Source organism: Mus musculus, chromosome 5 (assembly GCF_000001635.26).
Source record: "Mus musculus strain C57BL/6J chromosome 5, GRCm38.p6 C57BL/6J".
In the NCBI taxonomy this organism is placed as follows: Eukaryota; Metazoa; Chordata; class Mammalia; order Rodentia; family Muridae; genus Mus; species Mus musculus.
Window position 1 is genome coordinate 116,990,373 of NC_000071.6, and position 72,089 is coordinate 117,062,461.

The 72,089-nt window shown below is 46.3% G+C and overlaps 1 long non-coding RNA gene and 1 pseudogene across 4 annotated transcripts; one reads left to right on the forward strand and one right to left on the reverse strand.

Annotated features, from left to right (window-relative positions):
* Positions 1–7,757: 7,757 nt before the first annotated feature.
* Positions 7,758–27,684, reverse strand: Gm30028. 4 transcript variants are annotated; one of them, XR_878713.2, is made up of 4 exons: positions 27,585–27,684; positions 12,447–12,561; positions 8,359–8,771; positions 7,758–8,081 (listed from the first exon to the last, which is right to left on the reverse strand). It is a non-coding gene; the product is annotated as a predicted gene, 30028 (long non-coding RNA). The 4 variants fall into 4 exon arrangements; XR_878714.1 differs by lacking the exon at positions 27,585–27,684 and adding an exon at positions 15,241–15,386; XR_878711.1 differs by lacking the exon at positions 27,585–27,684 and adding an exon at positions 14,146–14,361.
* A 25,637-nt stretch (positions 27,685–53,321) lies between these two features.
* Positions 53,322–69,221, forward strand: Gm7478 (annotated as a pseudogene).
* Positions 69,222–72,089: the final 2,868 nt, after the last annotated feature.

Here is a 72,089-nt window from a genome sequence, read left to right on the forward strand (position 1 = left end):
AAAAGAAAAATATTAAGGAAACAATTCTTCATGGCCCAACAGCTCAGTGTGGTCAGGAGACCTGTAGGGGCATCACCTGGGGGCCTGAGAATAGATGCAGAGTCTCAGGCTTCGTCTTAGACCTGCTAGAGCAGATCTCATATTTTCTGTGTGCATATTTGCGTGCTGGTTTGTTTGTTTGCTTGCTTGCTTGCTTGCTTGCTTGCTTGCTTGCTTGCTTGCTTACAGGACTGGAGTGGAACCCCAGTTTTTGTGCATGCTAGGCAAGTCCTCCAGCTGTGTATCCCCAGCATTTTAACCAGACCTCCAGACTCTTCATCTGCCCACTCAAGTCCTAGAAACAAATCTCTGGAAACACAACAGCGAAAGCAATTGTTCACCACAGAAAACATCTACGTTTCTTTCATTTTTGCCAAGGATTTTCACGATGTTATCCAAGCAGGATACGCCAAGGAGTCCCTTAAAAGATCTATTTTCTATTTGCCAAAGGATGGCTAGATTGAAGCATCCTGCAAGTTGGCTTTAATGAACTCAACTGTGACCCCAGCCACAGGAAGTTCACTGCAGGAGGAATACTAGTTCAAGGCTAGCCTGGGATACATGGTGAGGCTCTGTTGTTTGGTTGGTAGGCTTTAAAAAAAATCATTAAGAGGCTGAAGCTGTAGCTCAGTTGGTAGAGTGGTTCTCAGTGAGATAGAACCTAGGTATCTCCTAAACCAGATGTGGCTGGTGTCTGCAGTCTCAGCACTCCTGGGGTGGAAACAAGATGATCAGTTTAGAGTCATCCTTGCTTGCATAGTTCCAGGACAACCTGGACTACATGAGACCCTGTCTTAAAATAATAAAATAAAGTGAAGTTAAAAAAGAAATTCTGAGATAATTTGGGGGAATGGCTTTCTCCCCCTCCCCCGCCCCCCACAGGCCCTCTTTGCTGCTTTTTCTGAGTCTGACATTCACTAACTTTCTGGCCTCTCTGAGGAAGCAGAGGAAGTCGGGGAAATGTCCTTCAAGTACAAGCGAGAATGGACTCGGAATACAAGCAAGGAACAGCTATGCTCTGACATTGCGTCTTGGAAGGCAGCTAGCCCCATGGTTTGTTTCGGTCCTCCCTGGCCAACAGGGTGCTCTCCTAGAGCTAAAAACCTCAGCAGCCCTTCTCCGCTTCCTAGCTAGAGCAGCCACACTCTGAGATGCAAACTTTAATTTGATATTTTCCACTAGAGTAACCAAGGCATTTCCGAGCGCTGCTTTGCAGACTCCACGCTGCATCCCTGGCCCTCGGTTCTCCACTCTGGCACCTGCTGCCTTTGCCTGTGGTTTCTACACCTGGTCCTGACTCATCACCTTGTAGCCACCTTCTGCAGAGTCCCTGCAGTCTGAAGCCTCAGTGCTGACAGCCACCACTGCTGAGTAACTGTCAGGAACCTGCCACTGTGCCTGGGACTCACTCCTCACCTCAGTTAGATGCAGTTAATCACATTGAGGGCTGGCGACTCGTTATTCTGAGATACAGTGTGTCTCTGTTAGGACACGGTGAAGGATGGCTTCCGGTCATCATGTGGACCAGCCTGTGTGCTGTGTGGGCAAACGTTGCTGGTTTCCCTGGTGACGGGGGTTAGGGGGGGAATAAAAATAAAAATGTACTGTCTTTCTTATTGAAGAGTTAAATGAAGCAAAACGCCATTTAAAATGTTGTAAAGAAGTTGCCTGGTAGAAATTCAAATTCCTTCAGGGTCAGCACTCCCTATAATCAAAATGTATGCTTAAGTTATTTCTCCCTAGAAACCACGCGGCTTTGAATTAGCCAATCAGGTAAAAAGGTGAGACCTAGCCCTGACCAATCAGAGTGAGGCAAGGGACCCTTTTGCATTAGGGAGAAAAGTCCCAGTGGGGTCCCACGGGGTGGGTTTATTTGATGTATCAAGCTGCAAACCCTTCTACAGAAATGATCCTTTGCCCTGCAGATACACTTTGAACTGTGTGGTCAGTTTCTTAAGACTCCAGACCCACTTCCTTACATGTACGGATAATTGCATTAGTTTCATTTACAACTGTGAAACACCCTGGCAAAAGCAACCTTAGGGAGAAAGATGATTGGGTTCACAATTCTCGACTGCAGGCGACTCATGGCATGGAAGTCACATGACACCCATAATCCCTGAACTGAGAAGGAACACATGTACTAATGTATACCTGCTGGTCCTCAGCTCCTTTTTATTAAGTCCAGGCTCCAAGCGTAGGGAATGATACCACCCATGGTGGGTGGGTCTTTCAATGATAATTAACATAAATAAAATAACGCTCAGCTAGTTTTCTCCTTTTTATTCAATCTAAGACCCAAGCATAAGGAATCATGCCACCGATGGTGGGTGAGTCTTTCAATGATGATTAAGATAATCCCTCTCAGATATTCTCTGAGAACATTCTCCCTGATGATACTAGATTATGGCAAGTTGACAAAACTAACCATCACAATAGAGTCTCCCTAAGATGGCAATCAACAAATTGTATCAGGACTGATAAGGGACAGGAGGGATGGACAGGGTATTCCATGCATAGAGAGAAACCTGCAGGCCTGTTATTGGTAGCTTAGCATCTATGCTTCATTTGTTCTAAGTTAGCACTACTGTAGCTCAGATGTCCCTGGGGGAAGTTGAAGGTTGGTAACAGCAGAAATTGACATGGCTCATCATTTCAAGAAGTGCTTAGGCCCAAACATTCACAGAAGGGAAGAAGAACAGGAGGGACAATAGCCAGAAACAGATATCAAGAATCTCAGAAATGTCAGGCTGACCAGCCGGAGGGGTGAGCCAAGACCCAGAATGACTGATGGCCACTCCCTTATCCAGATATAAACATATATCTGCTGGCTGAAAATTAGGCACAAGACAGATATCTATTATGTTAGTCCACCATCTTTCCTGATTATTGCCTCTCTGAATGAAGAACAGTTTTAAGATTCAGTTCCTGGAATCTGGGGAGAGAGAGCTTAGTAGGAAAGAGTACTTCCTCTGTAAGCATTAGGACCTCACTTCAAATCCCCAGTAGTCACATAAGAAACTGGGCATGCCTGTGCATGCCTGTGCATGCCTGTGCATGCCTGTAACCTCAGGACTGGGCCAGGCAGGGGATTCTGAGAGATCGCTGGCCAGTCAAGAGCCCAAATGACAAGCTTCCAGTTCAGCGATAGGCCCTACCTCAAGGCAATCTGTCAGAGAGTGACAGGAGAGGACACTCACTTGGTTTCTGAAGGGACACACATGGATGCACACACTTGTAACACAACACAGAGAGGGAGAACGTGTAATGGACACTCCTGATTGTCTTTACCGTGTGTCTCTCTGTAGAACTCTCTCTCTGCTTCTGTCTGGATAGAATGGATTTTCCTTTCTGACCTGACTGGGAGTCAAACACTGACCAAGGTAAGAATACTCAAGCCCTTTTTAGGAAGACTGAAGCTGGCTTCTAGAACACCCACCATCTGGGGTAAATGAGGTCATGCAAGAGCCCCAAGAATCACCCAACTGGGTTCCTGGAATGCTACCAGGTGTTCATCCACAGAGACCCAGACAGGCCAGAAAACCAGCAGCCAGCATTGCTTTCTGTTAAGCAGTTGGCCCTAGATGTTAGAAAGAAACTTCAGAAGTTAAAAGGATCTTAAGAATGTAAATAGGTACCAGTTATTGGAGATTCCTCAAAAGTTAACAATAACCACAGCTCTGTAGAAGAAAAGAAAGACAGAAGATGAAAGAAATCTCAGAAGGGAAGCCAGAGACACTGGTGGGGGAAAAAAAGAAAAAATGATTGATGTGTTGTCTTATATAAATGATTAAAAAGGAGCCCAGGCCCAGACACCCCAAAAGAGACCAGAGGCCTGACTGTCCAAAAGACTTAATCCTTTTTCTACCGGTTGGCTACCTCGCCAACTCACTTCTTAAGATGACTAGAACAAATCCCTAATATCTTTTGGCTTTCTGTTCCTTAAAGGAGGCATAGGGCATAAATGTAAGGTCCAGAGCACTTGGCCCTGGTCTTTCTGGAGTCTCGGCAGAGGATCTTACGAGGCCACTATTGACTTCATCTCTGGCCCTGAGACCCTTCTGAGTTTGAGAGCTCTCTGCCATCTCTAAATCCAGCCAGCTCTGGTTTCTTTGTTGGTTGTTCTTTAAAATTAATCCGTTCTTTAAGCTCCTGTATCTTGATCTTTGATCTTATCATACAAAGCGTTAATCAAGTTGGCACTTTCAACAGTCTCCTGGAGATGTACTCAGTCCTGGATTTCGGCTTACCCGAGTCAGGAGAGCAAGAAGCAATAACAGATGGCTTTAGGACAACATCCAAAAGAGCCCTGGATCCTCACTGCAAGATGGGAGCAGCAAGCATAACAGCCACAGTCCGCTAGTGCCCCCACTACTCTGTCTCCAGGGTGGCCAATTTATGACTCAAATGTTCTTTTCTACAAAGAATCCCATGCTAAGCTTCCCAGGGTCACAGAGCAAGTTCAGCTATTCTTCTGTCACCTCACAGGACTCCTCTGTCTTCTCTAATCCCCAATCAACAGCTTCTTCTGGCCATCAGACTTCCAGTAATAGGCTAAGACAATCCTCACTTTCCATTATTTAGCTTATTTCCAGAAGGGGAAAGACATCTGTTTGTGTTATGCACAGTGTTACTCTCCAGTGGCTAGACCCCACCAGGCTTATGGTACACACTCAGACTGAAACAGACTAAAATAGCCCATGTCACCATAGCAGCTCAAAAGAAGGACCATTCTATATAGCTGTCTATTGCTGTGATGAAACGCTGTCCAAAAACAACCTGGGGAGAAAAGGGCATATTTGGCTTATAGGCCATTAAGGAAAACCAGGGCAGAAATTCAAGGCAGGAACCTGAGAGGTAAGAACTTAAGCAGAGACCATGGAGGAACACTAGTTATTAGCTTGCTCACAGCCTTTCTTACACAGCCCACGCCTGCCTGCCTAGGGAATGGTGCCACCAACAGTGGACTGTGCTCTCCTACATCCATCAGCAATCAGGAAATTTCCCCCAGAAACATGCCCTCTCATCAACTGGTGGAAGCAATTCCTCAGCTGAGATTCCCTCTCCCCATGTATGCATAGGCTTGTGTCTAGGGAATGGCACCACCAAGAGTGGACTGTGACCTTCTACAGCAATCAGCAATCAGGAAAATTTCCCAAAGATGTGCCTACTCATCAATTGATGGAAGCAAATTCCTCAGCTGAGATTCCCTCTCCCCATCTATGCATAGGCTTGTGTCCAATTAACAGAAACTTTGACAGAGACACTTAGTTCAGCCCATGGGGAAATGCCGAACAGAGTAGCATCATGGGTTCTCATCCTACTGGCTTGACAAGAAGTCAATGTGAGGTGCCTTCGCTTTCTCTACACCTTATTTTTTGGAGAGTCTATCTCACTGTCTTAGAGTTTCTATCCCTGCACAAAACACCTTGACCAAGAAGCAAGTTGGAGAGGAAAGGATTTATTCAGCTTACACTTCCACTTTGCTGTTCATCACCAAAGGAAGTCAGGACAGAAACTCAAGTAGGTCAGGAAGCAGAAGCTGATGAAGGGGCCATGGAGGGATGTTACTTACTGACTCGCTCCCCCTGGCTTGCTCAGCCTGCTCTCTTATAGAACCCAGGACTACCAGCCTAGGAATGACTCCACCCACAATGGACCCTCCCACCCTTGATCACTAATTGAGAAAATGCCCCACAGCTGAATCTCATGGAGGCATTTCTTCAAGGGAGGCTCCTTTCTCTGTGATAACTCCAGCCTGTGTCAAGTTGGCATACAAAACCAGCCAATACACTCAGCGAACCAGTACTTTAGTGTGTCCTCTACACTGCAGTCAGAGAGCCCTTGGGATCCATCCACTTCAGTCCTGCCCCACTTCTGGAGTTAGGGTCATGTGCTCCCACATCCCACATTTTACATGGGTGCTGGGGATTTGAACTCTTGCCCTCATGCTTAAGCAGCAAACATTTAAACCACTGAGCCATCTCCCCAGCTCATTCTTAATAAATGGAGCATGACCTACTGGAACAAGGAATGCCCCTCTACTTTGGAGACTACAGGAACATATTCTCCCATCAAAGCAGTAATCTGGAGCAGTGATCCAAACTCTCACTTATTAGGCATGCAACAAAATTCATACATCCTTCTAAGCTTGCTTTTTTTCTGTAAGTGGACAATAATACATAAACCCGCAGAAGATCCCTGTCTTAGTTAGGGTTTTACTGCTGTGAACAGACACCATGACCACTGCAAGTCTTATAAAAACAACATTTACTTGGGGCTGGCTTACAGGTTCAGAGGTTCAGTCCATTATCATCAAAGTGGGAGCATGGCTGTATCCAGGCAGGCATGGTGCAGACAGAGCTGAGAGTTCTACATCTTCATCCAAAGACTGCTAGTGGAAGACTGACCTCCAGGCAACTGGGGTGAGAGTCTTAAGCCCACACCCACAGTGACACACCTATTCCAATCAGGTCACACCTATTCCATCAAGGCCACACCTCCAGATGGTGCCACTCCCTGGTCAAGAATATACAAACCATCACAGACCCTTACCTATTATCCATCCATCCCTCTCTCTCTCTCTGGACCTGGTCTCCCTCATCTGGCAAAAATATTTACATTTATCTTTCTTTGGAGTTACACAGCTGCCTCATTCTCAAACCGTGTGTTTCAGGAGAACCCCACCCACAGTTCCTTATGTGAGCAGGTGACCAAAGCTTGACCAATCAAAGCACTCCCCACATTTCTGTCCTCAGTCATTGGTCCAGAGGTCACAAGAGGATCTGAACTGGGGACACAAGTCACAGAGTCAACCACTGAGAAAGAAAGCCTCTCTAGCATACAAGTGGGCTGAGCGTGTGACTAGGAGCCTTTGAACTCACTGGCCATCCATGAAGAAAGGTACTTGAAAGGAAAGACAACCCAGAAGAGGGCAGAGATGGGAAAAGACGTGAGTTAAAAGATAAGATTTCAGCCCTTGCCCAGCCATGACTCCCTTTCCTGGACTTGCTGGTTCCTGAGCCCACAAATTCTCTCCTCCACCTATCACGCCACGTTCTGTTACCTGTAACCAAAGTTCCAAAGTGTCATTTGTCATGCTTGTTGAACAGGGTGTGTTGAGACGTCATTTCTTGGGATGCTAACTACTGATTGTCAACTTGGCAGGATCTGGAATCACCTAGGATACATACTCCTGAGAATGTCTGCAAGGGAGTTTCTGGGTTAGGTTAACTGAGGTGGGGAGACACACCCTAAACCATGGGCAACACCATCCTTGTGAGTCTGGACTGAGTAAAATGGACTAAGCTATCTGGGCACCAGCATTCCTCTCTCTCTTCCTCCCTGTCCCCCTCCCTTTTCCCCTCCCCCTCCCCAATTCCCTCTCCCTCCTCCTCCTCCTCCCCCACATCCATCTCTACCTCCCCCTCTCCTTCTCCCACATCCATCTCTACCTCCCTTTCCTTCTCTGTGTTCCTAATACAGATGCAGTATGGCCAGACTGCCTCCTGCTCCTGCCATCACGCCTTCCCCACTTCAATGGACTGTATCCTTAAGATACGCAAGTAGGGGCTGGAGAGATGGCTCAGCTGTTAAGCACAGTGACTGGTCTTCTGAAGGTTCTGAGTTCAAGTCCCAGCAACCATATGGTGGCTCACAACCATCTGTAATGAGATCTGATGCCCTCTACTGGAGTGTCTGAAGATAGCTAAGGTGTACTCACATAAATAAGTAAACCTTTAAAAAAAAAAAAAGATACACAAGTAGACCTTCATTTTTAAGTTGCCACTGTCATGAATTCTGATACAATGGACAGAAGAGTAGCAGATACACTTACAGCACCCATAGCACAGAGCCTGACAGCCAGCAAAGACTCTCCCTATTTGCCCATTGCTAGTCTGACCTGCCTCCCTCCCCTTCAGATACTTAGCAAATCAAGCAGTCTTGACATTGGAGTGGAGCTGCTGGCTTGGGGTCCTGCACTCCATCCCTCTCTCCTCTCTGCATCTCGGTACCCTCTGCAGACGCTCGGAGGCAGATAGCTTGAGAAAGACAAAGGGGAAACTGAGGCAGGAAGACGACGGCTGATCTTGGTAGAAAAGTCATAGGAGGATGAGAGGTGGGCAGAAAGAATACTATTAAGAGACTGATTTATGGCTCTTCAGGTCTCCAGGATCTGGAGGATCACCCATGGTATAAGCAGGTACCCACATCTCCCAGGGCTCAGTGGGCTTGCATCAACCTCCTTCATCTAGTGGAGTGGAGGGGTGGGGCTAAGCAGCCTCTCTGGATTTTCTGCTGCCTCTGTCCTTCACATACCTGCTCAGTTGCTTCTGCAGAGGTGTGTACCAAGGACAGATATTGTCGATCACAGTCAGGGGAGGCAGGGGCACTGGCCCTGCTCTATTTCTGTTCCTCCTTCCTGATCAGGATCAAGTTCCCTTCGTGTGCCCACTTCTTCAGTGGCTTCCATTCCTCCCAATCCCTCGTCTTGGTCTCATTCCTCCTTCATCTCCTTCCGCTGAAACAACGAGCTTCCATATTCTAGAGAGTTTTTCTGGAACTGCATCCAGAGCACCTTGGATGCCTCCCAACACCTCTGTACACATCCAAGCTTCTTCGTGATTCAGTTGTGGGAGATCTGCGGCTGCGACCTTTGGAACATCATCCTTGAGCTACGAGGGAGGCATCCCGTAGGTTGAGACCCAGGACCTCTGGAGAATGTACATACTCTGGGAATACAGTGAAATGTGGTCCACTGTCAGTGACTGGTTCATGAATAAAAATCTCCAGTTGCCTTGTTTGAAGGTGGGAAGTATAACTTACACTTTTAAGGCCAGGCTACAACTATAATAACCCTTTGTCTGTAATAAAACCCCTAACTACTTCCTTTTCTCTTACCTCCTCTATTCCCTACCTGTTTTTCTTATAAGAACGTGGGGGGGGGGGGAGGGAAGGAGGGAGGGAGGGAGGGAGGGAGGGAGAGAGGGAGGGAGGGAGGGAGGGAGAGAGAGAGAGAGAGAGAGAGAGAGAGAGAGAGAGAGAGAATATGAGCCTCATATTCCCATATAGCACAGATATAGTCCAGGCAGGCTCCAACTTTCTATGTGGCCAAGGTTAACCATGAGCTTCTAATCCTCCTGCCTCCACCTCCTAAGCGCTGGGATGAATAGGCATGTACCATCCCTGCTTGGTTTTCGGCAGTGCTTGGGGTGGAATCTAGGGTTTCTTGAATGCCAAGCCACCCCATAAAGGACTTCCTAATAAATCACTTGGAAGTAAGTCCTCCTACCTAGTACATACCTGAGAGGCATCACACTGCCGCCGGCACCTATTCTGCTTCTTCTATCAAGATCTACAGTCTCCTCCCACTTCTACACCAATGACTGAGTCTGCCCAATCAGCTTGTTTCTCACTACTCAAGACCCCAAGGATTGGTTGAAGGATAAGCATATGTGACCCAAGTTAGTCCAATGGGGCTTGAGCCCGTGGACTTTGCCATAGGTTTTGGGACAGGGAGGTCCTACTATGCTGAGATACTGAGTAGTGACTAAGTCGTCTCACCTGGGAGGAAACATTTTGTGAATAGAAGCTGCAGAGGTAGGGAGTGGGTACAGAAAGTGACGTCATATACCCGATCTGCAAGTCTACCCAGAAATTGATCTACTCTTTGGTTCTCAAATATTTTTGTTTCCTACATCCACACATCTCACAATGGCCCTAGGAAGCTGGATTCGTTGTGGTTCCCAGATGAGGAAGCTGGGGCTCTCAGAGGAGCAATTTGTCGCTTGTTCTGGGTCACACAAGGACCGTACCTGAAACCAAGGCACTGGATGAATGGATGGATGCGTGAGCGAATGCACAGTAGGACTGGAAGGAAAAGCAAACAAGAATTTGCTATTCTCTGCATTTTTGATGGGTGAGAAATGCCCACATCTGATTGGAATTAACCCCTCTGGTTTATCATGTCCTCAGGTAAAACTCCCAAGGACAAAGGCAGGGAACTGAGTCGGTCCGAGACAGGAGTATCGAGATCTTGCTGTGTCTTTATTTCCAGAATACCCTAGTTAGTGACACGATAGAGGGCTCAGAGGCCTTAAATGTCCTGGGTCAAAACCATAGTTCGTCACCTGGGAGCTTCGTGACCTTGGACCAGATATCCGATTTCCCTGAGCCTTTTTTTCTTATGGGGAAAAAAAATGCACTTTCCATGGCTGGCAAGAGAATACACACAGGGCATGTACTCATTTAGACACCAGCTCCTTTTAGAACCTTGCTCCCAGCCTCCCAGTTCTGTTTCTCTCCCCCCTTAAAACAACGAGGACAATACCCTTTCACATTTAACAGCACTGAATAGTTCTAGAAGCCCTTTCACTCAATAGCCACCAGCCGGCTACCTCCCCGGAGCTTAAATGGGACATTGCATAGGAAAACGCTTTGGAAGGAGAGAGGAGAGAGAATCCAGCGGGCTATTATTAGACTCGGGGAGGCGCGAGCCCGAAGCCCACATGCGCCTTCTCTCTAATCAAACTGACATTGCGGTTTACGGTGCGTTGAACACTGCGTTCCAGTCCAGGGAGCTAAAAATGGAAACTTGCAGAAACAGCAGCCGGGTTCAAATGGGAGCAGGAGGGGTGTGTGTTGAGCCGGTGCCTGAGGGTCACGGAGCAGCAAGGATGCCAGCTGGGCCTTCGACACCCAAGCTGGGGTGACAGCGGGCCTCGGGCAGCCTCCACCTGCCACAGGCTCACGTGGGCATCAGGAGCTGCAGCCTTGCAGATTCTGGGAGAGGCCAGGTCAGGGCACCAGACCTGGGGGGGTAGGGGGTAGGGGCTTAGTGCCCCTTTCCAGAAAGCAGAGATATTACCAAGAGATATATTGCATGAGAACTTTGTCAGTTATTACTAATTGAACAGCCATTATCCAAAATACCTGAGTACTAGAATCCCTTCAGGTCTGGTGTTTATTTGTTGGTGATAGATTTTGTTTTGTTTTGTTTTGTTTTGTTTTGTTTTGTTTTGTTTTGTTTTGTTTCTGATTTGGATATTTGCAAAGATGTCTTGTAGGGTAGGAACCAAATATATACAGAAATTTCATCTATGCTTCATAAGTGCCTTATAACATATATATATCATATATACACATATATAACATATATAATGCATACATATAACATATATATAACATATGTTACATATATAACATATATGTAGCATATATATATGTGTGTGTATATGTGTGTGTATGTGTGTGTGTGTATATATATGTGTTTATAAATAACAGCTACGTGATAACTACAGCCCGTCCTTTCCTCTGGTCTTTATTTTGATAGCTCATGAGGTCAGGTGTGGATTTTCCCATCTATGACATCATAGATTTGGGGAAAATGTCTTGTATTTATAGCCTGAGTTAGCCTGAAACTCACTATGGAGCTCAGGCTGGCCTTGAACTCACAGCATTCCTCTTGCCTCTGCCTCCCAAGTACTAGGATTATACCCATGAGCCACTGTGTTCAACTGTCGCACACCAGCAGCTGGCTCAGAGGCAGAACTTCCCTGGCATGTACAAGGCCCTGGGGGTCTATCCCCAGCTCCGGAAGATAAAAATTTGGGTTTTCACCTTGTAGGTGCTTAGCCTGGAAGTGATTAGCAGAGAGACCCTCGTGAAGTTCAATGTGAACTGACAAAAGAGGTCAGCTTCAGCTGCTGATGTCCTGGTTTATCCTGCCTGATTGCAGTCCTCCCGGTGCTGTGCTCCCACCCATGACTCCATCCTCACCAACAACGGACCATGGTTAGCCCTTCCTCACTTAACTCCACCCACCCTGTAAGTTTGCTATCAAAAACCACATCGATACTGGTAGGAAAGGTCACTGCTTCATTGAGCACCTACTATGTGCTGGGTTCTGTCCCCTGCATGTGAGGCTTTAGTAGTGGGCAACCAGGGCCTTGCACACACCAGGAAAGCACTAGATAGATACATAGATGTCTGGTGGAGAAGGACGGCCATCCATTCTCATTTCTTTCCCATGCTTGTTCAATAATATCTGACTGCCTAACGAGTGCCGTGTGCAATCCTGTCCTAAATTCTCCCATGACTCTGCATCTCTGATGACACTTCTGAAGCCTAATCAGCCAATCCAAGTCTGTCCCCAGCGTGTAAGAGGCTGATCTCCAGCCTGGTGATGCTTCTGTGTGTCCTGAGGACCCAAGGGCAGGTAATCGTCATAAGAACTGCACTCGCAAGGGGTCTACTCAGCCTCCCTGACTCAGAGGCAGCGCAGCCCTTGGGAGAGGGGACAGAATTCCACAACAGAGCTCTCGGCTTCTGAGGGACAGAAGCTGAGGGACCAGAGCCTGACAAAGCCCACTGTGAATTTCAGACTGCTCCAAGGAAACACTTCTTACCTTCCCACAGAGCACCAGAAAGCACGCAATGGATGGGAATGAAGAGATTCAGCTTCCTGTCTGGGACAGAGGGCTCTGACTTGTCCTCTGTGACCTGGCTTCTTACTCTCCTTGTCTGTAAAATGGAGAGGGGTTGAGGAGCAGATCACTTGTAGTACACTTGCCAGCAGTCAGGAAAACCTGGATTTGATTCCTAGAACCTCTGTGAAAGCGGTGGGTGTGGCAACCTGAACTTGTACTCCAAGCATGGTGGGGTGGGGGGACCTTGGAGGCCTACTGCCTGGCCAACCTCACTTAATTGATGAGCTTCAGACCAGTAAAAGCCAGTCTTAAGGAAGCTGGGCAGCTCCTGAGGGTGGCATATGAGACTGCCCTTTCTCTTTCACATGTCTGTCTGTCTCTCTCTTTCACATACACACACACACATACACACACACACACACACACACACACCATACACATACACACTTGCATAAATACACATTAACAATTTTAAATTTCAGTTCTACCCATCTTCATTACATTTGTTTGTTTGTTTTGTGTGTGTGTATGTGTGTATAGTGTGTATGTATATGTGAATGTGTGTATGTGTGTATATGCATATATGTATGTGCATGTATATTTGTGTGTATATGTGTGTATGTGTGCATGTGTATATGTATATATGTGTGTATGTGTGTATGTATGAACATGTATGTATATGTGTATATATGTGCATGTATGTATATGTATGTGTGTGTACATATGTGTGTATGTGTATATATGTGTATGTGTGTGTACGTATATGTATGTATGTGTGTGTGTGTGTATATGTGCATGTGCAGTGCCCAAGAGTGCATATCAAAAGACAACTTACAGAAGTCAGGTTCTCCCCTCCAACCATATGGGTCCTGGGGACCAACCTTCAGGTTGTCAGACTTGTGACAAGTGCCCTGACCTGCCAAGCCATCTCCATGGCCCCAACCAAACAGCAGCTTTTGAAGCTCACTCTTATTTTATCCTTACACTGCTGGGTGGGACCCCGGGCCACCCATAGGCTGAGCTAACCTTCTGCCACTGGGCTCCATCCTAGCCCTGGAGCCACTATTTTCACTCGTGTCTTTGTAAACCAAGTCCACATACAGTGGTGAGTACCAGACTCACCCCACCCCAGCTCTAAGCCCGAACTCCCTCCTGTGGGAGCAGAGAAGCCACACACGTCTGGCTGACTTTTAGGGCCAGTCATTTAATCGGGGCTGTTGTAGAGATTAAAGGAAGAAGCCTTGTTGAACAAGAAGCTCAATAAATAGACTCATTACTATTCCTCTACTCCACGAACGCTAGCTCCCAGGCTCTGGAGTCCATCTGACGCCACCCCAGCCTGCTGCACCCTGGGTGGGCAAGCTAGACAAGGCAGATCTCCCCTCTACGCCTCTACCATGCCCTCCTGCTCAATGGGGGGAGGGGGTCACTTCAGCTGCATAGGGTTATTTAAAAACAAAAGGAGGGAAGGCTGGTGGACCTAAGTAGGAGCTGAATAACTGAGGCAGGGTATACCGTGCCTAGACACTACTCACTGCTGAGCCCATTTTACAGATGAGAAAACAAAGCCTTGACAACTTGTTCAGCCCTCCTCACCCAGCTAAGAAACACTGGGGCCTGAGACTATCAGGTCACCCTCTTGCAGCATCCTATAACCTGGCTCAGTGCCTTCCCTCACCTCTGGGCCACGCCCACCTCTCTGTTCTTCCTGCCATTGCTGAGCCCTGTAGACACCGGCAGGTATCAAATATACATCACCCACACAACAAAGTTAGGTTCTTATCCCCAGGGACATTTCCCAGGAGACAAAAGAGAGTCCCTTCCCCTTCTCTGGAGGAAGGCCGGACCCTGGGATGCCTAATGGTAACTGGGATGGTTGCTTATGATTACTGGAGTAGGAAACACCCAGGGGGTGGGCAACGTGTTCTGAGTGTCTGTGATGTCATCTCCAGAGAACTCTGGATCCTGAGAGTTCCGACCTCACCACCGGGTTAGTAACCGGACAGCCTTATAATACAGAGGCATCACTAGAAAGTGGCAAAAGGAGGAAGACAGGGCCCTGTTGGAGAAAGTCAGTCATCGAGGGCTCTGCTTTGCACCGCCCCTTCCTGTCTGTCAGCAAATGAAAGACTTCTTCTGCCGCCGTGATACTCAAGTATACGTGAATCAAGGCACCATGGATTAAGCCCTTGAAGCTGTGGGGTCAAATAAACGTCCCCCTCCCTGGGCCATTAAGTGATCTGTCATAAAGATGAGGTGGAAAAAGTAACACAGAAGTGTGAGACAGGGGACATAGGCTTCGCATACAAGCACAAGGATTCGAGCCCTATCTCTGGTATCTATGTAAAAAAGGAAAATAAGCTGGGCATGGGTGTGCGCTGTTGTACTGTGCTCTGCCTCTCTGCCACCTCTCTGGGTGTCCGGACGCCACTGGCACACCGACCCAGAGGAGGCAAAGGCTGGAAGAGTCCACAGCCTGAGCTTCCCACCCCACCCAGGTCCACAGCCCATGTTTCCCACCTGGATATCAGAAACGAGCTACATGCCAGACTGGGGGGCGGGGGGCGGGAACAGCAGGATCTGGGACAAAGGCTGTGGCTCCCTATCTCTTCTCTGGGTACCCAGGCGCCACCAATATTCCACCAGGAGAGGAAGTCAGAAACGGGGATCCAAGGTCCACCTTTCCCGTGGGGCATCTGTATGCCAGGTAGGAAGGGGAAGGTGGAGCCCAGGATGAGTGGGATCCTGTCTGATTGGGAGCAAGTGCCAGTACCGTTCGTGAGAGGCCAGAGAAGAGAAAAGCCTTCTTCCCTTCTTCGGGAGTCTTCGGTTTGGCTCTTTCAGGCGAAGGCCTTCCCCGTGAGAATCTTTAATGAAGCAGCTCTCTGAGACGAGCCTTGCTTGTTCATATTGCTTTACTGAGAGATGTGGATGCATACAGTTTATTTGGGGTGAACTAGGGATTATATACCTCTTGGGGGGAGGTCATGAGAACGCTCAAGACGGGAAGGTCATTCATTGGCTGAAGGCTTAGGGACAGAAATGCCTCATTAGCATGAGAAAACATTTCAGCAATTTCAGGGGCTAGATGAACAAGTCCTTACCGGGAGAAAGGAAACTGAACCTGTACTCTTAACCAAGGCTACATGACATTCTGCAGGGGCTGGGGGAGGTGCAGGGAGGTTTGAACTCCCTAGACAGGGTCAGAGATGGAAAAGCCCTGCCAATAAAAGGAACTCTGAGCCCCCAAAAGGTCAGTGGTAGACTCTCGACCTTAACAGAGTTTTTCCACAATGCACTGCGGAGGCAGAGACACGTGGTTCCCTGAAGCTCCTAGCCAGCGTAGCCTTGCCTGATAGGTTCAGGTCAGTAAGGATCCTCTCTCATAGAATGAGGTTGCTTGTACCTGAGGACAACACTTGGAATTGACCTCTGACCCCCACATGCCTGGACACACCACGTGTACACATGCCTGCACGGGCACATACATCTGCACACTCCAAACACGTGCACACACAGTATGCCAACTACACGTCAAAAGGAGGAAAAGCCACCTAAGGGCTACATATGCACTCATTTTCCCACAATGCCTCGGGGCTGAAGCCTATTATCCCCATTTCTCGGTTGAAGAAACTGATGAGACTAAGGAGTTGCCCGAAGAACCCAGATCAGGCTGCAGAAGGCAGCTCAAGGGACATGGGAGTGGAGGAGCTTTTCAGGAGAGCCGCAAACGCTTCTGTTTAGACTTAGTTTTGCTTGACTTGAAAGAAAGATGAAATTTCAAGACCTGTAAGTCATATAAAGAACTCAGAAATTGCTGGTTGTTTGTGAGCCTAGAGGCTGTCTGAGGCTGAGAATAAAGAAAAACAAACCCAGGTATGCCCCATAGTTAAAACATCCCTGGGAACAGCTTGACCTTAAAGATAAAGAGGAATGTGAGGACATAACAGGGCTATCTGAACTGAGTCAACAACTCACAGAACTCTGAAACACTGCACGTACATGTAATTTTTCTGCTGATGTTTGAATAAGCCAATCGTGTGTCGCTATGCTGAATTCCAGACCCCTAAGCCCCTTACCCCATAAAAACCCCTAGCTTTCGAGCCTCGTGGCCGACATCTGTTATCTCCTGTGTGGGATGCATGCCGGTCCAGAGCTCTGTCATTAAACTACCTCGTGTAATTACTTCAAGACGGTCTATCTATTCGTGATTCTTTGGGTGCCCACCGAATAGGGAATTGAGTGGGGGTTTCCCCACTAGGTTCTATCAGACTTTGCCCCGCCCTGCCCCGCCCTGCCCCAACCCTAATCCCACGGGAAAGGGCAAGCCATGTTAACACAAGGTAAAAATAATTCATAAATAAATAAAGATAGAGCTTCCCAGCCTTAAGGAGAAAGATTGCATTAGCCATTAGAAAGCTCACAGGAATTAATAAGAGTGGTCAGCCCCAGGGAAACCTAGGAACAGCTTCCAAAGAGCAGACTTAAAACCTCTAGATGCCCTGAGCTCCGAGATTATATAAGTCAATGCAAAAAAAAAAAATCAATTCAAAAAGTCAGCATAAGGAAAGTGAAAAATGCCTTCTCTGAAATACCAAAAACTCTCCGCTAGCAAGAAAAATGAAGGAAGAGTGGGGAGACGTTCTTGCTTATTCTTGTCTGGTTTTTGCCCGGGACAATGTATTACTTTTATCGGCAGGAGTTCTTTTAAATAGAAATTACTCTCAGAGGTCTGGAGAGGTGGCTCTTGCTGCTCTTCCAGAAAACCCCAATTTGGTTCCCAGTACCTCTAGTCAGGCGACTCGCAATGACTCCAAAGGACACAATACACTCTTCTGGTCTCCATTGACAAGTGCATTCCTGCACACTCACCCTACCCAGACACGCATGCGTGTGCACATTTAAAAATAAATAAACAAATATATATAAATTATTTCCAATAAATCAGAAGGATATCTATGTTGAAAAAAAAAAAAGCCATGGAGGCACACTCAGTGAAACATGTCATAAACCACATACCGATGACACCGTGTCTCTTCTTAACAGTTGTCTTTATGTGACAGCTCATTAATAGTAGCCAGTAGGCGATAATCTAATGAATGGGTGAGTTTGATTGTCTCTGTTTTGCTTGTTTGGATTTGTGTGTTTGTTTAACATATAATTCACACCAATTGGCTGGGCAGAAAGGAACATGAAGAAGTTAATGAGGCAGAAGATGCTCTTTGCTGAAGATTAAAGTTTCAGATTCCAGCAGAGGCAGAAAATGGGAATAAAAAGTTCCAGCTTTGGGGAAGAGTTCAGAGGTCAAAGGTCAGAGTTTAGGGATTCATGAGTGCTCAAAGCAGTCCCTAGAATCCGTGTGTTAGAAACACAGTTCCCAAAAGACTAGGGCTGTAGTATCTGGAGGAGGGTGTACTGGCTAGTTTTGTGTCAACTTGACACAGCTGGAGTTATCACAGAGAAAGGAGCTTCAGTTGAGGAAATGCCTCCATGAGATCCAACTGTAAGGCATTTTCTCAATTCGTGATCAAGGGGGAAAGGCCCTTTGTGGGTGGGACCATCTCTGGGCTGGTAGTCTTGGGTTTTATAAGAGAGCAGGCTGAGCAAGCCAGGTGAAGCAAGCCCTGCATCCTTTGGTGATCAACAGCAGTATGGAAATGTAAGCCGAATAAACCCCTTCCTCCCCAACTTGCTTCTTGGTCATGATGTTTGTGCAGGAATAGAAACCCTGACTAAGACAAATTGGTACCAGGAGTGGGGTATTCCTGTGACAATCTGACCATGTTTTGGGGAGGACTGTGGAAAGACTTTGGAACTTTGGGCTTGAAGATCCATCCGTTGTTAAGAGCTCTGTCGGATGTCGTGTAGGAGCTTGGAAGATAATGTTGAGAACACTGCAGAAGATGGAGCTCTGGTGTGTGTAATTTCAGAGGGGAAATTAAAGACTCTTTTCAGGGCCATTGCTGTTTTGATTGTGAAGATTCTGTGGTTCTGGTTAGCTGGGGCTGAAGAATCAGCTGTGATTAACAAGATACCAGAACTACCAAAGCAAAAACTTTGCATTACTGGGACTATTGACGCTGGTTAGCTGGAGCTAAGAAATTAGCAGTGATTAAGAAGAGACCAGCATCATTGAGGTGACATCTTCTGGGAAGTGTTTACTGAAAGCACAAAGAGGCTGTGTTCCAGATATGGCCAAGGTTGTACTCCTGCTGCAGCGGGACTTGGTAATATGTAAGGGTCACCCAGGTGGTACTGGTTTTGAAGGCATGAACGGGTCACGCAAAGCAGCTGAGGCTCGGTACTGTGAGAGGCCATGGAAGGCCATTGGTGAAGGTGCAGCCTCAGTTGCAATTGAAGGCCCAGGACTGAAGGGGTCATGCAGTGTTTTGGAGATGCCAGTACCATGAGATGACCACCAAGAGCAGCAGCAGCAGTGGGGTACAGGCATCTGGAGCCTAGAGGATGATGCGTGTGCTACAAAGGGCATGGCTAGAGAAGTGACCCAAGCCCTTGGAGGAGCCCAGAAGATCGTGAGTTGGATCCCAGACATTGGACAGTTGGAGATTGACTTTTGCTTTTGATTGTGACTGTGCCCTGATATTTTCCCTCTTGAAGGAAGAAACTGTTTTAGTGGAGCCCACAGTTAAGAGACTTTTAATTGTAAAAAAGATTTTGGATTTTAAAAAAGATGGATACTTTAAAGAAATTGAAATTTTAAGAATATGTAAAGGCTGTGGGACTTTTAAAGTTATTTAGATCTTGGGGATGAATAAGATTGTAAGGGTTGAGGCTTACTAGTGATGTTTTTGTGTGTCAAGTTGACAAGGGGTCAATTGTACTGGCTAGTTTTGTGTCAACTTGGCACAGCTGGAGTTATCACAGAGAAAGGAGCTTCAGTTGAGGAAATGCCTCCATGAGATCCAACTGTAAGGCATTTTTTCAATTCGTGATCAAGGGGGAAAGGCCCCTTGTAGGTGGGACCATCTCTGGGCTGGTAGTCTTGGGTTTTATAAGAGAGCAGGCTGAGCAATCCAGGTGAAGCAAGCCAGTAAAGAACATCCCTCCATGGCCTCTGCGTCAGCTCCTGCTTTCTGACCTGCTTGAGTTCCAGTCCTGCATCCTTTGGTGATCAACAGCAGTATGGAAATGTAAGCCGAATAAACCCCTTCCTCCCCAACTTGCTTCTTGGTCATGATGTTTGTGCAGGAATAGAAACCCTGACTAAGACAGAGGGCCCTTGGAGAAGTAACAAGGCTTAGATCAGTCCTTAGGGTAGACCCTCCCACAATGGTGTTAGTGGTTTTCTAGGCTCTGTGTCTTGATGGGATCACCTCTGCCATGCTTTCTTGCAGCAAGAAGACCGTGACAAAGGCCAGCACCATTCTCACCAACTTCTCTGCCTCCAGAACCATGAACTACAGATGCCATTAACTTTTTAAAATGTAACCTTTGAAAGTTTGTAAACATATACAATGTATCTTATCATATCCACCACCCCCCATATCCTCCCTCCAATCCATCATGCTTCCCTCCCCACATATCTCCCTCCCAACTTCATATCCTCGCTCTTTTCATCCTTCCAATACACTGACTCAATTTAGCACTGCCATGTGCACACAGTGTGGCATAACACTAGCATCCTAGCTCCCATCCCCCCCAGAGAAGATCAACTTGCTCTCTAAGCAGCCACCAACTGTAAATGGCTTCTCAGCTAAAAGTGGGATCCAGGGAACACCTCCTTCATCCATGATAGAATTTCTAACTGGCTCGATCTTGTATGGGTCCTGTGCCGGTGACCACAGTGGCTGTGAGTTTATGTGTGTAATAGCCATGTCTTACACACACACTCTCTCTCTCTGCCCCTTCTTCTGAGATGTTCCCTGAGCCTTGGTGGGGAAGGAATTGCCGTAGATGCCCCCTCTACTTTTGAGCACTCAATGGATGCTACACTTATGAGTCTCTGCATAAGCTGCTTCCTGATACAATAAGTGTCTCTGACCGAGGCTGAGAGTCATCTAAATCCATTCCTAGAAACACAAATAATTAGAAGCTGTCTGACAACCCCACTTAGAAAGGCAGTGTGGATAGATTCTTCCCCTAGGGCCTGGATGCCTTAGCCAGAGGTTTTGGTTATGTTTATAACAACAGCAGTAAAGACCCTCCAGTGGAGCTTGTCTCCAGGTCTATATAGAAGGCAGTTGTACAATCCAGAGTTGGGTAAGACCATTGATATTCTCTCTCTCTCTCTCTCTCTCTCTCTCTCTCTCTCTCTCTCTCTCTCTCTCTCTCTCTCTCTCTCTCATTTCCAGAATCCAGCATAGCCCCTGGCACACTAAAGAAGCTAAATGGCAGGGAGGGAGGCTCCTGGTCAGGTCAAGACTGTGTCTCTGTGTCTAAGTTTCTAATCATCACATACATTTCTAATCATCACCAACTACCGCATCTCCGGTGCTCATCACAGCAAGGCAACAGATGGAGATGCTGGCACCCTGAGGCCATAAAGCCTAAGTAGCTAATGATAGGTGGACTGACCTGAAACAGCTGACAGAAGAGGAATCTAGAGCTCGGGAAGGAGAATAATTTTAATACGATCTCAGACACAGCCACGCTCGTGGAGATAGATATGAAAAGCCTGGAAAGGTGTCATGCAAGAGTTAAATTGGGGGTAGTCAACTAAGCGGTGACCAATTCCTGATTTTAACTATATAGGCTTCAAGCAAATGAACCTCACAGAGGACAAAAAGAGAAAACAGCAGAAGTCAAAAAAAAAAAAAAAAGCTATAGAAGAATGGGCTGGATGGCTCAGTAGGTAAAGATGCCTGGCCATGGAGTTCTGTCCCTCTAAACCACACAGTAGAGGAGAACCAACTATGATAACCTTCAGGATATCCTCTGGCCACCATACACGGACTATGGCACACACTTACATGTACACACACATACACACTTTTATCCCTGAGGCTGAGTGGACAGGACACTCAGTAGTGATGACATAGTTAAAAGTGAAGCACTGACAGGAAGAAGTCCAGGGTTGTGACAGTCTCAAACCCGGAAGCAAAGCCATCTTCTAGGACCCAAGGGGAAAGATCAGGCAGAGCACAGAACTTGGGGGCTCGAGTAAAGTAGAAGAGACAGGACAGCCTTTTGGGAGGATGTGTCTGTGTGTGTGTGTGTGTGTGTGTGTGTGTGTGTGTGTGTGTGTGTGTGTGTGGTGTGCATGCATGCATATATGTGTGTATTCACGTGTGGGTTCGAGTGTGTGCAAGTGTGCTGATATACATGTGTGTGCACACTCATGGAGGCCAGCAGTCAGCAGCAGGGGTGCCCCCTTTACTTACTGAGGCAGGGTCTCCCCCTGAACCCAGCACTCACTAATTCAGCTGGTCTGGCTAGCTCACTTTCCTCCTGCCTCTGCCCCTGCCCCTGCCTCCTGAGCACTGGGCTTTTATGTGGATGCTGGGAGACCAAACTCAGGTTTTTATCAGCTGAGCTATCCCCCTAGCACCCACCTCTTAGGAGGATTATGGTGGGCTTTAAAACAGTGGCTAGCACTTAGTAGAAAACATAGATGTTTGGTTGGTTGGTTGGTTGGTTGGTTGGTTGGTTAGTTAGTTAGTTGGCTGGTTAGTTGATTTATTCATTGGTTAGTCAGTCTGTTTTAGAAGGAAAGGGTGGGATTTTAAGTCCTGAGTTTTCAGGAAAGGCTTACAGAGAGATGAGACAGCCTGGGGCCTGGGTATCTTCATAAGGGATCTTATCACCCGCAAGATTAATTTCCTCATTATTTCTGTCGCAGACTTTCTTTCAAACAAAACAAAACAAAACAGGCCCCTGCCACAGGCTCCTCCAGAGTTCTCCATCTTTTCCATGACAACAGCACATTCGTGTCCTCTGGCCATCTCCCACATCGGGCCATCTCCTTGACTCTGCCTCTGAGCTTTTCCCAAGGGTGCAGGAGAAGCCCTCATGGGTGCATTCTTCAAGTACAGGGATCCAGGCTCCAGGAGGAACCCTCAGACCAGGAAGCCTCGGCCCATGGGGCATAGGAGTCAGTGCAAACCCATCTCACGAGTCCCTCAGTGCATGATTCTGAACCACACCTCCCGGCTTCCTCAGCATGGAACTGTTTGATAATGAACCACTTATCATCTTTATCCTCCCTTGTCTCATTCTTCCTGTTCCTTTATACATGAATACTTACATATATGTGTGCATGTGGTATATATGTTGCATGTGCATGTACATATGCTCTGTGTATGTGGGCACATATATGTGTGCTTTTGTGTGTATGTACATATGTTGCATGTGTATGTATGTGTGCATGTGTTTATGTGTTGTCTGAATATACACATGTTGTATGTGTACACATGTGTATGTGTGTTGTGTGCATGTACATGTGTGGTATTGTACATGTACCTATGTTGTGTGTGCATGTGTATGTATGTATGTATATATGTGTATGTGTTGTGTGCATGTACATATGTTGTATTGTGCATGTACATATGTTGTATGGGCATGTGTGTATATGTGTACGCATGTGTGTATGTGTCATGTGCATATATATATGTATATACATATATATATATATATATATATATATATACATGGTGTGTGTGTGTGTGTGTGTGTGTGTGTGTGTGTGCACGTGGAGATGGAGATTGATGCCACTCCCTAACTTACTTTTTGAGACAATATCTTACTGGACCTGAATCATACCATTTTAGCTAGCTAGACCTCTAGTCACTGAGCCCCAGGTATCCTCCTGTCTCTGTCTCCCCAGTGCTGAGATTACAGGAGCCCAATACCATGCCTGGATTTTTAGTGGGTAGTTGGGATTCAGGCCCAAGTCACTTAAGCTTGTGCTCCAAAGTCTTGGCCAACTGAACCACCTCCCCAGGCCCTTTTTCTCCCATTCCTGTTTACTGGAATACCTGTTTACTCCCAAATTAGCTTCACTCAAAGTCTGGTCCCAGGTCCTGCTTTGGAACAAACCCACCCAGAATGTTCATTTTTTTAGAGTGAGCTCTTTCAAGGACCAGGTTGGACAAAGGGATACACCATGTGGAGCCTCGATCAGGACCATGAGACTTCCTCCCTACATGTTCTCTCTCTCTCTCTCTCTCTCTCTCTCTCTCTCTCTCTCTCTCTATCTCTATCTCTATCTCTATCTCTATCTCTATCTCTATCTCTATCTCTATCTCTCCCCTACAGGGATTGCCTCTGCTGCACAGAGCTGTTTAGACCAAAGCTGCATCATCTCAAAGCTGCATCATCTCAGGAATGCCCACATTCACTCACATGTAACTCACATTTGGCAGTGCACTGGCCTGGTCCACTGCACCCAACTAGGACACTCCTAAGGGATCAGCCAGTTTCAGATTCCCTGGAAGCTTGCCTGAGCCTCCAATTAGATTCTGCAGCAGCTCTCATGCTCCTCTGCCCAATCCTGTGCAGATCCTTGTACCCGCAGATACGGACTCAAGGGCTCCCCTTAGCATGCACGCTGCCTTCTGAGCTCTGTCTTCATAGTGAAGTGTCTCTGCGACCCAGATCTCAGGCCCTGGCTCACAGTCAATGTATGCTGTTGGATTAATTAGTTGACTGACTGACCAACAATTGGTTGATGGTTAGTTAGTTGGTTAACTGTTTGATTTGGTGCTGGCAGAACTCCTCGTGCAAACTCTACCAGTCTCACCTGTTATGCTAGGCCAATTGAAGTTCTTCTCGCTGTCAGCTTCCCTCTGCCCTTTGGAGCCTAGGCACTGCCTAGATAGGGTATCCCAGTGACTCAAGGCTCAAGACTGACTAAATCATTCCCAGGCTCCCATTCTCCTAGACTCTTGATTTTCCTCCTAGCATGAACCCAGGGATATGAAAGCAAAAGCCGACAGCATCCAGGACATCTCAAGCCAGGAACCAAATGTCTATACTTGACCAGCTCATGATTTAGATGCTAGTGATCTCAAAGTAGTCCTGGGGCTAAAGAGATTAACAAGCTGTAAATAAGCCATTGTCCATGGACCTAAATCTCTCCATATATGATTAATTGCCCAAGGCTAGGAACTGACTGCTCTGGTGTCTACCTATTGAAGGGGGGTTAGTTCCATCTGCCCTTTGGTGCAGCAGCAGAGGCCTGGCACACAGACAGTGGCATCCAGCAGACTGACCTACGGAACAACATCTGCTTGGGATGAGGCCACAGCAGGTTGGGAGTATGATGGGAGCAGCAGCCAGCCGCCATGTCTAGACTCTGAAACATTTCCCAACTCTGAGTAATGAAGATACAATGTTTCCTGTCTTCTTTTAGAAAAAAACGAGACTGCATAAACATCAGACTTGGTAAATGAACAGAGCCTTTGACCAGCAAATCGGCTCCTAAAAACAATGTGTCCCAATGATGAATTTAGCTGCAAGGATGTTCATCAAAGCCATTCTAAAATAATCACAAAAGACTAGAAATAATCTAAATGTCCACCTAAAGGGAGTTTGTTAAATAAGTCACATTCTAACATATCAGGGGAGAGAGTATTCATTCAAATTGATGCTTCTAGAGGCTAGAGGGAAGGTTCAGTCAGTAAAATTTTTGCCTCAAAAAATATGAGAACCTGATTTCAAGTCTCCAGCTCCCATGTAAAAAAAACACGATGGTAGTTTCTGTCTATAATCCCCGTGCTGACGGCTGGGGAGGTATAGAGGCATGCAGATCTCTGGCGCTTACTGGTCAGCCAGCCTAGTTGAATCAGTGAACTTCAGATCCAGTGTCCCAAAAAGGAGGGAGGGGCTGGGGTCTGGAAACAACCTGTCACTTCAGAGTGTTTGCAGGTCTTGCAGAGGACCCAACCACAGTTCCCAGCACTCCCGACAAGCAGCTCACAACCACCTGTAATTCCAGATCCAGGGTTTCTGATGCCCTCTTCTGGCTTCTGCAGACACCTGCACCAATGTGCCCAGACATTGAATTTAAAAATAAACATCTGGAAAATAAAGAAGCAAACTGGAGAGCAACCAATAATCAATGAAGCTATGCAATGTTGACCTCAGCCTCCACACACATGGCACACAGATATGGTGTACCACGAAAGCCCTGCTGTGTGGTTACACACACACACACACACACACACACACACACACAAAGATGCTGTGTTGCATCTTACCTCCATGAAAAAGGAAGAAAAGGAAAAGGGGTGGGGACAAAGAGAGAGCCATGGGACTCGAAGCTAAAACTTCTACTCTCCTCTGGAGAAAGATGCCTGGGTTATCCTGGAACTCCCAAAGGCAGAAGCCGACCTAAGAGTGGTGCCTCTGAGGGCTGCTTTCTTAAAAGAGGTTGGGAATGCCCGGAGAGATACAGGGGAAAGGATGAAGGGGTGACTTCAGAGCACAGGGCTCCTGCCTCCTACTCTGGACTCTGCCTCTGAGGAGCTTCCCAGCCTGGCCACCATACCCCAGCAGTGCCGGCTGCAGGGATCACTGAGGGTCTCTTTGAGTTTGCATAGCCTGCCTGGAAAAGAATTCTAAGACTCTTTGGATCCTAGCCTTAAAGCTTTCATCAACTTCACCAGCATTATCAACTATGCCTAATTCTCATAAGGTAATCAGTAGTGGACTTGCTTCCCAGCCCTCTCCTCCCCAGCCTCACTTCTCAGGATGAGTTCCTAAACTGAAGGGCAGGTCAAGGCAGCCATACTGGTTGTGGTAGTTTGAATATGCTTGGCACTATCAGATATGGCTTTGTTGTAGTGGATGTGGTCTTATTGGAGTAGGTGTGGCCTTGTTGGAGTGGGTGTGGCCTTGTTGTGGTGGGTGTGGTCTTATTGGTGGGTGTGGCTTTGTTATGGTGGGTGTGGCCTTGGAGTGGGTGTGGCCTTGGAGTGGGTGTGGCATTTTGGAGTAGGCATGGCCTTGTTGGAGGAAGTGTGTCATTGTGGGCCTGGCCTTTAAAACTTTCATCCTAGCTCCCCAGAAGCCATCAGAATGGGAGGTGGAACTCTCAGCTCCTCCAGTCCCATGTGTACCTGGATGCCGCCATGCTCCAGCCTTGATGATAATGGACTGAACCTCTGAACCTGTAAGCCAACCCCAATTAATATTGTCCATATAAGAATTGCTTTGGTTGTGCTGTCTGCTCATAGCAGTAAAACCCTAAGACATGAGTTGAGAAGACGTGGCCTTCCATAGCCACAGCTGCTTGACAGTTAAGGTGTGAATGCTTTTGTTGGGGAGACATTATTCTACCTACCACAGAGAAAAGAAAGAAAACTGGCACCTATCACAGTCCTGTAACCGCCTGCATTCTTGACATCTTAGACCTTAGCTGGTATGTTGACTATGTACCATTTGCTAGGCTGCCCAGAGAAGCCCCAATTTCTGCTAAAGAGGGGTTACATTTGAAGATCTTCCCCAGGCTCCTAATCACCCCTATCTGCTATTGGTTCCAGAACATTCCACTACATTTAAACACTTTCAAAAGCTCTGCTCAGCCAAATGCTGTCCGTCATTAGATGATGACCTAGGATCTGAGGGGACCCAATGAGTCATGAACTAGAAACAGGCAGCTCATCCTAAAACAGCGGTTCTCAAACTGTGGGTCATGACCCCTTGGGGGAGGTCACATATCAGATATCATAGATATCAAATATTTATATGATGGTCATAACAGTACCAAAACTCTACAACTGCAAAGGAACAATGAAATAATTTCATGGTTGGGGGTCACTACAACCTGAGGAACTGTATTAAAGTGTTACAACCTTAGGAAGGTGAGAACCACTGTCCTAAAGCAAGTGAAGGTTCTCCCCAACCTGGGAGCCATGGGACCCCCAAGCTAAGAGGGAAGCCATTTGCAGAAGATGTAGCACAGACTACTCAGGGGCATGAGCTTCAGGGGCACACACCACTTCACAGACATTTGCTAGGCAATGTATTCTACACCAGTGAAGAGGAGCATAAATGTAATGGGTGCAGGGTGCACAGTGCATAGCACAGACTCAAGCACATGGGCTGCCCCTGCGGAGTAACTGCTATTGCTGTTTCTGTGTGTCTCTCCCTTAGGCAGCAACATTCTCGTGGGAGCTGCCTTTGTGCCATGGCTGGTGTGTCCTTCCCTCTCCGTACCTGATCAGCTTCCACACACCCATCAGGTCTCCTCTGCTTCCACCCTCCCCTAGGAAAAGCTCTCAGACCCCACTAGAAGGCACAGCATCTCCTGCTTAACGTTCTCATAGAATCCTGGGTTTTCTTTGTAGTCATAATCCCAATTGTTAAGTCATTATTTATGTAATAATTTGTTTGAGCCCTGACTTCTTCAACAGTATGAACTCTCTGAGGACAGCAGTTAATTGGCACCCGGTGACTGATTCTGTCTCATGGGCTCATATGTGTCACTTCTAGGCAGATGTACAGAGTTGACACTGTAATGCTCTGGTTACCAACTGCCCACGGAGAGGATGGCAACTATTAACCTGTGGTCACTAAGTGGCTATAGGAAGAGCGCCCTCTGTTGTTTGTGCTGCATAAGAGCTGGAGGGGGGTTACTAAACACAGTCTGGGATTTCAAAGCTAAGATATTTGCATTTCTATAGACATGGCCTATCCTGCACTATACATTGCTGTAGTCACTGTGCGTGGCCCAGCATAGAACACACAGAAATAAATGAATGGCTCTCTTCTGGAACCACAGAACTGAGATTGAGCAATATTGCCCATCCGTGGGGATGAACCATCACTGCCAACCTTCCCCACAAAGGAGAGCAAACCAGGACACTTGAGGAGAGTGCTGGATGCCCCACTTATGGCTGAGTGCTGAACAGTCATCTGTTGTCAGCACATGGTTGGCTTTTTTCAGTCCGTTATCATCATGGCAGGAAGCATGGCAGTGTCTAAACAGACATGGTTGCTGGAGAAGGATCTGAGAGTTCTACATCTTGATCCAAAGGCAGCCAGAAAGAGACTATCTTCTACAGGCAGCTAAAAGAAGGCTCTCTTCCATACTGGGCAGACCTTGAGCATAGGAGCCTCAAAGCCCACCCCCACAGTGACATACTTCCTCCCACAAGACCACACCCACTCCGACATTGCCACACCCACTCCAACACGGCCACACCTACCCCAGCAAGGCCACACCTCCTCCAACATTGCCAAACCCACTCCAACAAGACCACACCTCCTCCAACATTGCCACACCTCCTAGTAGTGCCCCTCCCTGGGCCACGCATATTCAAACCACCACACTGTCCACCAATATCCTCTCATGGAGTGAGGAGAGGCTCATGAGGCCCAGCCCTTCCTTGGGGATTGACAGACAGTTCATAGTCTTAGGGGAAGGAGACATTTCTTCAATGGTGGAGCAATTGGTAGCATGCCCACTCCTGTAAATAAATGCTCACCTGGGTCACCCATTCACTAAAGGGTTAAAATTAGGTTAAAAGATGAAGGGGATCAGCGAGATTGGGAGGGGGACAGGAGAGTGTAATGATAAACATGGTCAACTTCATTATGCACAGGTATGAAAATGTCATAACAAGTCATTATGTATAATAAACACAACCTAATAAATAACTTTTAAGTCAAGGGTTTCTGTCACCCAGTCCAGCAGCTAGAAATACAGCTCTTTGACCTTGAAACTGCAGGACTCAGGTCGCAAAAAACCCTCATTGAAGCTGAGCACAATTAGGTACTCAACAACCTGGGAAAACCCACTACAACCCAAGACATTAGTCACAGGGCATTGTTTAGAAATGGCTTCAATTTATAATATTTATGAATTGATCTGCAGGAACCTGTATACACCGCTCATCAATACAACTAATTGGCTTTATGGCTTTGTTTGGTCAGCTGACGCGTTCAGACTCCCGTCTTAAGGAAAAGAGGAACTCACACGCTGGGGTTTGACTAGAACACTGAGTGCTGGGGGTTTGGCCAGGGAATTGACTGAAATGGGTACATTTAAGAAAGTGAAGAGACTGGAGGTGTAGCTTGGGTGGTGAGGTGCTCTGGTAGCAAGCAGGCATGAAGCTCTGAGATTGATTCCCCAGCCTCTCAGAAACCCGTGTGGTGGTGCGTGCTTGCAATCCCAGCACTAAAGAGGGGAAGTTAGGATGGCCAGAAGTTCAAGGTCATACAAAACACCTTTCCCTCCTATTCACCCCTTGGGTCTCAGCTCAACATGTTCACAGTAAAAGGGACAAAGAAACTATGGCTCTGGGTTTGCTTTGTTTTTAAGACTTATTTGTCTTTATTTTGTGTGAGTGTTTTGCCTGATTGTGTAACTGTGCAGCGTGCAGTGCCCACAGAGGCCAGAAGAGGTCATCAGATCCCCTGTGACTACAGTTACAGATGATTGTGGGTGCTAGAAATCAAACCCAGGCCCTCTGGAAGAACAGCCAGTACACTTGACAACTAAACCATCTCTCCAGCCCCAGGTCTACAATGATTAATACATATCAGCTCCTGAGGATCATTGGTGGAAAGCAGGGGTGTTGGTGCCTCAACACTGGCCCTGCTATGTGTGATGGCATGGATTACTGAAGCTCTGACAGAAACATTGGTACAGTGGTTGGAAGATGAGCAAAGCAGACTACAGCAAAGGAAGCTCCTTGCTATAGCATGGAGAGTGTCTACTGAGTCCACCATTTGTCCTTGGATCTAAACAGAGAAAAGAGGCTGGCTAGAAGGCCCCAGCAGGTAAAGGCCCTCCACCCAACACAACTACCTAGCTAGATCACTGGGACCCATGTGTTGGGAAGAGAGAACCACCTCCTCCATATGTATGCTGTGGCAGGTGCTTAACATACACACATACATATGCACATACATGTATATATACATAAATATACATAATAAACAAATGCCTAGATGCCCGTGGTCTTTGAGAACCTCCACATATGTATGTCTACTGTTCAGGAAGCCTTAAACATGATTGACAGATCCCATTGTCTTAGTTAGAGTTTCCATTGCTGTGAAGAGACACCATGACCAAGGCAACTCTTATAAAGGACAACATTTAATTGGGGCTGGCTTACAGGTTCAGAGGTTCAGTCCATTATCATCATGAGGGGAAGCATGGCAGCATCCAGGCAGGCATGGTGCAGGAGGAGCTGAGAGTTCTACATCTTGTTCCAAAGGCAAACAGAAGAGTGACTTCAAGGCAGCTAGGAGGAGGATCTCCTTGCCATGCCCCCAGCAAGGACACACCCACTCCAACAAGGACACACCCACTCCAACAGGGACACACTCCTAATAGTGCCACTCCCTGGGCCAAGCATATTCAAACCACCACATCCACTATCACAGGAAAGGTGGAAAGGTGATATGGCTTGGGCGTGTTCATATTTCCCTTTAACCTGAGGGCTTGTTCCTGCTAAACAAACCTCTGGCTGAGCTACATACTCTGTTCTATTTTCAGTTTTTATTTTGAGACATTGTGTCAGTCAATTTAGCTACCCGAGCTGGTTTTGAACTCACTCTTGTGGCTCACTCTGGCCTTGAACTTGTAACTCTCTTGCCTCAGCCTCCCAAGCAGCCAAAACTCTGAGCCTGTACCCCTAGGCCAAGTGGGCAATGGGGTTTGTGGCGACTTGGGGGAATTTTGTGAAGGTCCAGGTCGCTGAGCCTGCATACAAGGGATAGCAAAAAGGATTTCCAAGAGGAGCAGAAATCTGACACCTCTTGCCTGTTGATGTGCAGAAGATGCTGTGAGAAGAGTGTTTCTCTGATGGACTGAGATGGGGGTGGTACAGAGGCACGTGGGCCAGCCAGTGCTCAAGGGGATGTCAGTTCCTCAGGAAAGTGAAACACGCTGGGGGTGAGAGGAAGAAAAGAAAGCAGCAGGGTTGTCCAGTGAAGGTCGGAAAATTTTGTAATCTGTCTCCTGAATACTCAAGTAGGAGAGACAGAATGGAAATATCCCAAAAGCTCAGAATTAAATGGATGGATGGATGGATGGATGGATGGATGGATGGATGGATGGATGGATGGATGGATGAATGAATGAATGAAAACACTAGGCCTGGCAGATCACTTATGTCAGTAAGTAACAAATTAAAAACAGAGGTTTAAAGAGGAGCTAGCGGGAAGAGTTCAGTCTCCTTTTCCAGCATGAGCTTGTTCTTCAAGGCATTATGTGTCCCAGTATTTGAATGTTGGGTAATTTACCTTAATTCAAGCCATTCTCCTCGTCCTTCTCCTCCTCCTCCCTCCTTTTCCTCTTTCTCTCTCTTCTCTTCTTCTGCCTCCCCTTTCTTTTCTTCCTCTGCCTCCTCTTACTCCTCTTCCTCTTCTTCCTCTACCTCCTTTTCTTCCTCATTTTCCTCCTGCTGCTCTTTATCTTCCTCCTCCTCCTCTTCCTCTTCTCTTCTTCCTCCTCTTCCTCCTTTTCTTCCTCTTCTCTTCTTCCTCCTCTTCCTCTTCCTTCTTTTCTTCCTCCAGCTGCTCTTTATCTTCCTCCTCTTCTTCCTCTTCCTTTTCCTCCTCCTCTTCCTCCTCTTTTTCCTCTTCTTCCTCTTACTCTTCTTCCTGCTCCTCCTCTTCCTTCTCTTCCTCTTCCTCCTTTTCCTCCTCCTCCTTGTTCTTCTACTCTTCCTCCTCCTCCTCCTCCTCCTCTTCCTCCTCCTCCTCCTCCTGGCTGCCTGTATCCTTTCACACATCATAAATCCAGGCACTTTTTAACATTTTGAACCTTGATTGTCAACTTGATGGGATTTAAAAACACCATGGAAAGGAATCTCCAGGCATGCCTACAAGGGTAGTTGAGGAGAGAAGACCAACCCTACATTTGAATAACACCATCCAACTGGATGGGGGTTCTGGTCCAAATAAGATGGAGGAAGCAAACTGAGCACAGTTATCCACTGTTCTGTGCTTCCTGACTCTCGACACAACATAACTGGCCACCCAATACCTTCTTTGCCATATAGTTGCACCACCTAGACCTGTGAGCCAAAAACTAAACCCTTTCCTCTTTAAGTTGGGTTTGTTGGTTATTTTGTTACAGTAACAGGACAAGTCATGGCTACAAGCTCCTTTCTCAGTTCTCAATCCAGACCTAATTGGTTCATCACGGGTTGGGAATCTATTTCTGAACCAATCACCTAAGGCAAACAATAGAGTCAGGGAAGTAGCAGCAGTCACTTTCTCAGCATCCTCATGATTAGAGTGCAGGACTGGATGGGAACTGGCATTACTTGAGAAAATAAACTTCCCAAGAATAAATCTCTGTGAGTAATCCCTTCAAACTCTAACAGCTTGAAGATCTGAACTCCAGATAAAGTGTCCACTGCTGAAAATGCTTAATAGTGTGATTTTTCTTTTCTTTCTATTTTTTTTTAAATAATGATCTTTAGCCAGAGCTAATGCAACTCTTAAGCTGCCTCGGGCATGTGACAGTAGTCTCTGTCTTGCAGGGTCAAGCAAAGGAGCTGCAACTGGGGGGACAAAACAACTCACCATGAGCCCTCTGCCCCTTTCCTGACCCTTGGCCTCTCAACCCTGCAGTCAAAGAAGAGCCCTGGTGGACACACACCTAAGCCCACAGATGACTCTGGTTGCTAGCTTGGCTGGAGCACATCACCCTGTGTCATACTGAGTTGGCCCCAGCTGCCATCAGGCCAGCTCTCACTGGCTCCACAGATGGCAAATGAGTGGCTTACTCCACCCCTTGCTCCCAATCCAGCTGCTTCCACATTCCTTGACAATAACGCTAGTTCAGAAGCTAGCACTCGGAGCCAACCCTTGCTAGGCACAGCAGGGTGGGCAAGGCAGAGGAAGAACTAGCTGGCAAAGACAGAAGCAGGGGCCATCTCTTTTACGCTGGCCCCAGCAGCCTGGAAGGTACCATGAAGAGTGGGCAGCCAGACCTCAGCCAATAATAGAACTTTATCAAGTAAGGAGGGGGAGGGCTGTAAAATCACAGCGCCCCTTGCCAAGTCTCGGGGACACCTGCATCTAATGTATTTAACATAAGGAAGTCTTTATGGAAAAACACATCTACCTTTCCCACAGTCGGACTCGCATTGGATCTAGACTATTCTGTCTCCTGGTGTTCTCTCCATCTTCTCCTCCCCTCTCTCTCCATCCTGTCCGCTCTCATCTACCACATTCTCCTCCTGCCTGAAGAGCCTCAGCTACCTCCCAAAATGCTCAGTCATGTGGGGCTCGCCAGTCCCATGCCCAGTGATCAAAGTAACCTTTCTAAGCAGAAGGTTAGAGTAGGTCTCAGTTCTGCTCAAAGCCCAGCAGGAAGGGCCAAAGGGACGGCTTGGCAGTAAATAGCATGGACTGCTCCGACCGAAGACTCAAGTTCAGCAACTCAAGCTGCCAGCAACCATGGCAGTCAGCTCACAACTGCCTATAACTCCAGCTGCAGAGCATGCAATGCTTCTGGCTTCTACAGACACCAATACACACACACACACACACACACACACACACACACAAAGATAAAATAGAATTATTTTAAAGCAGTGACCCCTTCAAACATAGACTCCCAATTTCTTTACACCAATCCCAGAGACTTCCATACACTGATCCTGGCCACCTTCAGAAGCCTCCATCTCCAAATAGGACTGTGATATAAGGCAGGTGGTACCTTGCCTTTGCCACCCTGGCCCAGATTTGAAAGCTGACAGCTGCTTCAAGGGCTATCTTTGGTAACTAGAGCTTACATCCGCATGGCAGCAGACCCCCCAGGAAACCACCCGTGACAATAATAGGAAACGAGGAATCTATACCCCAGATCCATCAGCCTTGCGATGGAACAACTTCAATGCATGTCACATCAGCCTCCAGAGCTCATCGGTTGCCGGCCATTATAGCATCCTCTGAGGGAGACAGTCACTATCTTCATCAGATCCATGATGCCTGTTCACGAGGAACCACTGGGATGGGACCCGTTGGCTGTTTTAGTTCCCTCATGGAAGTAGAGGGTTGAGAAAACCTCACCTGAGCATCTAGCCATGTGTATGTGATTCTGCCCCAACTGCACGCACCCTTGGAAAGTGTTGGCATAGGCTTGGGAAGTTAACTAAGAGGAACTCCACCCACAGGGCATTAGAGAAGCAGCTGCCCACCAGTGCTAAGTGAAGCCTTCCCAGTGTGTCTGTGTTGGCTCCATCCCTGGAGGCAGCCCCTCACGCCTGCCCGCTGTGTATGTGAGCACCGTTGGCGCCCCAGGCTGGACTTTGGTTTGTCACTGAGACCTTGGGAAGAAGGAAGATGTTTATGTCATTCACACGACACATACATTGGTCATGTGTAAGGTAAAGCCAGCACCTTTTACCAGCTCTGTGCTCTGCTCAGCTTGTGGTCTCACAAGCCCAACCCCACACTGCCATTCCAGGCTCCCTTCCTACACAGAACTCTTGCGTGCACATTCTGATCTCTGGGTCTTTTGGAGCAGACCATTCCAAAGACAGGCAATTATTTTCTATAACTATATTTTCCTTTACATACATGGTGACATGTATGAGCCAGGGACATGCCTCGTTCTCTGTAGCCACTGGGCCTTTGCACATGCTGTCTCCTCTACTTAGTATATTCAGCCCTCACCCTATGACTCCTGGATGGATCTCAGTCTACCCTGGAGCTCTGCCTTTTAGCTTGGGTAGAATTTCTATGGCAGAACATCAATGATCTCTCTCCCTCTCTCCCTCCCTCCCTCTCTGTGTATGTATGTATCTGTCTGTCTGTCTCTCCCTCTATCTCTCTCTCTCATAAACACACACACACACAAAGTTTCATTTCCCTTGGATTTTTGCCCCTTGCACAAAGTTGTTTGGGTTTTGCCATTGTCCTTAGTTCACCTGTCATTCTGTCCGGTGCTTGGATTCCCTCACTGAAACGTAAACCCCTTGAGGGTAGTGGTTCTCTCAGGAGCTCATTCCTGCCTCCCCAGAGTGAGGCAAGAATCACAAAGCCAATCAGTAGTGAGTTAAATATATAGTGCACTGGCCTCAAAAAATAAGTAGGGAAATGTAGATTGTAAAGTCACCCAGAAATGGAAACGCTTTGCATATGCTAATTGGATAATCACAAACACCATCACTCAGCATAAACTGCAGGCTAGGCATCTTGCCAAGGGTGTCTCCGTTAACCTTTCTAGGCTGCCACCAATGCTGTCCCCAATGTTGGACGAAAGGAGAAAGAAATAGTCACGGCAGAACCGTACACAGCAACCAGGGGACGAGCTGAGATGCAAACCCAGAGGGTCTGGCACCCAGCAGCATATATTTAACCTCTGGCTCTCTTTCCTTCCTCTCTCCCCTGGAGAAACACTCCATTTGGAGAGCGCTTCATCTTCACAGTGCATGTATGCAGACTTCCCCCTCACAGGAAATCAAGACTCAACAGAGTCCCCGTGTGCCAGAATCTGGGCCAATGAGTGAATGCCAACAAGGCAGAAAGGTGTCCAGAGTTCTTTTGCGAATTATAGGAGAAGCCTGCCTCCCAATATTGAGAGCAAGACCACAGCTACCATTGGTTGTATGCTCAGTGTGTGTGTGTGTGTGTGTGTGTGTGTGTGTGTGTGTGTGTGCGCGCGCGCCTGTCTGTCTGTATGAGTGTCTGTGTATGTGTGTATCTATGTGTGTCTGTATGCTTGTCTGTGTGTATGTCTGTGTATGTGTGTGTCTATGTTTGTCTGTGTGTGTGTTTGTCTGTATGTGTTTGTGTGTATGTCTGTCTGTCTGTCTGTGTATCCATTTGTGTGTGTGTGTGTGTATGTGTGTGCATCTGTGTGTGAATGTGTATGTCTGTGTGTGTCTGTATATGTGTGCATCTGTGTGTGAATGTGTATGTCTGTGTGTGTCTGTATGTGTGTATGTGTATGTCTGTGTGTGTGTCTGTGTATGTCTTTATCTATGTGTGTCTGTATGTTTGTGTGTATGTCTATTATTGTGTGTGTCTGTAAGTTTGTCTGTGTGTGTCTATGTGTATGTGTGTGTGTATGTCTGTGTATGTGTGTGTTTGTCTGTTTGTCCATTTGTGTGTCTGTGTGTGTCTGTATGTTTGTCTGTGTGTATGTCTGTGTGTGTGTGTCTGTGTGTCCATTTATGTGTCTGTGTATGTGTGTGTATGTGTGTATATGTGTGTGTGTGTCTATGTGTCTGTGTGTGTGTGTGTGTCTGTGTGTCTGTGTGTGTGTGTACACAACTGTGGTTTTCTCAACTATCCTGTGACATAAACCCTAGTACCGGGGCTCAGTAATTGAGAACACTTACAGCTCTTTCAAAGGACTCAGGTTTACTTCCCAGCACCCACATTGCCAGGAACTCCAGCTTCAGGGCATTCAATGCCTCAGGTCTCCATGAGCACCTGCACTCGCATGCACACTTGGCAGGCTGACACACCTATGTGGATATAGTTACGAAATAATAAAATTTAAATCTAAAACAAACAGGAAAAAAAAAACCACCCTGTTCCTGGGCTGAGAGATGACTCAGTCAGACGAGCTTGTTGTGCATGAGAGGACCTGAGTTCCATCCTTAGAACCCAGGATTTAAAAAAACAAACCAACAAATCTAGATGTGGCTCTGTGCATTCGTGATTGCAGCACTGGGAAGGTGACACAGGCAGACAGTAGAGCTCACCAACTGGCTCACCAAGTGAAAGCACTCATCTCAAAAAAAAAAAAAAATGCGGACCAAATCTAAGGAATGACAGCCTGGATTGTCCTCTGGCTTCCACCTGCACACACACAAACACATGTGAACATACACAGAATGAACACATATTTGCACACTGTTGTCACTATCCTGTTGTTGCTGATAAGCTTTTGAGAGCCTAGCTGACTTGCCAAGGATCTCAGAGCTAATCAATAGCCCTGACAGGTTCAGACTCAGGTCTGAGGTCGGAAAGCTCCTCCCAGCTCACTGCTCTCCTATACTCAGGACCAGACTCTCATCTTCATTTGTGGCCTTCCCTTCCTGGCAGCCATAGTCCATGAGGCCTGGACAACTACCCAGATGCCCCCTTGACCCCGATTCCATTGCCTGAAACAGGTCCTCATCAACAGCTGGCCACTACCTAGCTCCATGCAGCCTTTTCCTGTCAACGCAACCACCATCAAAAATGCCCAAGGACATAAATGGATTAGGAAACCATCATGCACCATGTAGTGGCTATTCCTGGTTGTCAACTTGACAATATTTGAAATGAACTACAATCCGGAATTGGAAGGCTCACCAGTGATCCTCATCTGGAGGCTTGGAGATCCTTATCTGGATCTTGGTTTGAAGATCTTGAGCCATAGTGGCTATGGATTCCAGAAGATTGAATCTCCGAGTTTAAGGAACACACCTTTAATCTGGGCTACACCTTTCATCTGGGATTAAAGGTGTGGTGGAACACACCTTTAATCTGGGCTACACCTTCTGCTGGAGACAATATAAGGACATTGGAAGAAGGGAGTCTAGCTCGAGCTCTTGCTCCTTCGCCTGCTTGCTGCGTGAGACTGAGTAACTGCTAGATCCTTGGACTTCCATTCACAGCTGCGACTGAACAATTGTAAGGAATTGGGCTGCCAACTGTAAGTCATCAATAAATTCCTTTACTGTCTAGAGACTGTCCATAAGTTCTGTGACTCTAGAGAACCCTGACTAATACACACCACAAGGGGAAAAAAAAAAAGAGAAATACACAGGCCCGAAATGACCAACAACAGCAAACACTTGGGCTGGGGAGATGGCTCAGTGAGTAGAGCTTGTCCTGCAAGCACCAAGATGTGAGTTCACCCTCAGAATCCATGTTTATTGGAGTGTAGGGAAAGCCAAGGAACACCAAAGCTAGGCGGAAAGATCAGCTGCTAAAGTCACCACCCAATCTGGATGCAAGATCAGGCTGACGCTGAGCTAGAACCTTCCTTCCTGCCTGCTAGTTTTCATAGTCCTAGAAAACTCAGGCTGACAGAATGTCACCCTCAGGTCTTCCCAGAGGTGGATCCTACAGATTACCAGCACTGACCTCCAGGAAAGATGTGGCCACTAGTGTGGTGGTACCATGGCTTTTGTGAGGGTAACCAGCCACTCTCTGGTGGAATTTGAAGCTTGCCTCACAAATAGGAAACCCATGCCTTGCATTGTAAACCTGGAATGGCCACAAAATCTGGGGGGCACAGATTCCTGTTGTTCTGTTAAATGTACATGGTGTCAGACTACATTCTATAGCCCCGTGCTTTCACACATAGACTGGTGATGCTCTCAGCCTTGGTCAGAGTGGACAGCAGTTAACAATATGTTTCTCCAGCCACAAAGAATACTTTATTTTTAAAAATTGTTTTCCCGCAGGCAAGATTATATAAACTTTTACTTCCACAGCTGAGGAAGTCATGTGGATCCCTAGGGCTCACTGGCCAGCCAGACTAACCAAATCCATGAGTTCCAGGTCAGTGAGAGGCCCTGGTATTAGTCATTTCTCTATTGCTATGAAAACATCATGACCAAGGCAACTTACAAAACAAAACATTTCATGATTGTAGACAGCCTAGAGCCCATATCTTCGGCAAGCAGAAGGCAAAGAGGTACACTAGGAATGTCATGAGTCTTTTGCAACCATTGATGGCACTTCCTGTAACAAGGCCACACCTCCTAGTCCTTCCCAAATAATTCTACCAACTAGAGACCAAATACTTAAACATATAAGCCTATGGGGAACATTCTCACTCAAGCCAACATACCATGTCTCAGAAAACAATGTGGAAAGCAGCTAAGGAATGACAGCTAAGGCTATCCTCTGGCCTCCATACACACAAACACACACAGGCATGCATATGCACACATACATGTTCAAGACACACAGAGAAGGGGGTTAGTTGGGAAAGGATGGAAACCAGAGAAAGTGGAAGAGGCACCAGAGGGTAATTAGGAGCTAATGTAATCAAAATCAAATGCATTATACCCAGGTAGGATGATGATGTAATGAAATTCGTTATTATGCATAATTAGCATATGCTAATGAGAACTTGGGGAACATCTTCTGGAAGCCTCTCTCACAAAGGCACTCCTGGTGAATGCTCATTTCACATAAAAACCTTGTAAGCAAAGGCAGGAACTTAAGCCTTACACAAGTTTTAAATTGGTGAGAAGTGAGACTCCCCGCTAACTGCCGTCCAGTTCCTGCCACAGAGACAGAAGTCATTGTGAGGGAATGCACAGTGCCTCAGAGGCTGTCTGTATTGGCTTTCCAACAGTCCAAGCCACAAAGAAATCAAAGTGTGATTGGGTCCACTTAAAGCCAACACAACTCAAACACCAAGTCAATACAGAAAGCAAAACTTTATTGTAATTAAGACACTCGAGATCAATCGAGGACACAGAAGAGACTCCAAAGCTGAACTGTGACCCCAAGCCAGAATGTTCCAGAGTTCTTATGCCTGAAAACCACAAATATCTGTGCCAAGTTACAGTTACATTTTTCAGGGATAGGTAGCTTTCCAGGGGATGTTTTCTTCTGCGGTACATGGCATCCATAATCAGGAAGTAGAGAGTGGAGAATCAGGCTGCTACTCTGCTCTAAATTTCTCTTCCTGGGGAATGGTGCCACCCAAAGTGGGCAGATCTTCCCATTCTCAATGGTTGGTTTACTCAATTGTCTTGGAGCAACTTACACAACATTCATGTCTGAACTTGCCAACCAGGATGAAAGTCATCCAGGGAGGTCTTGAGAACTGAAACTTCATTTGTTCCTCTATTCAAAATGGAAGTTTGAGTAAAAATGCCTTCAGTTTGGTTCCTTCTTACAATGGGAGAAGAAAATGGAAAGGGGCAGAGGAAGTTACTCTGCAGAGAGGTGTAACTTTAATTTTTTTTCAAATCCTATTCTTATGAAGGTTCTTAAACACTTTAATCTCCCTTGTAGCTCACCACCCACCAGAGGTAGTAGGAAAGGAAGTTTGGGGTGGGGGGGGGGGGGAAGTGGACCTGTTTAGAATGATTCTTTAGAGCAACTCCTGTCTGTGTTTTCTGGAAATCAGTAGTTCAGTTCACAGGTCAGCAGCTTGATCCACTCACAAACACCTCATGGATACACCAGCAGTCCAGTTCGGTAGAGTCAGGTCCGCAATAGCAGTGACATGGCCTAGCAGAGACAGCCAGGCCTCAGCCTAGGCTTGAGTCAGCAGGAGGGACCAGAAGGAACACCAGGAGAAGTGCTTGGCTGTGCCTCTCTCAGGGAAGCTAAGATCAGCGAAGCCATGAGACCTGTAAGCACTGCACAGCTAGTTGTACCAACAAGCCAAGCTCCGTCTCCATCACTCCATCAAGTTCTATGTATACCCTCCAGACATCACGTGTCCTCCATGTGCTTTGCCTCAACACAGATCTTGCCTCAGCGTGTGCTTCCAATCAGCCCCAGTCCATGGAGCCCCAACAAATGGAGTTCAACTACACAGTCTATGGAAGACCAAGACATGGGTGTTGTCAGGAAAGAATCCTTCATCACACGTCCTTTCACATGCTTGCATAAGCAGAACATCTTCTCTCCTTGTGTCTGCTTCAGTGAAACATTCCTTCATGAGTCTGCCTTAGCCTTTCAGCCGTATCCACCTCAGGAAAACACTCCTTCACATCACGTTTGCCCCAGGAAAATACCATCCAGTACAACTGACTCTCCAAAAAAAACCCTTAAGTTTCCACTTCAGAGAGCATCGTGGGAAGTATAGAGATCACCAAAAAAAAAAAAAAAAAAAAAAAAAAAAAAAAAAGGCTGCCTTACCATAATCCAATCCCATGATGCTCTGGGGTCTATGAGAGTTTGCTGTTAAACACAGCCACGTGACTTTATTTCTATTCAGGAATCAGAAGAGTCCTGAGGAAGAGACCCACTGAGCCCACCGAATACCCTCTCTCAAAGGCAGAATGAGTACGAGAAGGGCTGACTGGCTGCTCTCTCTCCTTCAGCCCTTGCCACTCAGGAACTCACATTCCATCTTCTCCTTGGAAGAAACTGAGCAGAACCACACACACACACACACACACACACACACAAGTCTGGATGGAACTCACAGGGCTTCGAAACTGAGGAATCTAAACAGAAGAACTATTCTAGACTTTGCATAGTGTTTGAAAGTTCTTTAGGTGGTGGTTATAAATAGCTACTGACCTGCTAAACTGACATCAATGCTTCGGTGCTTTGAAAGAGTGAAGAAGGGAGAGGCTATTTTAAGCGGCAGAAACTTTCATGACCACCTATCTCTTCTGTGCCTGTGATGATGCAACTTTGATCGTCTGCCTCTGTCAGCCTGGTTTGAGCCATCAGAAGCCCACTACTAAACACCCTGTTCCTATTACTTCTTCATTTGATATTTTAATTGAACGAGCACCGTCATTTCCCGGCCAACAGTCCCCATCTGCCGCTTCTCCATTTTTTTTCTTTTCCATGGGAGCGCCTGAGGCAACACCCCTTCCTGGAACCAGATCTGCTCTCCCTGGCTTCCTCTGAAAATCTACTCTGTTTCCTGAAGCTAAAGCCATCCGCCTGCTGGAAGCAAATCTGTCCTAGCGGTGTCCCTCTGGAGGCCACCATCTGGGTTCTGAGCTACCCTGATGGAGGGGGAGTTGGCAGTGCAGCGAGTCTGCCTCTGTGGGCTCCAAGCCAGCCTTTGCACACCGTGGCCTTTGGAAGGGGCCCCTTCGAGTTGAACAACTGCCAGTGCAGCATCCAGTCAAATAATGGCTTGGTTAAACAAATGGGCCCCATCTTGCAGATGGTAGAAGAAACCAGGACACCGTGAGGCAAACAGGGAGAGAACTAGAAAGATGGCTCAGAGGTTAGGAACACTTCCTGCTCTTGGGAAGGGACCATGGTTCAGCTCTCAACACCTACATCGTGTTCATACATGCAAGTAGGCAAAACAGTTATACACACCAAATTCAAGTAAATAGATTTTTTTAAAAAACAACTCAACTCTGTTTTTTGTTTTGTTTTGTTTTGTTTTGTTTTGAAGACAGGGTTTCTCTGTATAGCCTTGGCTGTCCTGGAACTCACTCTGTAGACCAGGCTGGCCTCGAACTCAGAAATCTGCCTGCCTCTGCCTCCCAAGTGTTGGGATTAAAGGCGTGCACCACCACTGCCGGGCAACAACTCAACTCTTGTAGGTTCCAAAAACAGAAGGATAGTTATGGCCTGAGTCATAGCCTTTCCCCAGATGTATAGGTTATGAATTCAGAATAGATACAGAGCAAACACGTTCGTACTCTGTGCCAGAGTCGACAGAGACAGAGATGGTACATCCCAGACCAGCCTCATCTTAAACTATTCTCTCTGTGTAACTTATTTCCATCCTGCTGCACAAAATGTCTGCCCAAGGTAATTTAAGGAAGGAAGGGCTTATTCGGACTCACTGTTCAGAGCCCGCCATGGTGGGGAGAGCATGATAGCAATGGCTTCCAGACAGCTGGTTACATGTATTTATGTACATGTGAGTGTGTATGTGTGCATGAATATATGTGTGGTATGTGTGTGAAAGAGAGTGTATGCATTGTGTGTAGTGTGTATGTATGGTGTGTGTGTGTGTGTGTGTGTGTGTGTGTGTGTGTATGTGTGTGTGAGAGAGAGAGAGAGAGAGAGAGAATATGTGTGGTGTATGTTTGTGTGTGGTGTGTATATGAGAGAATGTATGTGTTATATGTGTAGAGTGTATGTGTGCATGGGAGTATTTGTGTGGTATGTGTGTATTTGCATGTATGTGGGTATAAATGTGGTATGGTGTGTGTGTCTGTGTGTGTGGTGGGTATTTGCATACAAAGCTATACACATTCCACGGTGCATTTGTGAAGACCAGAGGACAACTCTTTATGTGTCAGTTCTTTCCTCCTATCTTACTTTGAGGCAGAGTCTCTCTTGACTCTGTCCCTATGGTACGTTCATGAGCTTCTAGCCAGTCCTTCTATCTCTTCTCCCATCTTGGCTGGGGTGACATATGCAAGCCACCAAGCTGAGTTCTAAGAATGGAAGTCTGGTCTTCAGTGTTTTTTGCTTGCTAAGCCATCTTTCCCAGCCCTCATGGTGCTAAATTAAAAGTTCCTAGACACACCAAGATGAGCAAAAAGAAGCGAGTCCAAAGTAGTTCATGGTGTTTTCTTTTACCCAAAATACCGCCATTTTGTTCTATCCTGTGAACGGGAGGCCTAGGAGAGCAGCGGATGCCTGACTGGCACCATTTATTACAGCAGGCATTGACAGATGTGTTCTTCTGCACAAAGCCAACTGGTAGACACCAGCTCTGCTCCAGGAATCATGCTCATCAGAGACACTCCAACATAACAGACAGGACCCCCCTCCATCCCTGGGCAAGGAATAAGACATATTTAAAACTCAGAACTTAATGTCACTCCTCTTTCAGGAGGAATGATGTTGGAAAAAACCCAAATATTAGTCAACTGATGGGTATACAGGTCAGATGGAATATTAGTCAGCTCTCAAAAAGAATAAAGTACTTATTTGTGATCAGTATGAATAGACTATGCTAAAAGAAATAATCCAGCAATGAAAGGCTATACATTTCCTCCGTTCTGTTCTCATAAAATGTCAAGAAGTGTCAAGCCCTGATACAGAAAGCAAATTTATGGAGTGTGAAGTAGGTGTAGTTGAGAATAAGTATGTGGTCTCTTTGGTTGACAAAATGTCCTAGACATAGATTTTCATGTTGGTCACACAACTCTGTGACTACGGAGTTGAAAAATTGAAGGACTGTGGTCTCCGAGAGACGATAGACCCTGTCCTCTCCAAGCTGCTTCTGATCAGGGTGTTTATCTCAGCAACAGAACGCTAGCTAAGACAGTCACCATGCCCACAGAAGCCATCTCTTGCCCTCAGAAGGTCCTGGGGGATGCACACAAGGGGTATCACCCACACTTGAGAAGACAGGAGGAAGAGGAAGTCTAGACAGACCTTAGAAATGGACTCAGAGCTGTCTGTGCCATCTAGCAAGGGCAAGCGGTTGAGTAGCTAGCTAACGGGCCACACTGCTCATTGCAAGTCAGAATTAGAAGACCTTCTGGGTTTTCATTCACACTGGGTCCAAAAGAAACCCCCTTTCTAATCCACTCTGCCTGTTGGAGACAAAGCGTCTTCCCTACAGACACAATGCATTCGCACAGAGCATTGGCAGGTGTTCTTTACTGAGCACCTCATCTGCAGCCAGTTTTGGACAGGATTCTGGGGAGTAGGGGGACCAAGGCTCTCGGAAAGGCAGCAGCATCTATAGGACAACACATTCGGCAGATGTCCACAGGGCTGCAGAATGGGCAAAGTGATGGAGCAGCTGCCACAAGCCTGGAATGAAACACATCATCCAACCCGAGAAGATGAGGAACAGGGGACCCCTAGGAAAGGAGAGCCCATGCAAGGAAGGGTAAAGCTGCTATGCCTGTCACCCAAGCACACAGGAGGCTAAGGCAGGAGGATCATGCGTGATGAGATGAGTCCAAACTATATAGTGAAACCCTACCTGGGGGTGGCAGGGAAGGTTCAAATACCCAACTACCTATTGGGCTATTTCCTAGGAGACAGGGAGAGCCAGCCTCAGCATCCGCATCTAGCACGAGAGATAATCATCTTGTGGTACTCAGCATAGTGGCTGGGTCACATAAAGCGCTCAATAAAGTCTCGGCAATAATTGCTACGGAAAGGTTTTAGAAGACTCATTATATGATAATACTACCAGCCATTCATACGACACCTGTTGTTCGAGAGACACTTACCTGTCGCCGTCAGGGCACTGGTAATGTTGTGCACACTGCACTCTTCTGAATATTTATCACAGCTTGAAAATGCACCCAAAGGGCAGTCCCCGCCTGCTGTCTCCCACCAGAATGAGAGCCCCGCAGAGGAGGAGCCTATAGCTAATAGTGACACGGGAGCTAAAGTTCAGTAGGGTCTGAGGAGGCAGCTCGGCTGAGAGAGTGCTTATCTGGCAAATGTGTGGACCTTAGTTGGATCCCAGAACCCATGAGGAAAAGAAACATGTGGGTGGAGACATGCTCCTATAATCCAGAACTGGGGACGTAGAGACAGCAGAGTCCCCATGCTCACTGGCCAGCTAGGCACACGTGCATGCATGCATGCATGTACACACACTATAAATCGTGATCTGGCCGAATGATGATCCCATGTATAGCAATCCACAGAAATAGGTTTTACAGCCCTAGATACTCCAAATGAAGGCTCTGAAGTATACAGAAAGGCCACCCAGCCTGTAGTGTAGCCCCCAAATGTTTTAGAAAGAAGGCCAGATTCAAAGGCCATATATGCTTGAAGGAAAATGGGCTCGAGAGGAGTTGTCAGGCTAGAAAGGTTTTCAGGAGGTTGGTGAAGGAAGTGGGTGGGTGAACAGGTGGGTGGGTGGATGAATGAACGTATGAACTGATGGATGGATGGAGAATAGATGGATGGATGGATGGATGGATGGATGGATGGATGGAGAACAGATGGATAGATGGAAGATGGATGGATAGAGAATGGATGGTTGGATAGATGATGGATGTTGGAGGGATTGATGGATGGATGGGTAGGTGAATTGTGGATGGAGGAGTGGGTGGATGGGTTGTAGATAAATGGATGGTGGATGAATGGAGGGAGAGGTGGATGGTGGATATACAGATGGTGGAGGGAGGGATGAATTATGTGAGTGGATAGGTCAGGGGCTAGATGTATGGTTGAGTGGATACACGGTAGATGGGTGAGTGGTAGATGGAGGGATGGAAGGGTGAATAAACAGATGGATAAACATTAAGGTAGGTGGGTAAATGAGTGGATTGTAGGTGGATGGATACATAGGTGGGGTGAGATAAATGGAAAGATGGATGGCCATACGTAGGATAGATATATAGGTAGGTGGGCAGTTGGATTGTGGGTGGGTAGATAGGTAGATACATAGGTAGATGGGTGAGTGGGTCACAGATGGGTGATGAGAAGACCCTCAGAGGCACCCAGTCCCCTCGTATGGAGTATTTTATACATACAGTGACTGTTTTATTAACCGTAACCAAAATAGATATAAAACTGCTGTCCTGATGATTAAAGCAGATTCGGTACCATCATGAGATTCCGGGAATATAAAAACCCTCTCCACGAGGCCTTCATACCAATTTTTTTCTAAGACTCGCATGCTAAATCCTTCTTCCCTTTTTCCCTCCGAGTCAAATAAAGCATAGATCAGCCTTTAGCCTGTCATGCCTTCGGCAGATTTTCAAATCCTGAGTGCTGAGGCTTTAAATTATTCTGTACCTAACTTGGTTAAGCGGCACCTGAGTCTAGCTAGGATAATCTGATTGTCAGAAAAACAGAGAGGGCCTGACCTGCAAATGGTCCTGCGGATGCTGCAGCTGTCCAGGAGACTGATGAAGGCAGCTGAGAACGGCTCTGAGAGATGGCTGCTGTCCAGTCGAGTTCAAGCTCACACCCAGTCATGAAACCCCCAGATGGTGCTTCTTCCTTACCAAAGACACTCCAAAGGCAAACCTGGAGCTTTGCTCTCCTGTTCTTGGGCCTCCTCCTCCCTAGCTTCCCCTCCCCCTCTCGAAAACACAAATACTCACACCCCCTGCTGTGTTCGTGGCTATAGTTGATGAAATATATAAAAATAGTTTAAGAGAAAGCCCCACCACAGTGTCTTCCTATTTCCTTTGAAATTCTCCCATTACCAATGCCTTCTTTTGCACTGAGCACTGCCCTCTTGTGGCCTGATCATGTCATTTAAAAATCATAGTCAAAGAATTCGCCACCAGGACTTACATGGCTATTTCTTAGAGACAATAAAGAAACCAGAGAAGTGTCTTTTGCAACATGCTCATGTCTGTGAAGTGGATGCTGTGTAATTCTGACACTTAACACCCAAGAGAAAATGCTGCAGCCTGGTATACCTGCTCAAATTAGATCATTTAGCCATGGCATCTTTGGGGACCAACTCCTAGATTAAGTTACTGCAAAAGTTGCTTCTCTTATTGCCAAATATCCAACAAGAAGCAACTTAAGGGAAAGAATTTATTTTGGCTTACTGTTATTTACTGGGGCGGGTGGAGGGGGGAACATGGCGGCAGGAGGTAGCTGGAGACTTTGTATCTACAGGAAACACAGCAGACATACTACAGCAAACCTCACATCTTCTACCAGGGCTCTACTACCTTCCAAAACAGCGCCACTGTAGACCAAACAAACAAACGCACAAGCCTTAAAAGAACATTTCTCACTCAACCACCATGGCCCCCTTCTCAAATAACCATTGGGCCAGGCATGCTATCTGTGGGTTTCTTCTTCAATTAGCTAATCTCAAACCAGAGTTTTCAAAGGAACAATGGGCAGGTGGGTGCAATGGGAGCTCTTTGATTTCCAAATTTTACTCCTTTTTAAAGGTGAACAATATTCCACTGTACAGAGAGACCACATCCATCACCTTTTGATGGACACATCGGTTGTTCCCACCTGTTGACTATTGTAAGGAACGATGCTATGAACATTGGTGTGCAAGAATTTGAGTCTGTGTCTTTCTATCTTTCCCTGTTGCTGTGGTCAAATACTCTGACAAAAGGAACAAAGGAGAGAAGAAGGTCTCTTCTGGCTCACAGCTGCAGGTTACAGTGCATCACAGCTGAAGGAACTGGTCACTTGGCATCCATAATCAGGAAGTAGAGAGTGGAGAATCAGGCTGCTAATCTGCTCTAAATTCTCTTCCTGGGGAATGGTGCCACCCACAGTGGGCAGGTCTTCCCACCTCAATTAACCTGATTATGATAACTCCCCATAGGTATGCCCAGAGACCCATATCCCAGTTGATTCTAGATCCTGTCAAGTTGGCAACACCCCACTGCACGCCCTGCTTTTAATTCCAGATGAAGTATTGTGTTGTGCCCAGTCATTAAAATCCATTCCCTTCTTCTCCAGCTTGACTTCTTTTCATGGTTCGCAATGTTCTTCCTTCTGCCACTGGGTTTAGGTTGCTTCCTCCAGGACTCTCTATCCATGTGGTAGCCTAGAAATTTGTGTAGCCACTCCTGTCCTCCAAGAGGCCCCAGGAGTCATCTCAAACTGGACTCTCTTTCCCTCCCATGGAGCTATGCTTCTGAGACAACTGGGGAGGTGACCTTGATTGAGTCCCCGGAGTTTTCCTGCCATGCTAATTCCAGGACAATGTCTCCATCACCAGCTTCCTTTAACCAACAAAGAAGATTAATATAATCCTACACAAGTTAGCCACCAAGCAAATGTTTACTGGATGATTAAAGAGCAGGATATTAAAATAATCTAATTTCTTTGGAACTGGGCCAACACCTCCTTAGGTTTAGCTACAGTACCACCTATACAGGACATGTCAATGTTTCATGGTGTTAGACTGACAGGCCTTAACCATCTTGTGTCTCTTGTGCTTGCTGCATAAGCACAGGTTAACAGAGCATACTGCTCTTGTGCAGAACCCAAGTTTGGACACCATTATCCACGCCAAACACTCACAACCACCTGTAACTATATCTTTAGATCTGATGACCTCTTCTGGACTCTGCAGGTACCTGCACTTGTCTGTGTGTGTGTGTGTGTGTGTGTGTGTGTGTGTGTGTGTGTGTGTGTGTATCTGTGTCTGTCTGTGTGCCTGTGTATGTGTCTGTATGTGTCTGTGTGTCTATGTATGTGTGTGCATGTGTCTATGTATGTTTGTGTGTGTGCATGTGCTACACACCACACTATGCACGCGCACACACACATACACACAGCCAGGTATGCTGGTACACACCACTGATCCAAGTACTGGGAAGTGGAAGCAGAAAGATCTTTAGAGTTCACTGGCTGATATGCCTAACCAAATTGGTATGCCCCAGATCCCAGTGAAAGGCCCATCTCAAAACTATGGAGGACTACTAAGGAATGTCACATGCACACACATATGCATTCTCACCCATGAACACATCACACACATAAATAAATAAATAAATAAATAAATAAATAAATAAATAAATAAATCCACGCTAAATAAATAAGGTATGTATTTTAGACTGGTTAGGGAACAGAGGACGATGCAATGAAAATGTCTTGATACGTATTTGTTGGGGCTTGTGTTCTCCCACATCCAACTACGAGAGGAGGGGTTCCCCTCCCCTCAAGTCAAGAGGAAAAGGCTCAAAGAATCTGGTAGGCTTCCTGTTTTGTGGGCTGAGGCAGAGTACTAGAACCTCAGCAGGAGTTCAAGGCATGCCCGATGTGTTAGAATAGTAGCTTGAGTCTAAACATAGCACACCAGGCCAAAGCAGTTCCACATGTAAGATGTGTAAGAGGTTTATTGGGAGAGAGAGGGGCAAGGTGGTGGCAGAAAGAAAAGGGGGGAAGAGAGAGGAGGGAGACAGACAGACAGACAGACAGACGGGGGTGGCTTTATATATGAGTAATGACATGGGTGATGACATAACACAGATAAAGGTGGGAGATGAGCCAAGTGGATTCCAGAAATATGGTGGCTGTTGACTTGGCAACAGGTCTGCAGGTCCCACCTATGTGATGTCACGGATTTCGGAGGTCCTGACAATGCCAACAATGCCTAGGTGGAGTTTCCTGAACCTGGGAGCAAAGGGGAGAAAGGGCTTCACTGGGAGCAGGCTGACTTTGCATAGATGGGCAAGTCAGAGAGATGTATAGGCTGATTGGGGACGTTGTAAAGGGCACTCCGTGGATATCACTTGGCCATGTCTTCTCCCAGCTCTCTTCTGAGAGCACTCTATCTCGCCATGCACTTCCAGGGAACCAGCCGATTCCGGTTATATCCCATGACTGTACCAAAATACCTGTCACAAACAACTGAAGAAAAGACTTGCTCTGGTCCTGATTTCAGAGATGATAATCCAGAAGTCTCAACTCCATTGACAGTGAGGTCATGACAGGCGGAGTATTATGGTGGAACCAAGCTCATCTTATGGATCATAGGAAGCAGAAAGAGGCAGGGAGGAGTCCAAGATAAGATACAGCCCCAAGCACACACCCCCCCTACTAACTTGCTTTCCCCGGTTAGCCTCCCACCTCCTATGCATCCCACAAGACCACCAATGAAGACTCATAGGGAGTCAAGGCAGGCCAGCATGAGCAAATCTGTCCACACTGGAAGAATCTGCAGCTGCCAGTTGCCAGGAGAGATCAGGGAACCACAGCAAGAGAGAGAGCCTCACACTAAGATCTTGTTCCTTCGTTTCCCAAGTCTAGTGACCCTAAGCCCTCTGCCGAGGCCACACCTGAGTGGAGAATGGAATCTCACAGGACAGAAGCAAAGGGGACGGAATACAGGAGGCAACCACCAGAGTGAAAGAGGAGAAGGGTGTGAAGCTAAAGACATCAGACGCAGAGCTCTGAGAAAGGGAAGCCTAGGAGGTCAGCCCAGCCTGACTGTCTCCATAACAGCGCAGGGAAACTCAATTAAGCGCAAGTAGTGGAACAGCACAGGAGTCAAATCGCATGCAACGTCGTGAGAAAATAACAATTCTCACACAACAAAGGCAGGTCAAGTGTACACAGCCACGGAGAGCGGGAGAGAGGGAGCCAGAAACTCTCGCCTAATATCTCAAAACGGATGAGACAGAATTGAGAGAATTGTGGCTGGGTGATAGTTATATATTACAAGTCCCTACAGAATAAACCCAAAAGCTATGTGTTGAGGCACATACCTGTGGCTCCTGATGTTGGAGAAGTCCAGGTGAAATGGCCCCAAGTTCGAAGCCAGATCCTGCCTCAACCACACTTCCTACCCCCCACCCAAAGAATTTGAGAAAATCAACCCAAAAGACCTCTATTTATCCATCCATCCATCCATCCATCCATCTCTATCTCCCTCTCTTTCTCCATCTCATAAGCACATAATTACACGCCATTCTGCACATGAATCAGATGCCAGAGGACAATTTATAGGATTGGTTCTCTCCCTCTAACCAATGGGATGCAGGGGTCAAACTTGGGTTTGTGAGATTTTGTGGCAGGCAACTTTGCACCCAGAAGGCTTTTGATAATGATCATTGAGGAACTTAGGAGATTGCTCAGTGGATAAAGCATTTCCATGCAGTCATGGAGACCAGACTGACAGAACCCATAAAAATACCAGAGGGCATGGCAGCCCGACTGGAATTCTATCCTCAGAAGCCAGAGACAGGGCATCTCCAGGGCAAACTGGCCAGCAAGACTAGCCATATCGGTGAGCTCTGGGTTTGATTGAGAGACCCTGCCTCTATGGATAAGGTGGAAGTGTGAGGGAGGGTGACTCCCAACATCAGCCCTGGGCCTCCACATGCATGTGCAGTACCCACGACACACACACACACAAACATGCATACACAGACATGCACATTCTATACACATACACACCCTCATACACACACACACACACACACACATACACATTCCCACCAACAGGCAAACACAGACATGCACATGTCACACACACAAATAAAAAATGAAAAAAAATAAGATAATAACAGCAGCATTGATTTAAAAGAAAAAAAAAAAACTACAGAAAATACCCACTCACCTCCAAGATAAATGAAGTCAACATTTCATTCTAGAAATCATGAAATGACCGACCTATTTAAAATCCTCAAGGATATAAAAAGTGAGCCATAACTCTCTATCCAAAGCTGATGTTCAAACAAAATTAAATTGGGAAAGCAATTCCCTAAATATTCAGAATAAAGCAAAACAAACAGATCTAAATACATATTCAGTTGGTAGCTACCATAACCACATAGACAAGAGTGGTTTTTAACATCTTTAAAGAAAACTTACCTTATGCCTCAATAATATTTTTAAATTAAAAAAGTAACAGTACAGTCAGAAGAGTTAAAAACAAGTGTTCAAACAATTTTATTACGATTATTCGCAACGGCCAGAAAGTTGGGAGAGTACAGCCTACCACTGATGGATTGGTAAGAAATATTTGGTGTATCGTAATCTAGTTTCTATTTCTAACAGTGATATCTTAGAGCAGATGCCATGGAGGGGTACTGCTTACTGGCTTGCTCCCATGGCTCGCTCAGCCTGCTTTCTTTGAGAACCCTGGACTGCCTGCCCAGGATGGCTCCGCCCACAATGGGCGGGGCGCGGGGCCATCCCCCATCAATCACTAAGAAAATGCCCTACTGGCTTGCCTACCGATTGTTCCTATGAAGGCATTTTCTTATTGAGGTTCCCTAATCTTAGATGACTCTAGCCTGTGTCGACTCGACACAAAATTAGTCAGCACAAACAGAATATGGTTCAGCTGTTTTAAAATTAAAAAAAGAAAGAAAGAAAAGAAAAGGAAAGAAAAGAAAAGAAAAGAAAAGAAAAGAAAAGAAAAGAAAAGAAAAGAAAAGAAGAGAAAAGAAGAGAAAAGAAGAGAAAAGAAAAGAAAATGGAGCTGGAGAGATGGCTCAGTGGTTAAGAGCACTGACTGCTCTTATAGAGGTCCTGAGTTCAATTCCCAGCAACCACATGGTGCTGCTATGCGATCGGATGCCCTCTTCTGGGGTGTCTGGAGAGAGTGGCAGTGCACTCACATACATTAAATAAATAAATAAATAAATAAATAAATAAATAAATAAATAAATAAATAAATCGTAAAAAGAAGAATGAAGCATTTCTACATGAATGAAGCATTTCTACATGCTACGCGATGAACATGAATGTTTTCCACTAAGAGAAAGAAGCTAATGACGGCCAAAGTCTCTGTGCCCAAAATGTGGAGAACAAGCAAGCCCACAGGCAGATAGAGTAGATAAGTAATCTTCAGGGGATGCTGTCAGAGAGGATTGGGAGAGAGGGATGAGCGTGGGAGGGGATGTGGGGGTTGGAGGGGGTGGGTGCGGGAGCGACTGCTTGCACAGTGAATGGATTCTATGACTGATGAAGATGTTTTCATTCAAGATGGCGATGGTGGCGCCAGGGTGTTGTGAACGGATTCAACTCTACGTGACCAAAAAGGTGATTCTTCTCTTACACAGCTTTACCTCAATAAAGAAAATCAGCTCACACCACTGTCTTTCCGTCAGCTGATGGAAATGATGGCTTTGCGGTGTCAGCTCTTGCAAGTGCATTGTGGGATGTTGCAGCATAGTCTGAAGGCTCGATGTGCTACCGTCTTCCGGACCCAAATTTCCCATCAATGGGGAAAGGAGACACTGCTGCCCTGGCTTAATGGGTGGCGTCAATGTGAGTTTCCTACGTACATGGTACTGGCTACTGAAGAGTTCCCAGAAATAGTCACCCAAAACCTGGGCATAAACGACCCTCGGAAAAAAAACATATGGGAGAGAAAAGGGAACGGAAAATAAGGGAGGGGGGAGGAAAGAAAGGAGAACTGGGAAAGAAATCAACACACGCGCACACGTGCGCGCGCACACACACATATTCAGGTGCTTGCATAGGAAAAGGCCTGGAAGACATGATATAAAGAATAGTATCAGAAATGATCACCTAACTGGTTGGAATCCTTTCTATTATTTAATAACCCCTCCTAACCTTAGAATATTTTTAAGAATATATAGGAACTTTAACAATAAAATACACATTTAAAACAAAAGCCCTCAAGCAAATTGGCAGTTTATTAGAAACTTTAATGCTGCATCAAAGACAAATTGATACCGTTGTATTTATGCACAGAAATAATTGTTTCAAAACTGTTTTTAATATAGGCAATGTTGAAAATATCTGTGTATCTTCTCATAGGCACTGGGTAACTGTGCTGCATGAATATATTGGAACACAATGAGGTCATTAGAACTCACCTTTCCTAAAAGCATTTAAGGAGCAGGAAAACAGCCATGATGATATACTGTGAACAAGGAAACGCCTAGAGTATACTGTTCATGGAAAGAAGCAAAGTCCAGAGTGTTGAGTTTAAGATGTAAACTTTCAGCCAGCATGGTGGCACACACCTTTAATCCCAGCACTCAGGAGGCAGAGGCAGGCAGACCTCTGTGAGTTCAAGGCCAGCCCAGTCTACTTAGTGAGTTCCAGGACAGTCAGAGAGTCTCTCTCTCTCTCTCTCTCTCTCTCTCTCTCTCTCTCTCTCTCTCTCTCTCTCTCTCTCCCTCCCTCCCTCCCTCCCTCCCTCCCTCCCTCCCGGCTAGCATGGGCCCAGTATGAAAACAGTGTGAATGTTTGCCACCCTAGCTGTTAGAACACATACCTACCTGGTGCTCTCTGTGTTTTTCCTTTTGACAAAGTATTTTTTGTGGTTTAAAAGGAGCAATAGAGGCTCGTTTTCAAGAAATGTGAACAGATTTCTGAAGACGAGATGGAGTATCAGCAGCTTCCTAACTGGAGACTGGACCATGACCATCGCCTTAAAGGAAATGGGGAGTGAGTGAGCAACGTGACCAGAGCTGTCTGTCATCATGCCAAGTGGCCAGCAGCCATCACACCCTGGGCCATCCTCTCGCTGCACAGCAGCTCCTCTGAGAGCTGAGCTATGAGGGAGTCTGGTGAAGAAGAATCACCTGCATGAAGGGTTGAAGAACAGCCTGGACACTGGCCCGAGACACCGTACAATGTAGGAGGAACCATGGAGCCACGTTTACCTCTATGTAAACGCAGGGGGCCCGCGCAGCCGCAAAAGCACCTCCTGCTGAAGGATCTGATTGAGGACTGCCTGAGAGACCAAGGATTTCTGGCACAGAGGATGCCAGCCAATCAGGAAGTGCTGTTTAGAAGAGATGCTTTCTTGGGACCAATGGGGTGAGAGTGGAGGGTATTAAAGGCGTTTACAGCAATGTTCAGATTGCTGCTCCGGGGGTCTGTGTCATGGACTCCCCGCCACCTCACTTTCAACCCCCAAGGACGGGTAGGTCAGGCATTGGCTTCTCTCTTTTCCTTCCTCCTTCTCTTTCCTGCTCAGGGTCATGTCCCTCAGGAGCAACAAGGTCCTAGGCTAGCTGTAGGATGTCTGTACGTTTTGCCATCTTATCTGTAGGCAAAACTTTTATCCACACTCGGCCAGTGTGTTAAGAGACGGTGCCGCAGCCCGGGATCAGAACAAGGGGCCCAGGTTCAAGCCAATTACAATATTCAGTTCTGGGAACCTTGACATGGCTCGGCAAGTAAAGGTTCTTACTGCCAACCTGTGGCCAGTGAACCCCGGGGGGGATCCTACTCTCTCTGCCCCTCCTCCAGGGCTTATGCTATATGTGCATGCTGATGTGTGCTTGCCTTTTTAAATAGGTGCTGGGGCTCAAACTCGGGTCCTCACACCCACAAGGCAAGCCCTTTACTGTCTGGGCCACACCGCCTCATCCCTGTAACCTACTCTTCTCACGATTAAGTTACAAATCACTTACATGGACCGAAATAGTGTCCACAGTCCTCAATACACCCAGTCATGGACACAGGAGACGCGGGGCTGTGGGGGAGGGGCAGATGGTGTTGTTCCAAGGAAACCAAAGAAGGTGTTTCCAGAAGCCTGGTAGTGAAACTTTTACCTGTGGATGGATGTTTAAAAAAAAAAAATCGGTTTAGGGAGGGGAAAAAGAAACAGCCTTGATGAAAAATTAAAGGGCGGTTATTTGAATGACATTTTTCCCCCTTTTACAAAATGGCTCACCACGGAGCCCCTTTACCCTGAAAACTCCCTGACTGCATAAGTGCCCTGTAGGACCATTAACTACTTGACAGAGAGCTTGAGGGCCATGGGGTTGGGGGAGGAGGAATGGAGGGAATCTTAAAGCCTGGCCCCTGCCCATTTAAGACCAATTTGAAATGCAGACTTCAGAAAGTCTGAAGGTGTAATTTAGGTAAATGCGCTAAGCGGGCACCCCTGAAATAACTCCTCCTGAGTTATTTCCTCCTTCCGAAGGAGGAACGGCACTCCGCAGCCCTCAAGACCTTCAGAAGCAACTGTTGGGGAGGACATTGAGTGATGTCTCCGAAGCAGGTGGCGGTCAGCGCGGACAGGATGATACCAATTTTGGATTTAAACGATTTAATCCTGGGTCAAAAAAAAAAAAAAAAAAAAAAAAAAAAAAAAAAAAAAAAAAAAAACAGAGAAGGAGTCGAATAAGAAATAAGAACGGGAGGGCTGCTGTGCTGGCTCCTAGGGCAAGGTGCTTCACACACACACACACACACACACACACACACACACACACACACACACGCACGCACGCACGCACGCACGCAGGAGGGAGTAGGTTTGATTCCCAGACCCCAGTAAATAAGCAGGGCTCAGCAACGTGCACCCCCAACGCCAGCACTAGGGGGGCAGAGACAGGAGGATCCCAGGGACTTACTGGCCAGCTAGTTCCAGGGCCAGTGAAAGACCCTGCCTCAAAAAAATAAGATAGATTTTATACTTTCACAATCAGTTATATTAATATTTATTTGTTTGTTTGTTTGTTTATTAAGATGACTCTTGCTGTTCCCCACCCTCCACCCCCAGACAGGGCTTCTCTGTGTTGTTCTGGCTGTCCTGGAAGTCACTCTGTAGACCAGGCTGGCCTCGAACTCAGAAATCTGCCTGCCTCTGCCTCCCAAGTGCTGGGATTAAAGGCATGCCCCACCACTGCCCGGCTTAGCTACTTTAAAACATAGAAAATTGAATCAATTCACCCACCATGAAAAAAGAAAACGACTATGACAGATGTGTTTTTATTAAGAGTTAGTTGGGGGGGGGAGGATTTTACTAAATTAAAAGAAAATTCTCCCAGTTTTAATAGATATAATTGACAAAAAACCATACATATTTATAACTAAAATAAAAAGTACAGAGTAAATGAGAAAGACCTCCAACATTGACCTCTGGCCTCCACAGGAGTGTGCACACACATGCACATGCATACACATAGACCACACCCCACACGCATAAGTGTGCACACACAATCTCAATGGTATTTCTTTGTTGGTGGGAGAGTGTGATAAGTGACTTCCAGCTTCATCTTTATTCTTGTCGGTCCTTACCCAAGTTCAAGGTTGTTTTTAGGGATAAATTGACACTTAGGGACTCTTTCTGGGCCAGGAGAGATGGCTTAGTGGTTAAGAGTAGATACTGCTCTCACAGTATCTAGTTCCCAGCTGAAGGTAAATTCATTGATAATCCACTGAAAATTACACCAATCATTTATTGACTGAATGCATCATGTAGGGGGTCTCTCACTAGATAGATGGAGACCCCCTATATCCAATATGATGATCGGCTGAGTTAAGATTCTTGACTGCTCATTATAGGGGCTATGCTCTGAGCACTGCGCTACACCACACATATAATAATCACAGTGCCGACTCTTCACAGGTACTCAATGAGCTACGGATTCCATTCCCCCACCTCTGATTCTCCACATGCTGACAGTGGAGTTCAGAGCAGTGACCTGACCCATTCAAGGGCACCAGCCGCACGTGACCAAGAATGCAAGTCTCTCTCCTAGCCTCTTCCTCGGGGCTTCTTTCTCCTCCCTGTCCTGAGCTTCTACAGACGCCCTAGTTAATAGGCTGAAAATATCCTGTAATTGCCCCATAAATAAGCCACGGAACATATTTATTCCTTACATTTAACTTATTATTTAGCATTTAAAGGACACATTACACGGAGCAGGAGCCATCAATCTCTCGCACAACCCTCTGGCTAATAACTTGGTAATTATAATCCATAGTCACAAAACCGAATGTGCTTATGGTTGCCATGGTGCCAGATCTCCTTTCAAGGAAGAGTGCCCATCAATTATCTCTGACCTGCTCACTCTCCGATTTGCATCCTCCTGGACCAACCACGCTTACCTCGGTGCTCAGAAGTTCAGTAGCAATTGCTGAGCCCCCAAGCCTGAGGATCAAAACCCACGTATCTACACAACTCTCAAACAGGTATCTGGATATCTCACCACCCTGTGGTGTTAACGGAACAACCGTTTGCAAAGCATTCACTCTGTATGCATCAAGCTAACTGCTTCACTCTCTGGAAGCACCGTAGAAGGCAGGCGTATCAGTCTTACCAGATTCAAAATTCCCTTGAACAAGTCAGTTTCTGATGTGTGACAAACAACCCCAAACACTGAATGGCTTACAAAAGTGTGTGTTTGTGTTCTCCTGAGATTATCTGGGTCCTACAGGGTTAATGTTCATGGAGACAAGTTGTTCCTGTTCTCAACTCAATGACCTCCCAAGGCATGGCACAAAAAATGGTAGAAACACACAAGAAAACCAGTAGGAATGCATGGCTCATGCATCTCCATTAGCCGTGAAAACTTCATGGACAAGTTCAGAATCAGTGAGGGAGGAAATATCAATAGTCAACTGATGGTCTGTTCCAGAAATGTCTCTCTAGCTATACTTGGAAATAACGCTGAATAAGCTGTTTGGACATCCTGTGGCTGAGTCAGATAGACACACAAAACTTACCACCGTAAGCGATTAATTAAATGTTTATTGAACATCTAGTATGTGATAGGCCCTGTTTAAGGCTCTGTGGCATAGACATATATGCAGTACTACTGTATCTTGTGTTCATTCAATCTTCTGTCATTATCTTAGGGGTTTACTGCTCTGAACAGACACCATGGTCAAGGCAACTCTTATAAGGGCAACATTTAATTGGGTCTGGATAACAGGTTCAGAGATTCAGTCCATTATCATTAAGGTGGGACCATGACAGCATCCAGTCTAGCATGGAGCTGGAGGAGCTGAGAGTTCCACCTCTTGTTCCAAAGGCAGCTTGGAGAAGACTGGCTTCCGGGCAGCTAGAACAAGGTTCTTAAAGCCCATATCCACAGTGACACACTTCCTCCAACAAGGCCACACCCACTTCAACAAGGTCACACCTACTCCATCAAGGCCACACCTACTCCAACAAAGCCACACCTACTCCAACAAGGCCACACCTCCTAATAGTGCTACTTCCTGGGCCAAGCATATTCAAATCACCACAGTCATTGTCTAAGTCAGGGTTCCTATTCCTGTACAAACATCATGACCAAGAAGCAAGGTGGGGAGGAAAGGGTTTATTCAGCTTACACTTCCACACTGCTGTTATCACCAAAGAAAGTCAGGACTGGAACTCAAGCAGGTCAGGAAGCAGGAGCTGATGTAGAGGCCATGGAGGAATGTTTCTTACTGGCTTGCTTCCCCTGGTTTCCTCAGCTTGCTCTCTTATGGAACCCAAGACTACCAGCCTAGGGATGGCACCACCCACAATGGGCCCAACCCTCTTGATCACCAACTGAAAAAATACCCCACAGCTGGATCTCATGGAGGCACTCCCCCAACTGAAGCTCCTTTCTCTATTATAACTCCAGCTTGTGCCAAGCTGACACACAAAACCAGCCAGTGCAGTCATCAAATGCTGCCTTTGAGTATTTGGCTGGCACTGTGAGCCACTGGGGGTACCATGATCAGCAGGATGGGCGTGCTGTCTGCTCTCCCGGAGTTTACAGGACAGCTGATGACATATGAGTTAGATAATTCACGGTTCGGTGAAGCAATGCTAATTCTGAGAAGGCCTAGAAAGGTAAAGTAACAGGATGGGGGCGGTGTGGGGAGGGGGGCTCTGGAACGGGAAGGACACTGACTATTTATTTCGAGTGGAAACAGAAATCACAAAAACTTCAGAATATGAAGTTGAAGCTGTCGTGAAGTACACATAGCGGGAAAGAGCAGAACTTGCCTAGCCTACAGCAAGCCTCAGACTCAAGCCCCAGCAACACACAGCTGGACTCGGTTCCCTGCACCTTTAACTACAGCAATGGGAGGCAGAGATGGGAAGATCAGACGTTCAAGGTCATCCTGGGTTGCATAGTGAGTTAAAGACCAGCCTGAGCTACCTGAGATCCTATCTCCCCCTCCCCCAACTTGAAAAACAAAAAAAAAGAGAGAAGGAGAGAGTGGATTAACTATGTAAAGATAATGAACACATTGCATGAAAGGGGATAAAGGTTGCCCTGATATTCAGGGCCAGTCTGATGCTGATTCTCAGCTTTGGTGCTTCGATTGGGTGTGTCTGCTGGCATGCGCAGTCAGGTGTGGCACTCTTGGGTTGGATCCGAACAGCATTATTGAATATCACCATTGACCCCATGGAGGAGACAGGCTACAACAGGCAAGTGTGAATACAAGCAAAACACACTTTCTGAGCCACGGAAGTAGCCAAATGTTCCATTTGTTTCTTTACCAATTGCATCTTAGTAGGCCCATCACTTGTTGTAGTCTTTCTCCCTCCAGGTAAGATGTATTAAAGGGCCCTAAGATGAGGCTGGGGATGTGGCTGCCAGCATGCAGTAAGCCTCAGGTTCAAAACCCAGCACCACAGAAACCAGGAAGGGTAACTGGTGCCTGTAATCCCAGCACTTGGGAGGTAGAGGCAGGAGGACCGGAAGTCCTGAGCCATCCTCAGTTAAAAGCCCGATCAGATTGCTTCTCAGTCCCTCAGATTCCTCAGTTGGAACCAAAGTCTCATTTCTTTATCCATTCAGTTTCCCAGCCCAAAATCTAATTGTGTGTGTGTGTGTGTGTGTGTGTGTGTGTGTGTGTGTGTGTGTGTGTGTGTGTGTGTTGTGTGTGTTCTATTGCTGAGACAAAGCACTTGAGGCAAAATAACTATGGTCCCTTGGTTCCATCACCTTGGACCTGTAGAGACATAAGGCAACATGATAAGAAGAGCAGAAATGCTCACTTTACAGTGGCCTAGAAGCAGGGAAAGGGGTGGCTGGAGCCCTGGTACAACCTTCAGAAGAACACACACACACACACACACACACACACACACACACACACACGCACACACACACACAGAGTCACCTATCTCCTGCAGTGAGGCCATACAGCCCTAATGTTTCCAGAGTTTCTCAATAGCAGCTAGGGACTATACCTTTGACAAAGAAGCCTTAGGGGGGCTTTCCATGTCTAACTATAGTACTGAATAATAAATCCTTTCTAGGACTGGAGAGATGGCCCAGAGGTAAAGCTGCACAGACCTGAGTTCAAATCCCCAGAACCCATGGAAAACCAAGTTCTATAACACACATCAGTAGTCCCAGTGTCACTGTGGCAAGATGAGACAGGGACCCGCAGAAGCTCACAGGCCAGCCCACCCTGGTTACAGGGCAGCAAACAACGAGACACTCTGACTCTGTCACAAACAAGACGGAAAGACAAGACCACTCCCCAGGTTTGTCCTCTGACCCGCACATGTGTGCACAGTGTACGCACATACATACACAGATTTTTTTAAAGCCTTTCTTGCTCTTTAACCCATGGTTCGGTTGGCTCCTCCCCTCCCCTCTCTCTATGAGGGTTAACCCCCCAGCTCCTTCAATCCGAAGTGGGTTCCTAGCAGGCTTCTGCCACGCTGACCCTCGTAAATGCTCTCCAAAGATCTGAAGAGGCTAAGCCAGCCTCCAAAAGTGCTCCGGGATTCAAGAAATTGAGAAAAGCTATTTGAACATGGAATTAATATTTATCACAGCTGGCAAACAGACCCTTAGCGAATTCGAGAAGGGATTGTGTTTTTGAGTGCGGTGTGTACCCCTTCCGTGACACATCAAGACCTTCTCCGGTGAATGTGTCCGGCGGATTCTTATTTGTGTGTGAAGCATAGTCAAGACATGGCAGGCATTTCCATACCTCGGACTTGGGCATATCTCCAGCTGTCACCTCCCTTCAGAATTCCCTTTGCTACTAATTGATTAGGGGACATCAATAGTGACCTTTGTCCTCTGCCATCTTGACTTTACCTGACCCCAAACAAAGCTCATTACACTTTCCTAAAATTCTGGCCATTTGGCAATTTAGGAGAACTAATCAAAATTTTAAATGTGTTTAAACTTTGACCCAGCAATGCTAGCTTGTAGTTTTTTCCCCCCTACAAAGACAATGGTTCAAAAAGCCAAAACTACAGTCACTCTTCCTGCTCCGTCGGCAATAACAGAAAAAGATCCCCCCAAATTTTTATGGGCATTCAGTGCACTAAGTGAGTGTTAATGTTACCATGTGGCAGAAAGCATAATGGGTGTCAAGGATGGGGTTGTAAGGATGTAAGTGCCCAGTGGTAGGGGAAAGAGACCCTGGCTGGGGCACAGCATCGTGGTAGAGGTCCCACGTTTGATCTCAACACGACCAAAACAATATGCAGAAGTGGTCCAAGGCCAGCAAGCTATAGAGTGTTTGGTGTGCAAAGCTGGCATCCTTTTGATCCCAGGAAGAGCTGAAAGGAGAGAACCAACCACACAAAGTCTCCTGACCGCCACATGATTGGTGATGCAAATATACACACGCGTGCGCGCACACACACACACAGCACGTAATGATAATATTAATTAGAAATCATTAAATAGTGGCCTAAGGTTACTACACACATGCATACCCACACTTATATAAAAGCACATGAGTGCAGCATGTCTGTGTATGTGAGTGTGTGTATGTGTGTGTGTATGTGTGTGCAAGTGTGTGTATGCGAGTGTGTATGTGTGTGTGCAGGTGTATGTGTATGAGTGGGTATGTGTGCATGTGTGTGTGTGTGTGTGTGTGTATGTGTGTGTGCGTGTGTGCCTACCTGCCAGCTAGCCTGTGTGAATACATATGTGCATGTGTCCTTGCATGCCTGCATGCATATGTTTATGTGCATATGTTCGTGCATGTTTGAGTGCACGTGCGCACATGCGTGCATGTGAGTGTATGTGTATGAAATAGAAAAGGGTCACTTCTGGAGACCTTCATCCCCATTCAGGAGAATCTGACTTCAAAGTCCATGTTTAAGGACACATTGCACTGTGTCTATGCATTTCCTGGCTCACTAAACACGGCCCACAGCAGACATCTCACCTCCCTCCTCCTGTCTCATTCCTCCCTTCTGCCTGGATCCAAGCTCTTATTAGGCACAGCCTTTCTACTTCTGCAGCATCTCTCTCAGATCCTTCCCATGCTCCTATGTTAGGTGTCACCTGGCTGCTCTTGCCTGTCCCTGTGTCTGCCTGCCAGCCTGACTCCCTCTCCCTCTCCCCCTCCCCCATCCCCCTCCCTCTCCCTCTCCCTCTCCCTTTCCCTCTCCCTTTCCCTCTCTCTCTTTCTCTCTTTGTCTCTGTCTCTCTCTGTCTCTCTCTTTCTCTCTGTGTCACTGTAGTATGTCTCTGTCTCTCCCTCTCCTGTCTTTGTCTGTCTCTGTCTCTCTGTCTCTGTCTCTATCTCTTTCTTTTGCTCTTTCTGTCTTTGTTTCTCTGTCTGTCTCTGTCTCTCTCTTTCCCTTTCTCTCTCTCTCTGTGTGTCTCTGTCTCTCTCTGTATCTCTGTCTCTTTCGTTCTCTCACTTTCTCTCTGTGTCTCTCTCTGTATGTCTCTGTCTCTCTATTCTCTGTCTGTATCTCTCTGTCTCTATGTCTCTGTCTCTCTGTCTCTCTCTGTCTCTGTCTCTGTCTCTCTCTCTCTCTCTCCCCTCTCACCTCTCCCTCTTGCTACCACACCAAACTGTAACCCCTCCACCCCTCTCAGCTGGCCACTGTTAACTTTTGAACAGACATTCCTTTGTAGTGAGAGCTGCTCTGTGCATGGGGCCGGGGAGGGGGGTGGGTTTAACAGCATCCCGTCCTCTACATACTAAATGCCGGTACCATACCTTGCTCGCCCCCATTTGTTACTATCAGGAAGGTTTTCAGACATCAGTAAATCAGTCAGCATTTTCTGTTGCTGTGACAAAATGCCCAGGGAGACAGCACAAGGCAGGGAAGGACTGGTTTGGGCTCCTGGTATGAAGCTTCGGTCCACTGACTTTTGTACTGTGGCTTCTGATCTTATGTGTGATCAGGAGATAGACACCATGGTATAAGGGGACAGTAGGGGAAAGCTCCTCACCTCAGGGCATCCAGGGAGCAGAGTCAGGAAAAGATAAAGGACAAGACCCATCATTTAGGGATGCATTCCTTCTAATAGACCCTACCTCATAATTTCTGCCACTTCTCAATACTGTCAAATTATGAACCCATCTATTAGAGTCCTCCTGAGGCAATGAGTTCTCAGCTCTTGGAACCAGCTGAGGAGCAAGCCTTCAGCACAGGACCCTTTCAGGGATTACACTTCTTGCCAAGCCGTAATACCAAATGCCCTTAGCTCACACAGCTCCATCTGCTTGGCTTCTTTCTTCTCCTTAAATCACTGTTCAAATCAATGTTCAAATCATCTTCATCTGCCACTGTCAACATTTTTACGGAGACTGAAGAGATGGCTCAGTGGTTAATACCCTTGCTATTCTCATTACAGACCATGAGTCTATTCCCAGCACCCACAAGGAGGCTCACAAGTATCTGTAGCTTCAGTTCCTAGGGATCTGATGCTCTCCTTTTGGCTTTTGTGGGTATCTGCATGTGCGTAGTACACATAAATACAGTCAAGCATGAATATTGTGATGGTTTGTATATGCTCAGCCCAGGGAGGGGCACTATTAGAGGTGTGGCCTTGTTGGAGTGGGCGTGGCCTTTGTCAGAGGAGGTGTGGCCTTGTTGGAGTAGGCGTGGCCTTGTTGGAGTAGGTGTGTCACTGTGTGTGTGGGCTTTAAGTCCTAGCTGCCTGGAATTAAGTCTTCCACTAGCAACCTTCAGATGAAGATGTAGAACTCTCAGCTCTGCCTGTACCACGCCTGTCTGGATGCTGCCATGTTCCCATCTTGATGATACTAGACTGAATCTCTGAACCTGTAAGCCTGCCCCAATTAAATGTTGTCTTTTATAAGACTTGCCTTGGTCATGGTGTCTGCTCACAGCTGTTAAAATCCCTACAACACATACACACACATAGACATACACATACACAAATAAAACAAATACATCTTTAAAGAACAAAAACAAAAACAAAAAACAAAAAACAAAAAAAAACTTGAGCACTAAATGCAGCTGATGTCTGGTTCTCTCTGCGCACATTCTCAAGAAGCAAAGGCTCTGATTGGCTAAGTCAGGGCTCATGTGATCCTCCGGGTCCAATCGTCAACGACAAGAAAAGAATGGTTGCCTAGAGTGAGTTTGAGAGCCCTGGGCAGCCACACCCTGTCATAGAGGTTCTGGGTGCTTCCATATCAGGGGCTGATGTACTTGAACTTTTCCCTATATTCCCAGTTTTCTCTCTTCTTATCGTTCACATCTCCCACTGCCGGGTAGCCTCGCCCCCCTCCCCCCCCACACACACACACAGTTATTAACTTTTGCTTTATGATATTCACACACAGACTTTCTCATATCTTGAACTGTCACTCACGATAATTTTTGAGGCAGTGTCTCAGATAGCCCAGGCTAGATCAAACCCACTATGAGGTGAGGATGTGGGTGACTTTGAACTTCTCATCCACCCACTTCCACCTCCTAAGTGTTGCTGGTATAGGTGCCTGCCACCATGCCTGAGTTATCTGGTGGCTGAACCCAGGGCTCCGGGCAAGCTCAACGATCCCTCTACCAACGGCACTGTATCTCCACACCTTCCAGGTATTTACTTTTGCTTCTTCAGAGTCCGTCTTTAACTCCCTTTGGGTTCCCAGGTTTGACTCAGAAAACTAAGGCTGCAGGAATAATGGAATGTCCATGCGGATTAAAGGTGGCCAGGCTATGCCACACACGGGATGCACCATTTCGGCATCAGGATTGTTGGAAGCGGGACACGAGGAAGGGGCAGCAAGCGTATCGCAAGCTCTCCGTCCTGAGCTACAGAAAGGAAGATCTGCCTTTTTTCCTCTTGTATGTAGGGAGAAAACCAAGCATTATTGCTAAAGATGAAAATGTGTGCTAAGTTGAGTTTGCACAAACAAACCCTACTAATCATTGCTTTCCAATCCTATTTCCCCTCCATGCCCCACCCCTAGAAGCCCAACCTTTGAAAATGTGCTGTAACTGCCCCAGGTTTCTCTCCCTACAGTGTTAGCAATGGATCACAGTGTGCTTCCTCAGCTCCTATGGAACAGAGACCCCCCTCGAAAGACAGCGAATGACGTTGTCACACTACACACAAACCCATTGTCTGCAGTCCAAGGCCCTTTTCTATAGGATTGAACCCTACAAACATAAACTACATAGGAAATAAGTTAAGAGCACCCCGCATCCAGCAGGTTAGCAACACACACACACACACACACACACACACACACACATGGATATTTGAATTCAATTATCAGGAAGAGAGAGCAATCTAGGCTGGGCCATTAAATGCCAATCATACTAGAATTTGGCCCCAGTTCCTTGGGGAAGAGAAAGTCACGATCAAATGCAAAGAAACCAAAATAGGTTAATCAGTGCCCTCTGACCTTGCAAAGACCAGTGCAATTGAAGGTAATCTTGACTGGGAAAGATTTTTGCCTTAAGGGCTCACATTAGAACCTGTACCTTTAACCTCCCACTCAAAATATAACCCCTCAAGCTTTCTATATTGATGGTTTTCAATAGCTCTCCACTGTGTGGCCATTAAATCAATCTAATGAGTCAAGACTAACATTTATTTTAAATGAAACAGAAGAGAATAGAAGATATCATAATGCATGCTTGATTAAATAGTATTTCATGAATGCTTTGAACCTCTTTCTGTCTCTCTGTCTCTGGGGGATGTCTTTGTGTCTCTGTTTCTCTGTGTCTCTTTGTTTATGTATCAATCCACCCCCTCCTGGGTCAGTCTCTGTGTCTCCGTCTCTCTGTCTCTCTCTGTCTCTGTCTCTCTCTCTCTGTGGTGTGTGTGTGTCTGTGTCTGTGTGTGTGTGTCTGTGTGTGTGTGGTGTGTGTGTACATGTGCACTAAGCTGTAATTATACTCTGTTTGAAGGTCACTGTTCTTGAGTTCTGCCATCTACCATAGTAGCACATAGGGGTGTACAGCCAATGAGCATTTAAACAGGTTGTTCTCAGTCTCTGGCACGGGAGACCACTCTGTAGTAAACTGTTCGATGCGTCTGCATATAAATCCAGGTACCAAAGACGGAGAGGTGGACACAGACAACAGCCTAGAGCTTGCTGGCCAGCCAGCCTAGCCAAATCAGGAGGAACCAGGAGGATCCCTGGAAACTTGGTGACTGCCTGGGCTGGCCTGTGTGTCCAAGTTCAGGCTGAAGACAAGCCCTAACTCAAGCAAAAAGGTAGAAGGTGTCATACACTGAAACTGAATTATCCTCAGATTTAAACATACACAGACTCACACACATGTGGGTGCACATGCAATTACCATCTATTTTTATTCTTATTGTAATTTACTTATAATATCTGTACCTTCCCTTCCCTCCCTCCCATATACCCTCTCTCCACTCTCCTTCAAATTCATGCCCTTTTTCTTCATCGATTGTTATTGTGCATATATATGTATACCTAAATATATATAATATATGATATATAATATTTATACCTAAATATATATGTGTAGTACATATACCTAAATATATATAATATATAACATGTAGCGTATAATGTGTAATATGTAATATATATACCTAAATATATAATGTTATGTAATATATATATGTGTGTGTATGTATAGTATACAATATATATTGTATACCTGTACTGTCTAGTTTTGTGTGTAACTTGACACAAGTTGGAGTTATCACAGAGAAAGGAGTCTCCATTGAGGAAATGCCTCCATGAGATTCAGCTGTAAGGCATTTTCTCAATTAGTGATCAAGGGTGGGAGGGCCCAGCCCATTGTGAGTGAGGCCATCCCTAGGCTGGTGGTCCTGGATTCTGTAAGAAAGCAGGCTGAGCAAGCCAGGGGAAGCAAGCCAGTAAGCAGCACCCCTCCATGGCCTTTGCATCAGCTCCTGCCTCCATGTTCCTGCCCTGTGTGAGTTTATGTCCTGACTTCCTTGGTGATGAACAGCAGTATGGAAGTGTAAGCTGAATAAACCCTTTCCTCCCCAACTTGCTTCTTGATCATGATGTTTTGTGCAGGAATTCAAACCTTGATTAAGACAATGCCTAAGGCACTTCCACTTCTCTCCCAGCGAGAGCGAGACACGAGTAGCCAGGCCCAGTCGCAGCCGCAGCAGCAGCAGCCACGACGGTGGCACGGAGCAGCCAGACACAAAGAGAGGGGCCGTTCACAGGGTGGGGTGCTGGGCTCGCTATATCGGATGAGGATTCGAGGGCCAGCACCAGCTCCTCGCCATCTTTGTCCTCCAACCAGCAGACCGAGAAAGAAGGCAGCACCCCCAAGAAGAAGGAGAGTAAAGTCAGCATGAGCAAAAATTCGAAGCTCCTCTCCACCAGCACCAAGAGGATCCAGAAGAGCTGGCAGACATCACTTTAGACCCTCCGCCAAACTGCAGTGCTGGTCCCAAGGGTGACAACATCTACATCTATGAGTGGAGATCAACCATTCTGGGTCCTCCAGGGTCAGTGTGTGAAAGTGGATTCTTTCCTTGACGTTACTTTTACCCCAGAGTATCCCTTCAAGCCTCCAAAGGTTACATCTCGTACAAGAATGTATCACTGTAATATTAATAGCCAAGGAGTTATTTGCTTGGACATATTGAGAGACAACTGGAGCCCAGCACTAACATCTCGAAAGTCCTCCTTTCTATCTGCTCACTCCTTATAGACTGCAATCCAGCTGACCCTTTGGTGGGAAGTGTTGCCACTCAGTACATGACCAACAGAGCAGAACACGACAGAATGGCCAGACAGTGGACCCAGAGATATGCTACATAAACTGGGTTTTCAGTTCTTACATGATTTGTCTGTCACAGAAGAGAGCTGCTTATGATTTTGAAAGGGTGGGGGTGGGAGTTGGTAAAGAGTAGGCTATTTCTATATCAGATATTATTCAGTCTTACTTCCCAGGATTTTGTAGTAACTTAAGGTATCTTGCTACAGTAGACAAACTGGTAATAGCAACTTTGAGAGCTGAAACTTTGCAAGATTAGCTGACTTTTAGTACAAAAGAAAAGAAAGCATGTGTAGATACTTGTGTTCCATTGATCAGCTTAAATTTGTATAGGTACATGTCATCTATGTAAAGTCCTATTTTCTTGTTCAAAAAATAAATTGGAATTTGTTTTTCCTTCTTACAAGGAAACAATGGTATTTAACAAGTTTGCAAAGATGAGTTTGGTACCTCGTATATGTAAAATGGACACCTGGCTACAAGACACGATGTAGTTAATGTATTTTATCTTATATGCAAATTACTTCAAGGGTTGAATCACGATTTGTGGAAACCTGTAGTGAAATACCTTAAGCTGTTAACTGTACATGTGGAATAGAAATTGTTCAATCAATTGGTTTAGACTTCTTATGTCTGCATTTGTGCTAATAAACAATATTAACAAAAAAAGACAATGCCTAAATATATATAATATACAACATATTTGTATATAATGTACATTATACTATATATAATGTATAGTGTAATGTGTAATATATAATACATGATATATTGTATGTGATATATATGGTATGTGATATATGGTATGTGATGTAAGATATATAATATATATTGTGATATATGTACCTATGTATGTGTATGTATATGTATATATGTGTGTTACATATTATATATTGTATATTATATATTATAGTATATTTTTATACATTATATATTATATATTTATTACATATAAATACAACCTGCTCAGACTATATAATGTTACTTGTATGTATGTTTTAAGGGATGATCATTAGTGCTTGACAACCAATTGATGTCCCCTTCCCTGGGGAGGACTGTCTCCCCTGTTCTCAGCTTTACTGAGTCATCTATATTGTTTGTTTAGGGTTGAGACCTCATGGGCTTTTCTCAGTCCCGTTTGGCGTGTTCATTGGTGTCCCCTCTGTTCAGCTCATGTGTTCAACCATGTTGGTGGGATTTTACAGATGTGGCTTCTCATGTTACCCAGGACCTGAACAAAACGACTTCCCATGACCTAGAAAGAAAGCTCTTGGAGTCTCCAACCATGCCCACGCCTGGCTGAGACTCCCGCTGTACTTCCTTCTGGCTCTCTGCGAGCCAAGAGCTAAATGCCTGCAAATGGCACGAATATGCTAGCCTTTACCACGGCCCAAACTTTAACTGAAAACGGATCCAGCTGAAAGCCAGCTCAAATCCAATCTCAGTCTAAACACTGCCTAATACAATGGAACAGGAGCGAAATGCGTTCTGAGTCCCTGCTTAATGTTGAATTTTATCTTCAGTGACAAGCTCAACACCGTTCGATGTGGCCATATGCTGGCCCGTGGCGCCATGCTGGGGAATCATGTCACAGCAGACACCCACAATGATTTTATAAATGCGCTCTCCCTGGCTGCCTACCTTTGAGCCTGAATCGATTTCCGGTCACAGTTTGCACATTTCATGCCAAAAGACTAGGATATGGGCTGGGAGGTGGGAGGGGGAGGTGTCTTCCTGGGGTTGGTGTGAAATCACCTGTCCTGATCTTCAAACATGGGTTTTGTTTTTTGGTTTGTTTGTTTGTTTGTTTTGTTTTTTGTTTTTAATCTCCCCTCTGTCTGATGGTTTTAGCCTGTTTAACTATAGGTAAAGGTTTTTTGTTGTTTTGTTTTGTTGGGTTTTTTTTTTCTTTTAATTTATTTATGTACCTGAAAAGTCCAGAAAGGGGCATCAAATCCCCTGGAGTTCCAGGTGGCTGTGAACCACCCAGCATGGGGTCAGGGACTTGATCTCCTATTGAGGTTCAACTGGGAAGGCAGTAAAAACTCTCAAGGGCTGAGCCATCTCTCCTGCCCCAGCCCCCGCGTGTGGTCTCTGGACTTTGCATCCCTTCAACAACTTTCACTGGCTGCCTTCTGTGAGTTAAATGGAGCCTTGCTGGGATCCTGGGTACACAGCAGGGGCTGGGTACAGCCCTGGAATTCCTGGTTCTTAATTTAGACAGGTGGAGACCTATGAAATGCACAGCTAGTACACAGAAGAGGCACTGGGGGTAGGGGTGGGGCTTCAAAGCCAGGGTGCCCTCCAGGAGAATTATGGAGAAGTCTAGTTTGGAGTTGGTGGTGAAAGAGAAAGATTTCCTGAGGGTGGGCCTCCTCTGCCCACCCCCGAAAAACAATCACACAGAATTATGCATAAAACATGGAGGGTGGATATCGGGGAGATTGCAGTTGTCTAAAGAGGATGCATGCAGCTTCTACTTTAAGATAAACGCCCCAAGGGGCCAGAGGGATAGCTGGTTCTGTAAAAATGCTCTCTCTAAGCATAAAAACTGGACGTGGACCTCCAGAACCCATATTTAAAATGCAAATTAAGCTAGGAACAGTGTCCCATTCTTGTTACTGATATATTTATATAAATAAATTAATTTTGGATGTGGATTTTCCCTGCATGCATGTGTACTGTGTGTGTGCCTTCTGCCTATGGAAGCCATGAGGAGTTACAGGAGTTTTGAGGAAGGCAAGCCATCATGTGGGAACTGGGACTCAAACACAGGTCCTCTGGATTGGTAGCCAGTGCTTGTAGCTGCTGAGCCATCTTTTCAGTCCCTGTGACATATATGTGTAGACTCATCATAGACAAATGGGTCCAAGTAGATCCTCCAAGCTCACTAGCCAACCAGCCTAGACTACCTGGTGAACTCAGGCCAATGGGATACCTATCTTTAAAAGTTAGGTGGAGATGGGGCTCTTGAATCAGAACAGCTAAGGTTGCCCTCTGGCTTCCACATGCATGTGTCCACACAGTCACATATATGAACAAACAAACATGAACACACACACATGTATATAAATAAAGTCTCTTGGGTTTAGATTTGAATCTCTTTGCCC